Here is a 62,761-nt window from a genome sequence, read left to right on the forward strand (position 1 = left end):
TGCATGCTGTCCACCAGTTCTTGATATCGTTCCTTTGGGATTGAATACCTAGGCTCCTCAATTCCAGCCCATAAATTATCAAAATTTTTAAGTTTTTTGGTTGCTATTTTGCACTTTATATCAATTTATAAATTTTCTATTGGTTTCAGGTTTGGAATTTGCGCAGGCCACTCATAAATTTTAAATTTTTTATTGCCGAGACCATACTTTACTACCTTTGCGGTGTGTTTCGGATCATTGTCTTGCATAAATGTCCAGGGGGCCTATTCTGTAACTCGAATCGAAAAAAAAATTACCCGAATTCGGATTTTGTATATTCTGTAACTCGATTTTCGGATTTTCAAGCCAATTTTCGGGTAACATATTCAATAGCTTTTGAGTTGTAGAAAGCAAAAACGAAAATTGTACGTATTTATTTTGGCACAGGGTGGTACGACTTTCGCATAATTATAAATTAGATCCGAATTTCGAATAGAATACATTTTCGAATCGAGTTACAGAATAGGGCCCCAGTTTATGGGCATGGATTGAAATACATTTTATTTTTCAGTATATCCAAATACTAAAACTGGTCCATTTTACCATTTATTCGAACAATTGAAAACACGCTCCAGACCATGATACTTCCACCGCCGTGCTTAATGGTTTTTTTGGTATACCTAGGTTTAAGGGATTGACCTTGTGGACGACGTAAAAATGATTTTTCAACTGGAACCTTCCTATTTATCTTGGTTTTGTCGTTCAAAAACACGTTCTTCCAAAATTGTGCTGGTTTGTCTCCGTGGGCCTTTCCAAATGCCAGTCGAATTTTGATGTGGCGTTTTGACAGGAGTGGTTTCTTGCTGGTAATTTGTCCAAAAAGTTGAGATAAGTTGAGTCGTCTTCCTACAAGCTTTCTGGACACGTCCATACCATATTCGTCGTTAATTTCGATCATAATTTCTCTGGTTGACTTAAAAGGATCCGCTTTGCTCTTCCGTACTATGTATGTATGTATTTGTCAACACTAATATCGGATTTACGTGGTCCTGATTTTCTTGGTATCTTTTTATTGACACAAGGTGGGTCTGTTTTGTTGCATAAAGAGCATTTTATAACATTTTTGGAGAGCAAAATATTATTTTAGCAATTTTGACAGGATCTTTTCTTTTTTTGCTCATATTGGATATAAGGACTCCCTTTTCCAGCGTGGAATGTTTTTTCCTTCTCATTTTAACGAAATATCGATGAAATAATTACCTATATATTCGCAGAATTAAATTAAAAATATGCGAGAACCTCACACAAAATTAAAAAAAAAAAAGTACGAACTTAAAAATGTGCTATTTATGTGTCCACCTCAAATCAACACTACTATACGCAATAAAATTGTCGCGTACAAAATTTAATAGAAAATAAACAGTATTTTTATGCAGGGAAATGAGCCTCATAACAGTGACAAGTAGATACATACCAAATTTTTATTGTCCAGCTACTTTAGGATTAAAAAAAATTAGAATTAATATGGGATTCAGATGTGTGCTATTTATGTGTCCATGGCTGTATGTACATATGTTGATGTCGAAAAGCTGTGCCTAACCTTCACTTAGCAACAAAAAAAAAAAATAAATGTATAGGTTGTTAGACCTTCGCGTTGTTGTTGTTATAGCGGAAGAATTCTGCCGGGTTGGCAGTCTTTGGGCGGATAAAAAATCCGGGGCTGTTCCGATTACGTGTCGGAAATGAGCCTTCGTTTCGTGTTGATGATTGGTTCCGTTCCGATAACTAATGTCTAGACTAAATATCTCAATGCAAAAGCAAAAATTTATAACAGTCTAATGTAATTTAATAGAATTCACACCCAAAATGCTAAAGAGAGTAGGTATTTTATATTTCTCCCATTTATTTCACATACAGATAAATGTTCGTTAATAATGCAATATTTATTGTAATGTAATCATACGTGTCTTTTGGAATCGAATACTAGTAGCTTGGATGATTGCTTTGTAAAACACACCTTAAAAATTATTATTTCCGTTATGTTTGCATAACTATTGTTTGAATAAGTTGACATTGAGATTTAATAATTCAAATTGTATATTGATATTTGTTGTATGTATGTTGATGGTTCGATTATGGTTATCATTACTATTGGAATACATGTTTATATTTGGAGACTATTGTTGAGAAAAATGCGTGTTTTCAGAACTACCAAAATGTCATGTGCTCTACAACATTTTCAAAACAGTAAGCTCAAACGATGAAAAGTATATCGGATGTGTTTACTATCAAAACCTGCTACAGGCTTTTTTTATGATCCGAGATTAAAATCTCATTTATCTTTACAATCGAAATTAATCATAATAGTTTTATTTTATTTTTATCACATCAACTTGTTTTGAGTAAACTATCTGGAGACGTTTTGGAGGATACATATTGAATATAAGTATGAAAATATCTATTGTTTTCCAGTTAATGTTCCATGTAAACTCAAACTAAAATTTCTTTTCGTTTATTTTGCGATCATTATGATTTATGAATTGAATTTAAAGTTTTAATTTTTTTTTATAAATTTGATAAATCTTATTACGAATTATTATGATATCTGTAATTGTTGTGTTATATATCAGCATGATTGTTGTAGAGCAATTGGCAATTTGTCGTCAGCTATGTATGTATGTATATAATTATCGCAAGTCTATTACTTAAATGCTACAAATAAATTTTTATCTGTAAAAATAAGTTTTAATAGTTAAGATTTGCATTTCGATAGGTTACCACTAAACATAGTATGTGTGTATGGATGTTTAAATACATCTCAATTGCATGTTTATCTGGATAAGACATGAGTTAAAATTTTTAAATTAAACAGTAGGAAAAATTTGTATTTGTATATATATTAAAAATAACACAAAAGAATTAGGTAAATAATTTAATTGTTGACCGCGCTGCTGCCAGAAGCGTTCGACAACTGTCCAGGCACGGAAAATTGCGGTCTGAAGGCGGCGAAATTGCCTGCTGGCCCACCAGCAAAGGCCGGCAAAGAAGTGCCTTGAAAACCGGCTGGAAACTGAGCCATCAATTGTGCTATTGGAGAAAAAAATATATAAATATTAATATACAAATTTATGCTGCAGAGATAAAATTTATAAACACATACCCGCATTGGATGTGTTGCCGGCAGTTGCGGCCAAACGGGAAAGTATTGAACGCTCGGACATTTGCAGACGTTGCGCCACGGGCGGTATACGTGCCAGTGTGGCTGGTAGGCGCGACACGTCACTCTTCATATCGGACAACAACTCCTCCAGTTGATTCAACACTTTGTGCAGTACTGCGTTAGCTGGTTTATTGCCGGCCAAAGATTCTTTGCTTAAGTGTTGATGTGACTCGGCAAGACATTCGACTTCAGCGAAACGTGCATTCAACGACATTGCCGGATGATTAGGATCTTGCGCCAAATTCAGGAAGGCGGCACGACGCAATTGCTCCTCAATAACCAACGCTTGTTCGAGCAACTTAAAACGGCGCGCTAAAAATTTATTTTTGATTTCCAAGAAATTGCCTTTACCAACGTCCATTTTGAAGGGTTCATTGATGATAGCAAAACGAATGTCGTTTTGTATGTCTTGCCAACGGCCATAACCATGTGTCACTATACCTGCTAGCAGCCAGTAGTCGTGACGACGGTGCCAGATTTCATATTCACGTCCTGGCACGGCAGCTTTCTCTTCATTTAACCAAAGTGTGTGCAATTCGGTAAAACCGCCATCTGCAATGTTGAACATAAATTTACGTTTCAATACCTCGAGACTCTCTTCAATTTTCGGCTTTTGCTCCTTAGCATTGTTATTGCCGGCTGAACCACTCGAAGTATTGGCTATTGGTTTTTCTAGTTCTCCATCTTCCTTGACAATCATCACGTCATCGTCATCATCATCAATGATGGTTGTAGTTGGTTCCTCTTTAGGCTTTTGTTCTGATTTACTTTCATCTTTTACCGTTTTATTGGCGTCTTCCTTGGAATCCTTTGCATCCCTTGCTGTGGAAGCACTGTCTCCTTCCTTTTTCACATCACTACCTTCGGCCGTCTCAACTTTAACATCTTTATCAAGTTCACCCGCAGTTTTATCTTTCTCGTCACTCTTTTCTAATTTCACATCACCGCTAGATGTAGACACTTCGCCCTTGTGTTCATCTTTTGTCTCACTATTCACATTTGGCGTTAGTTCCTTATCGCCACTCGAAGTTGTGCTCATTTCACTCTCTTTCTTGATTTCATCACCAGCAGCTGTACCTGCAGTGCCCAATTTATCGTCACCCTTTTCGGATGCTGGCGCTGGACTTGGTGCCGCACTTGTAGCTGGCGTGGCACTTGTACTAGTCGTCGCACTCTTGTCCTCAATTGCTTTTGACGCTTCAGTCTCAGCACCAACTGCTACTGTTTGACCATCCGCCAGCTTTGGCATTCCACCTATTTGTCCCCGAACTGGCTCGCACGGTTTCAATATTAGTTCCGGCATACTGTAGTAACCGTTTATGTGCTCGAACTCCTGCACTTTCTTGCGAATCAAAGACATAACACCAATACGTGTTAGCACATGTTGCCGTGACAAACCTTCACGCGGTACACCGTCAGCAAAAGCTTCAGCGTTATCCGCGCCCGGCTCACAAAGGTGACGCATAAAAAGCGAAACATATGCTTTGAAATTACGCTCAGACTTGCCGCGTAAATCGCGCACCAGCCATTGCGAATTGAAGGCGTCCTGTGGCGGCATTCCGAAACGCATAATCGCATTTAGGAAACTTTTGCGTTGACGCGCATTAAAACCTAATACTTCGATGTTGCCACCGACACGTGCCAATAATGGTGGCAATGGACGATCGTCGCGACGCTCAACACGACGTTTTGCCTTACGGCCTTCTCCTCCACCATTCTGTTCATCGAAATCATCGTCGCCTCCATCTTCATCGGAGCCAGCCGAGTAATCCGAATTATATTCAGATGCATTGTCCTGCCAGTTACCGTCATCGCGCGTTGTGTCCGCCGGGACCACACCACCATCTGTGTAATTGACCTGTTTGCGTACACGTTTGCCCTTGCCAAGGGTACGACTGACATCTTCTTGATGCTGCTCGTAGTGATGTCGCAGCAATTTCACCCAATAAGCCGGATCAGAATTCTCAGCTTCTTGCTTAATAATTTCCGTTTCTTCTTCTTCATCCTCTTCTTTGGTGGCATATGAAGCTACTTTAAATGAGGACAAGTACTCATTAGCCCAGGACTCTTTTTCTTCGATACCACGATTCGAACGATCGAGTAACTCAGCAACCGCTTTATCATCATAATGAATTGCTTCTTCCTTATCGCCATCCTCTTTAAAAAGTTCCTCAGTGCCGAAACGTAAAATATCATCCAACTCTTGCTTGGTGAAATTCGCGCCCTTACCTCCCATGCCGGGACGTACCACCAAATGGGTTAGCATCATTTTACGCTTCGCCACTTGTGTGACACGTTCCTCCACAGAATTACGTGTCACAAAACGATAAATCATCACTTTGTTTGCCTGTCCAATACGATGAGCACGCGAAAATGCCTGTATGTCATTATGTGGATTCCAATCAGAATCATAAATGATGACTGTGTCAGCTGTAGCTAAATTGATACCCAAACCTCCAGCGCGTGTACTAAGCAAGAAGACGAATTGTTGTGCTCCAGGTGCGTTAAAACGATCTATCGCCTCTTGACGCAAATTGCCAGTGATGCCACCGTCAATGCGTTCATACTTGTAACCTTCACCTTCGAGAAAATCTTCCAGTATATCCAACATTTTCGTCATCTGTGAGAAAATTAGTACACGATGTCCTTGCTCTTTAAGTTGTTTTAACATTTTAGAAAGTAAAACCAATTTGCCAGCTGCTTTGGTCAATGCATTTATTTCATACATGCCGCCAGCGGTCGTTGGTGCCTCTTCGGATGCCGAAGGGAATAAATAAGGATGATTACAACATTTTTTCAGATCCATCATAACGTTGATGAGCGAGCATGAATTGCCGCCACTCTTCGAATTCAGCGCCTCGTAATTTTTGGTCAAAATAAATTTGTAGAATTTCTTTTGCATAGCCGAAAGTTCCACACGTACAATGAATTCCGATTTCGACGGCATATTCTTCAACACGTCAGCTTTGAGACGACGCAACATATGCGGTCCAAGCATTTCATGTAAACGTTTCACCTGCTCTTCCTTCGATACATCGGCAAATTCATTTTGGAAAGCATTTAAATCGCTAAATTTGTCGCGACTTAAGAAATTCAGTAAATGGAACAGCTCCTCCAGATTATTTTGCAAAGGTGTACCAGTCAGCAACATTCTATATGCAATATTGTAACTGTTTAAAATGCGGAAAAATTTACTTTGATTACTCTTCAAGCGATGTGCCTCATCTACGACCAACACTGCCCAATCGATTGAACCCAAACAAGCGGCGTCCATGGAAATTAACTCGTAACTGGTCAACAACACGTTAAATTTAAATTGAGTAGTGCGTAGACGTGATGCTTTGCCGCCACGTATGGCACCCTCCTCAAACGATAACTCATTCTCGCGTATTACGGCACGGGAATCCTTGTCGCCCACATATGTGATGCAGTAAAAATCTGGTGCCCACAATTCGAATTCACGTTCCCAATTAATGATGGTGGACAACGGCACTGCTACCAGAAATGGTCCTTTGCAGTGACCCTCTTTATATAAAGAGTACAAGAAAGTGACCGTTTGTATAGTTTTGCCCAGACCCATCTCATCGGCCAATATGGTATCGATGCCTTGACCCCAAGAATAGCGCAACCAATTGATACCTTCGATCTGATATGGATGCAGTTGCATGCCAGTTTCTTCCAAGAATTGTGGTTGACCCTCGTATTTCTTTTTTAAGTCTGTAGTTGGTTTTTCTGGGGGTGGTGTAAAGCGACGTTGTACACGTTCTTCATCCTCAAGCTCTTTTACCTTCGATTTACGACCCTTTTTACCCTTCTTACCAACACGTGAAGTTGTCGACTCTGAAGTGCAAGCCGCACGTAAGTCTTGATAATAATCAATCGCCTGTTTTAGACCAGGGATATCATCAGTTTCATCCTCCCATGTAGACTTATCGTAAGGCAAGTCACGCCATTTCACCAAATACATAGTTGTACCGTCACGTGTAGTACGGTGGTTAATAACGCGTTGCACAATCAACCACTCAGGCTTCACACCATTGCGATAGAAGCGCTCCTCCAAATCCTTCTTGTATTCTTCATTCTCATCTTCGACTTGAATGCCACCTTTTGCCTTGTGGCGCTGAATGCGTTGATAACGTGAATCTGCCTCGTCTAGGGATTCCTCGAACTTCGGTGGTTCTTCCATGTCATATTTACGTTGGAATGAACGTATCATTAGTGGATGATGCACATCCATGTGGACCTCAGAAACCCACTCGCAATGCCAATATGACATGTTGTGCCATTTCACAAAGTACTCGCGCATTCGAGTTTTGGGTTTCTTCGATGTTGACGGCTCATTTGATTCAATCCAACGCCATGTAATAATTTTCTCTGCCTTGCCCGATAGTGGCGGACAGCTACAACGTGGACATTTCCAATCGCCATCTGGTATTGTGTCTAATGGTGGATTGAGACAGAAAGTATGATAGGCTGATGGACATGAATCGCAACACAACAATTCGCCGCCATCTTTGCACACTCGACAAAACTCTTGATGCTCATCGTCATCCTCCTCTTCGGCAGCACCACCATCAGCCTCGCAATGTGGACACGACCATTTACCTTCCGGTGCTTCATCCAATTCTGGTTCCAAACAAACCAAATGATAAGCACGTGGACATGTATCGCAAAGTATTATTTCACCGCCCTGTTGGCATACTTCACAATAGTCCTGATGTTCATGTTCACCTTCTTCGCCATCTGGGAATCGACTGGTAGTTTTTAATTTCTTCTTCTTTTTAAACTTATTGCCGATTTTGGTTTTTGCTTTTTTTCGCACAACAGGTGCAGCATTAGCATCATCGGCAGGTTCTTCAATTTTTTCGGCAGGTGCGGCTACTTCTTTCTCATCGGCACTATCATCGGATTTTTGTAACATTTTTTCAAATTCTAAATCGGAATCACGTTCGGAAGCTCCACTAGCATCTTGATCTTCATCAGAGCTGCCACGTTTACGTTTGCCGAATTTAATCTTCAATGTTGGCACTTTGCCGGCTCGTCGGCCCTTTTTGCTACTTGAACGACCACCACGCTTACGGCGAGAACGTGATGTTTCTTTTTCCTCCTCCTCATCTTCCTCCTCTTCTTCTTCTTCATATATATCGTCCGGCTATTTGAGAGAGAATAATATAAATTTATATATTTAAAGAATCTAAGAAGAATACATAAGTACATACGTACAAAAGTTATTACAACTAAATGGTTGCAATTAAAAATAGAAAGCCTTTTGTAACTATAAGTAGGCTATAAATAATTATAGTTATTTATAGGATTAATAACAATTGTTACGTAAAATTTTGCATCATAAAGTTGTTAATTTCAAATATTATTTTCCAATAACTATAGTCACTTGTGTTGCTAACCTTTTCATTACGTGAAGAACGTGACGAACGTGGCTCTTCAGCCTCCTCACCGCCTGTGCTGCGACCTTGCTCCGACTGCAAATTTGGATTTACCTCGCAAAACTCGCGCCACTTGGCTGCAACTAACATCATTAGCTTAGGTGCTGGTATTTTCGGATTCTCCTTTTGTAATATGGGACGAACGTGTTGAGTAAATGATTTGTACGATGTTAAATTTTGCATATCAGCTTCGCTGTAATTGATTTCAACATCGGTGACATTGAAGGCGAAGCATACGTCTTCCACAGATGGCATGCCTTAAACAAAATAATATTACATATAACTTCATAACTTTTACTGGATATGCTATAATTATTTTGCAAAAATCAGTACATTTTTTAACTATTACCTATATAAGGTATTGTGCTATATATGTACTTCACATAAGTACAAGCAGCGAAATTTTTGAATTTTTCGAAATTATTTACATATCACTTAAAAAGTAATATTGATAATAATTTAATCAAGGTTACCACAAAAAATTATTATATAGTAATGCATAAATACATTTCATTTTAATAATTAAAATCAAGGACAGAAAATAAAAGTTATTGCATAAATTTTGACTAAAAATCATTAAGAAGTTTTTTGAAAAATTTCTGACTTTTGCACTTTTATAAAAAAAAGTTATGTTCATGATTTTTTAACGTTTCATTACGTAATTTTTATATTAAATTAAAATTAATATTAATATTTCATAAAAAAACTTTGATAAATATAGGGTGGGCCATCTAACGTTTTAAATTTGAATTATTAATTTCGACATTGGAAACGTCAAATACCTTTCGGAAAGTGAAGATATTCAGTAAAATGTCTAAAATTTACGAAATGGGTCGCTATTCACTATTCTACAGTTCACAGATTGGGCAGAAGATCGTTTGACCGAGGATGGTCAATTTTACCGAAAAATCATCTTTTCGGACGAGGCTCATTTCCACCTCGATGGTTACGTTAACAAGCAGAATTGTCGCATTTGGGGCACAGAAAACCCGCACGTAATCGTCGAGAAGTCAATGCACCCAGCACGAATCACTGTATGGTGCGGATTGTGCGGTCTGGTGGAATCATCGACCCATTTTTCTTCGAAAATGAAGAATATGATATGATATGATGAATGACAACATTTGGACAACATTTGGTTCCAGCAGGACAGCGCTATGTGCCATACAGCAAACGCTACATTCAATCTTTTACGCCCTATCTTCGAAATTTAAAATTTTATATGGCCCACCCTATAGTTGTTTTTAAAGTCTTTGGTATTTGAGATTGTTATTATTTAAGAAGAAAATATAATCATCAGATATCAAATCAAATATTAAGCATATTTCAGATATATGTACATATCGCTCATTTGCTGCAAGACCGGCATAAGTCAAAAAAATCGATTCGCCAGAAAACGCATTTAAAGTTTTCAACTTACTACAACCTTACACGGTGACTCCAACCTTACACCTCTTCTCAAGCGGAGCAAATAAGAGGTATTCATATGAATTTTTCACTCAACATGAAGTATGATATAACGAACAATTCTGCAGCATTAACTCAAAAATCACGTTTTTTGAATTATGCCGGTCTTGCAGCAAATGAGCGATATGTACATATACTCGAATAATAAATGATTATTAAACTTGGCTTTTTAAAATAGTAATTTCAACGAAAAATTATTATTATTGTTGTTATTATTATTATTTATGTATGTGCATTTTTGTTTATTAGCAAAATATATTTAATTCCAAAATATTTCAATGTTTTTAATAATTGAATGCCCCTCATTGATTATAATAAATTAAATTTTATAGATATTGTTATTCACTGTAAAAATAAACTCACCGGAACTTGTTGACTCCTTTTCTTTTGCTGTGGACTTCTCCGCTTCCTTGCGCTTGCGTCCACGCTTTGTTGTACTATAATCCACCTCTTCATCATGCTGCATACAATCACTGTCATCGTCGCTATCATTCTTCTTACGCTTCTTCTTCTTGCGTCCTTTCTCTTCTCCTTTTTTAGTTTTGCGCTTTTTTCCCTTCTTCTTTTTCCGGTTATCATCGGGATCATAATCATCATCTTCATCATTCTATATTCAAGAGTTTAATTTATAAGTTGCAAACATAGTATAAATAAGTAAATGAGAGCAAAGTTCGGGAGTAACCGAACCGAATATTTTATCAAAGGCGGGGGAGAAACTTCGGTAAAACATTATATTAAAAAAATGTTCCCAAATTTAACATTCATTATTTTATTAACTTATATTAAAGTCGTAGACCCACTAGATCTCATTACTATATTTTGCTTCATATCCGAGGTATTGTCATTAAAATAAACCTAGGTAACTCAAGTGAGAAATGTGATATAAAATCAACCAGTAAAACGGAAATCATAACAATGGGCATAGAGGACTACAGTCTAGACCAATTTCATTCATATTTAGCGCTAAGAAGAAGAAAGTTTGAAATTACTCATGTTGATTTTAGGCATAAGGACACAATGTTATTAGATAGATAGGTTGTTATAATTTCTTTAAGATATCTCAAATATATTAAAAGTCCATCCATTTTTGTATTATCAGAAAATTATTCTATCCGTATTTCAATATTTTCGGTACGAGGGGCTTGAACAGTTATTGTTTTAACTTAACAATTTTTAGACTTGAAATGGCGTTTTAAGGAAAGGCACCATTTGTACAACATACTCGTAAAACGTTGTATTCATTTCAGCTTTTTTGTATACTGTAAAGAAATATTCATGTGAAATTTAAAATTGTGATATATTGGACGCATTATTCTATAGTACTTCGGCAATTTTCCCAACGAATTATGTTACCTAACAAATTTGAATGAAATTGGTTTAGCAGGTCTTGGAGTATGAGTTTTCACTTACAAGATGAGCAGTGTTACAGAGTATAAAAAATAAAGAAATCACTACTTACATTCGGCTTTAATGGTGCATCGGAATCATTTGACAGTTCAGCTACTTGCGCAGACTCATCGAGTGCTTCTTCTTCTTCTATATATGATATAATAAAAATTATTAATATTGTGCGCATATAAATGGGGCCTGAATATTTGAGTAAAAAAGTAGTTATTGGGTTTTGTGGTCCGGCGTAGTAAGTTTTTCCATTTTCTTTTTAATTGATACCTCGTGATCTTTTGAATTGTATATTCGAAATTTATCAATACTTACACAACTATTATATGTATATAACTTCAAAACTTACGAGTAAGTTCTGCATACATAACACATAACGGTATCTGTTCAAAAAAAAAAAAAGTATTTTTTTCTTCAAAACTCTGGCGGAGTTATGGAATTTTTAATAGTCTTTCTATAACAATTAAATCAGTTTGCCAACTACTATATTATTTTCTGTATGCCCTAAGCAACATATGTTAATAAAAAAACAATACATTTTTTTTCAAATTATATTTATATTTTTTGTAGTTTTTTTTTAATGTTTGTGTTTGTTTTTTTCGTCAGTTTTCATTTCATTTGCATTTACACACTAAGAATATAACAATATCTTTTTTTTCAATTGATTTTTTGCTGGTTTTGTCAGCAGTTCTGCGCTTAATATTTTATGTATATAGGTATATATTTATATAATATGTATGTATATTTAAAGTTTATCAATAAATTTTCATTTAATCATGACCTCACATTAATCATAATTGCAATCGTCATCATTGTCATTATCATTACCATAATTTTGTTTTTGTATTTTAGTTATGCAAAATTACGTGTGTTTTTATGTTCTATATACTAAATAATAATAATTATATGAAATATATCAAATTTATTTCTTAAGTTTTTTCAGTTTGCTCTATGTGCATTATCAAGTTTTGCAATTTCCATTACCATTTTCCTTCACGTACGAATGGTTGTAAATTTGCCATTTAGTTTCGGTTTTAGTTCTGAAGCAAATTCAAAATATTGTTTGGTGACAACACAAAATTGTTGTTTTTATTACAATTTCTTTTTTATTTTGTTAAGTTTATTAATTATGTATTTTAAATTAATCTCAATTACTCAGTTATTAACAATATCATTAAATACAACACACAAAAAATACCTAAAGAAGGTCTCGATAAACTATTTAAGAAAATTTCGAATTTCCCAAAATCGCTATTATTAACAACGGTTAGCAAAGAAGTGGAAAAAATATTAACTTAACATTAATAGTGTGCAAACAATTTGTGTAGTCACTACAACATTGAAATTTAAAGAAAAGTGTTTGCGTTTTTCTTTTGCTTAATGCATAGGCATATATCAATCATTCACCGTTCTCACATATACTACTACTGTATATTTATATTTAAAAATTTGCAACGTTGTCAATTTTTAATTGTATAACAAATAAGCAGGCATAACGTAGTTTATATCAGTATTCTACTCATATTTTCAGCTAGGATGTGTTTTGAAATCATCTTTCCATTATAGTTGTTGTTTCCGTATGCTTTCTTAATTAGCCGCTTAACCGCCATGACAAAAATTATATACATGCATACATACATACGTACGTTATCTATGCAAGAAAATAAGATTAGTGAAGTACAAACGAACGAACTCTAAATTAAATTAAATGACAGATATACACGAGTGTACCAAATAAAATACACATTTTAAATGTTAAGGGGAAAATTGCTCGTAAAACAATGTCATATTGACTTTCAAAGACTCACGTTGAAGTATTGTCTTTATCAAAGTACAGACACTTTTGCCTTGACGACAAAAATAATTAACACAAATAATTGGATACTTTGGGTCTTTGGAATCAATTTTCTTTTTGAATTAATTTTATATTTTCAGTATCCTTATTTTAAGAAAAATATTTGTATGTACATATGTATGTATATATTGGCGGCTAGAAAAAATTAGCACACTAATTTTTCAAAACAACAACAATTGAAAGCATAACTTTCACAAATTTGCCACAAAAATTGCACAATTAGCATTATTTTAATTTACCTACATATGAATGTATGCAATTAAAGGCTAAAAAGAAAGAAATAATTAAACGAGAAAATAAGGCAAAATGCATCTAATAGTCTGCAGAAATAATATACAAAAACCTAACTAGAAAATTCCATCATTTGTTTATTTTTTTTTGTTTTTGCATGGTTTGCATATGCATGTGAGCGTGCGTGTGTGGTACAAACACTTGTTGTTTTAAGCTTTTCTATTTTTGCAAGCCAAATACGTAGGATGAATTGAGCTCGATTTTTAGTTACTTTTTTCAACTGTGCACTTTTGTTAAGTTTTTTGGTGTTGTTAATTTTAAATTATTATACTCATGTAGGTATGTATGTATATGCTTATGTATAACCAAATATTTAAATTTTTAAAAAGCGAATTAAACGAATGATTTGTCTTAGCTGGAGGATATATTCTAAACACAATTTTAGCACACTCCCTCTTTTAAAACAAATTGTAACAAATAAAGAAAACTATTTATACCAAATTTAACTAATTTTTTAAACTTTTGTTTTTATTTGTTTTTTAACTTCAAATTCAACAATTACTTGTAAATTATTTAATTATTACAGCTGTGCCCGCCCACATAAACGGTTGCAATAAACACTTCCAAATTATATATTGTACTGGTAGTAAAACGGCAAAAAAAATGTATAAAACTAAAACAAATATGGGCATTTCCCTCTTAAAACTAATTATTACACAATTACTTCTTTCCTTAAAATTTCTGCTTGCTATAATTTTGCTTTTTTGTTTTGCTATTGATTTAAAAATATATTTAATTATGTATGTGTGTACTATTTTTAAATGTAAGTAAATTTTTACGATATACATATGCGTTTCTTCTTTTATAAAATATTTTTTTTTTTTCGTTTTTGTTATTAGGATATTTCATTCTCTTTACACTTTCTAATTCACTTTCGCATTCATTTCCTGTTTTTTTTTTTTAATACAAAATTCCAACTTTGCGGAAATTTTGCAATCAGGGCGTATTTAAAACGATCAATAATTAATCCTTTTTATAGTAAAAAAATCATATTTACAAAAGCAATATATTTACTTATAGTAAGTATTTATGTATATGCACTTGTGTGTTTTTGCTTTAGGTGTGTCGGCGATCCCTCATTAAAAATACAATGATAGCAAGAAATACCAACAAATGCAAACCGTTAGCGAGTTACGTTTCAAATATAAAACTAGGGACAATCACTGTTAGTATAAATACGCCTCGTTTGCAAACCCATTCAATCTTCCGTCTTCTTTTCAGTTACTTATGCCTTTTTTTATTTTTATATAGGTATTATATTAAAAAAGTCTCACTCCAAAAAGCACAAAATCAAAAGTGTTCATTAACGTCATCATCATTGTTCGAATCATGATTCGAACCATTATCGTCGTCGTCATCATTTGAATCATCATCGTTCGAGTCTTCATCATTTGAGTCGGAAGAATCATCTGAATCGGAATCATCATTATTATTATTGCCCTGATAATGATGGTGTCCATTGAATTGTTCCGGTTCCCGTTGCTGGTGATGCTGTGCGCTATGTTGCTCATCAAAAGATGACGCGTGTGTTTGATTTTCCGGCGACAAATAGTACTGTTGATGCTGCTGTTGCTGTTGTTGTTGGTTATGGTGTCGTTGTAAGATGTTGTGTGTATGCTTTTTCTTTCTATGTAATGTTTCATCATTGTTTTGATGTTTATGTTGTTCTTGTTCATGTTGTATTATTTGATTTGGTTGTTGTTGCAGTTGTTGTTGGATATAGTATTGTGCTTGATTTTGATAGCCACTTGGTGGTGAATGATTGCTTTCGCTCCCACTCACCATTGGTGAGACACGCGCATTATGCGCAGTCGCAGCGGTCAACACATTGGTACTACCATCCACAAAATGCGATGTTGCACCTGCTGCCATATGCATTGCCGCTGTTGTGGAGGCATGCTGTAATAGTTGTTGCTCTTGTTGTTGCTGCTGATGGTGTTGTGCTGCCGCCACCGCAGCAGCAGCCGCCGCCATTGATGTTAATGTTTTATCATAATCGGTCACAAGCTGCTTTATGTGCGCCAACTTAGCATGCAAGTAATCAAAACGTTGTTTGTCGCGCTTCAATTCTTCCTCATTATTTATACGCTCATATTCGGCCACAATTTGCTCCTTAATATGCTCATAATCAGAACAACCTTGTGGCGCACGTTGCAGTTGATCAGCAAGAACCTGGAAGTTGCGGCGTACATCTTCGATGCGTTCCAACAGCTGGCGATACTCATCATAGTCCCGTTCAAATTCAGTCTTGTATTGGCGTCGCTGTTCAATGCTTGTGATAGCTGTGTAGCTGCTAAAATCATAATTGGGCGTTTCTGCGGCGTCTACGTCAACTGCGTCAGTGATGACGGAATGCTGCGTTACCGGCAGTTGAGAATTGCTTTCGAACTGTAGCTGCTGGTGCTGCTGCTGCTGCTGCTCCTGTTGATGAAGATGTTGGGGTTGGTTGTTATGCCGTTGCACTGGAGAGTTTGTGCTGGCGGAATGCGTTTGTTGCGATTGGTAATGTGTACCCTGCTGCAAGTACCTTTGTTGTTCTTGTACAGGTGGCGTAGGTGTGCGTACACCAACTCCACGCATTTGCTGTTTGTTACTTCCTGATGCTGTCGCCGTTGATGAGCCCATTGAATGTGACGTTGTCTGACTTTTACTGCCGCTATTACTTCTCCCCGCCGGCACATGATCTTCTCGTTCATTTTTACCGATGTTCGTAGCGGCTTGTATTTTTGGCGAGTATATGACACTATTACTTGACTTTTGTTGTTTTTGCTGCTGCTGCTGCGTATTGTTGGGCGACTGGTGGCGGTAGTTCACACTGCCACTACGATTGCTATTATCGCGTCCCGCTGATCTACTATTACCACTACTGGACTCTGGAACAAAATTAACACCGTATGGCAAGGAACTCTTAGGCGAGCTTGCTAATGAACTACGTTTTAAGGTATGCCTCAAATTATTACTGCTGCCTTCGTTCTCTTGTACATTATAATTGCTGTTGTTCCCGTTTCCACTGTTGGTATTATTTTTCGGCGAAATATTTGTCGTTGCGCTGAATGTACCACTGCTGCTTCCAGAGTGACGATTTTCTTTCGGATTACTGTTAGATGATTTACTATTGCCGCTACCGTTGGACTTGCGCGCATTGTTATTGCTCCCGTTGCTGCTACTCCCGCAGCAATGAGCTGTATAACCATTTCCTTGAGGATTTTCTATATTCAGCATGAAATCGTCCATATTATTGAGCACATTATAGCTTAGATCGCTATTGACAGAATTCTCACTGCTTTGCGTGGTGTTTCTGGGACCTTGTGGAGAATAGGTAGACGCTTTAGCCGTCGCATGTTTATTGCGCTGCATTGAGAAGCTAGTGTTACCACTATTCTTACTGTTGCTAATGGTACTAAAACTGGCGCCTGCACGTACACCGCTACCTCCAGCGCTATTATTGCTTGTCGCAGTCATGCGATTAACACCAGCTCCTGTGGCCGCCATATGACTAATACGTTGCTTCTTCGGCGGAAATGGCTCATCGTACTCTAGACTAGTGCGTTTCAAACTATTGCCGCCGTTCATACCACCAGCCAGTGGCGGAGGACTGCCCGTATGAGTTGAAGTTGGACTCTGTCCCGACGTAGAACTGCCCGCGTCTGAGCTAAGTGGTGGAGTTAGATTCTGAGGCTTGCGCCGTTTCAGCTGCTGCAGCTCCTGCTCAGTATAATATGGCCAATTTTCGTTTACGTCATTCCACATTTGGCGCCGTAAATTGTACGTATTGTCGCGTGAAAGTGCAATATCCTTGAGTATATTACTTATAAGTGAGCGTTCACGATCACGTAAACCTTCATTTTGTAAACGGGCATATAGTTCGGGCTTCTTGAAAGGCCGTAAGGCAAGTAAATGGATCAGGCGTTCGCGTATTTTACGACGCGATATGTCAGGTAACTTGCTGCCTCCACCATTAGCATTTGATGCTGCGCCACCTTTAGTGCCACTACCAGCCTTCGAACCGTTACTAGAAAACGATCCTCCGCCTCCTCCACGTGAGAAATTGCCATTACCGACACTTACATTACTGTTTAGCCGTGACTGTTTGCTGTTAACACCGCTATTAACTAACGTAGATGCGGTAGATTCGTTCGGCGAATTATGTTGAGTAGCTGACGCATACCCGTTGGCGATGCCACCCGCCAGAGTGGAAGAGAGCGATGAGGCGGACGTTAGTGACGGTGATAAGTTGTTCTGAGAATATACATTGCTCGCACTACCGTTACCATAACGATTATTGGTGCTATTAGTACCACTGGCAATTGTACCCAATCCTCCTAGAAGCGTGGGATTTGGTGAACGTGAAGATGAGGATGATGTGGACAAATTAGTGCCACCAAGTTTATTGTTCATACGTTCATTTGCCCCACTACCACTGTTTAACGTATGTTGCGTGGTTGGAGGCGAATTGTTATTCAGCGACGTTGTTAATTTACTACGACTAAGGCTACTTAAATAATTACTACTGCTATTGTTGTTGTTGCCATTGTTATTTCCACTGTGGCTCAAATGCGGATAGACTGTTGATGACGGAACAGATTTTTTTACCTTACGTCCAATATCAGTTTGATTTGGTTTAATTTCGCGTATACATTTGCTCTTCTCCGTCTCTTCGGCAATTGCCATTTTTGTACGGGTCGTGTCATAGATATCATCGTTTGCATGGATACGCATGCGATAGGGTATTGAACCGAGCACATCGAGACCTTCGGAAGTCTGTTGAATACACTCAAGGGATCCCTCAATATCATCGATAGTAAAACCAAATTTACGACCTTCATTGCTGTCCAATGTGGGAAAATAGATGACACCAGAATTGCCATTGACTTGAATTTTGGGACGTTGACCATTTGTGAAGCGTTTGGTATTCTCATTATGTTGATATTCTTCGATAGCGCGATATGCAGAATCTGTGAGTTTAACAAAAAAATAGTCCTTGGATTCATCGGAGTAACGATTTTGTGACATGCCATAGTTGCCGGACGAGAGTGCTGAAGGGCATTTTGCAGTAGCGATCGAATTTGTCATAACGCAATACAATCAAACTGCGTGGGGATTGATTATTGGTTGTGTTTAATTCAATTGATAATTCACACTCTTCAACACTTATAAGCCTTAAGTTGTTTATGTTATCCTTTTCTGACAATGAAGTACAATATTTAGTATTTCAAATTTATTATCTACTTCAGTTACCGGTAGAGTTAGGACAAATTTACCTTGATATATATAAAATTTTTGCGCAAGTGAGTTACTTTTTTCTTCGATACTTGTATGACTGCTTCTAAATAGTGCTTGGAGTTTGATTTGCGACTGTGGAAGTATAACGTTTGTTCGCGTTATGTATTAATTGTTATTTTTTACTGTAGGAAGCATCAACCGTGGAAGAGTTGTCGTTGGCCGCTATAGTAGAATTTTAACAATACAAACTCTTAGGACTTTGTAGTATTGCAGTGCTTCTATTTTAACCTCTTCAGTTGTATTTATTTTGATTATTTGTTTTTAGAGTTTTACTCGATTTCATTTGAATAGCTTTTTGTGGAACTTTTTAAAGTGCCAAGATATAAATTGCGTACTGCAATAAGGTTGTTAACTGTTGAAGAATCAATGATTCCACGTGTATTTTGTTAACGTCTACTCTAGTATTGTTTGGAGGACAAATCGTTTCGAACAATTATTTACTTTTTATTTATTTTATAATTTGTCTAACGAAAAGTTTTTTAGTCGTAGTTGCACCACTAATTTTTTGTCTTTGTTGGTGCGTTATTATATTTGGCTTTGTTGTTGTAATTTTTTGATTTCACGACTTTTCTTAGACACTGTTTTTATTCACTTCCGTATCCACTGTGAATAATGATTACGCGTGATTTTCATTGGTTAGGATCGAATGAAGGAACTGCGGCGGAAATTTTTGACGCGTCTTGATCGTATGCAATTTTATGTTTTTGATTAAACCTTTAAAATGTTCTTTTTTTTCATATATGTATAGTATTCTAGATTCTTTAAGCAATACTGCGACGAAAAAAATTGCCTTCTTTCTTTTTCTAATTAATTCGACTGTGGATCGCGCTTTGTTAATGTGTGCGTACGGGGTGTGCAATAAAAAATAGTCACAGACACAGGCACGCTTGCTGATCTGTTTACTGTCTGTATTAGGGGGCTTTTTCGCAGCCGCTGTACACCGTCTTACGTGTGGCCTATTTGTGTATTGGTTATGCCCTTGTTAGCTCTGTTGGTCGTCGCTCACCGTCGTTCGACGTGATAATTTTTTAATGTTCTCTTTTATTTTTCACGGGTAAAAACTATTTTATATGCAATTACACTCGAGACATTTAAATTTTGGTATGGTTGGTACACAAAGTAATAATTCTTGTTAAATAATAATGAATTTATTTAATTGGGTTAAGGTAGGCATTGATTTTGCTGCTGCTGGTGCACTTGCTTCTGCCACAGCGATTGTTACTGTTTTTTTTTTTTGGTTTTATATTTGTGTAATTGTATTGGTTATTACTGTTTTTATTAATTGTAGATTTTGTCGTTGTTTTTGTTGTTATTTACGGCCACTACTATTATAGCTATAGATGTAGTTATAGTTGTGGCTGTGATTGCTACTGTTGCTGCTGCTACTACAACTACTGTTGATGAAAGTACAAACAGTTGTGGTATCTGCAAGATACGTTGTACGTATCTCCATCTGTCACTGCCTACATTTGGTGTGTTAAAGCAAGACAACAATATGTACTTAGCTCTGGTAGATTTTCGCTTTGTTTCTAAGTAGTATATAGATATGTGGCGACGTTGTCTTTGAATTTCAGCTGCTATTGTTGTTATTGCTAAAAGTCATTTGTGTATGATTTTTACAATATATATTTAATTCAATATGCACACACTTGTAGAATGTCAAAATGAAAGAAAAAATACAACAAAAGCAAAAGCGTTGCGTTTATTTCTTCTATATCTCCTGTTTTTTTGTCAACGTTTCATTTTAATATATGCGAAATTTTTGCTCGTTTCTTCAATTAGTTATTGTTGGATTTGCTCTTGGTGCTCTGGGGATTTTAGGTTTTTTATGATTTTTTGCTTCTTTTGCTCTTTTCAATTATTTTTTTCATGCATATACTGTATTTTCTGCTTTAACTTTTTTGTTAAAAAAACTTATGATTAATATTATTCTTGCAAAATTTTGATCAGTTTCAGCACACAATTTACGTTTCGAAGTCACAAATTTTATGGAGCACTTATTACGATTATTTTTGTACAATTTTCAATTACGTGAATTTTCGGCTTCTAAAAAACTAAATAACTTTTTGAATAACACTTCAATCACTCTCTCCGCTCAATTATATGGTGTGCACGACGCAATCATATATAGTATATGTTAATTTAAGTTCATTTTAAATTAAGGTATCTTTATCGACGTCCGAAAGGTATCTGTGAAACGAAATCGAAACGAGTTGTTTTCCAAGCGGTTGCTTGCTTGACTGGCTGGTTGGTTGTTTGGTTAGGTAGTGCTTGCCTTGCTTTTAGCGTTGTTGTTGGGCTCGTACTGCTGTTACTGCTACTTTAATTTCAGTTTAGTACGTGCTTTGTATCACTTGTTGTTGCTTCCCGACTGCTTGCTTGTACGTTGCTGTCACTATTTGTTGTTGTTACTTTTATATTGACATATCAGCACAAAGTCGAATGAAACAAGTTTGCAATTTGTAGTCTCTAACCTCGCTCTCTCTATTTCATGCACTCTTTTTCTCCAATTCACTGCGCGATCATTCTCCGACCTCTTATACTCTTTCAATCTGCTCTCTCTCCCTTTTCGACAGGCACTTAAAATTATACTTTTTTTTAAATACACCCTAATCAAGCAACTTTTAAACAAAAAACAAAAAATTTAAATCAACTCTGTGGTTTTTCTTTGGAGATAATTTCCTTTTTCCAGGCCAACAGATATTGTGATGTTCGATGTTAAGCTAATTTTTTGCTTTCCTTTTTCTTGTAACACAAACCAGTTTCTTCTTATAAGTATTATTTAACACACGAATGTGTATATTCACCCTCTCATAAAATCGAACATTTACTAAATTTCATAGTCTTGGTCCCACCACTCTCTCATTCTTGACAATATTTCTCTCAAAAATCGCTGGTTACCTGTAACTTTACCAGCTGTGCTAATAAACACGTTCGTTGAAAAACGACGAGTGAATTATGCATTAACGAGCGAATGACAAAACAAAATGAATATGGTGTAGCGGGGCGATGTTGGGTGTGTTGTATATAAACGTAAACACATACAAAAACGCTGAAGTATCTTTTGCTTTTTGTACAAATATGACTATTTTCGAATTGACTCGACCGCCCGCTTTTTTGTTGTTGTAGTTACGTTTGCCAACACTCGCTGGAACTTATTCTCAACTTCTCACTGGCGAGAACTTGTCGATCACTACTGGTTTGTTGTTGTTACTTATACTAATTTTACGGTATTGTTTACGTATATTTTAATTTATATTTTTCTTTTACGATCGCCAAAAATGCTTCCAATCTCCACTAGTCGCTGAGTTGCCTTGTTGTTTTTGTAAATGAACTTTGAAGGTAGTATGCTCGACGAGAAAGAGTTCTACAAAAAATTGCTTTATTTGTAAAAAAATGGTTGAGTAGGGGTTATTGACAGTAATATGAAAAAATGCAATTTTTGTATCTTAAACCGAAATAGCTCTGTACAAGACATTCGTCACTTCAATTGCACGTGTATTGATAAATAACAGGGTATGTATTTTGAGATTAAATTACTACTATTTTAATTAGTTATTAACGATAAGTCTATCTACAATTTTAAACTTATTATTAAATTTATGATTATATTATATGTAAATTCGTACTAACTCAGTAATGAGGACTGAAGTTCTTATTTTATATTTAATTAATATATGGTTAAGAAGAGATTTGCAACAAATGAATTGGATAAAATTTATCTGAAGGTATTCGATAATATTGATACATCTCAGCTGACAAACATAAATAATTACATACGTACAGATGTTGTGTTCATTGCAAATTTTTCTAGAGGGTTCTCCCGTTTATTCGATTAAGCAAGTCAAATAAAAACAAATATGATAAATAAAAATTTGAAGACGTCCAAGTTGTAATGTAAATTTTGTAAGTTCAAGTTTTTCTGTTGAATCAGAAAGTGAATAATAGTATCATCAGTAGCACATTTTTTGTGGTTTGATATGTTGGCTGATGTGTCCTAACTTGCTCGAAAATAGCGTAGTATTTTCAAGAACCTATAGAGCATTTATTGTTTAGAAGCTGATAAATTTATAGTGTTTTAGCAGTTGTAAGCTACGATTTAAATATGTAGATGCAGATTATTTTGGTAAAAATTTATTAACTAAACAACTGGCTATGGATGATTTCATATTATGTTAACGAATTAAAATAATTGTCTTTTCTTCTAGCTAAACTATAATCAATGGAGCTTATAACAACTCAATTCGGTTTAAAAATACATTGCTTTTTCACATATACACCGTCCAAATAGTATTCACCAACTCACTTTATGTACTCTTCGGTGATGTCCACACTGATACTTTGTGGTTTAAAGTGCAATTGCAACTGACGAATAATTCGGGATGAACGGAATCTAATGGAAATGTAAGAACTTGGCTGTTAACATACAAATTGACTCTTGATGTGATGACGAAAATTTCTATAAAATTTCTTCATTAGTATATGCAAAGTACATTTTATTGTTTGAGTTGCATGTATTGGATTTACAGCAACATTATTATTTGATAATTTACTTGCTTACTGTATGTTTGATGAACTGCAAAATAGCACTCTTTCAAACTCAATGCCGTCTTATCTCTCTTCTCTTCTCTTCTTTGCCCGGTTTTCGTGAATGCAGTTTTTGTTATTACTGGTTTGTCAGTTGTTGCGATTGAGTTGATGTTTGGCTCTTTGGTGGCGTGGTGTTGCTGATGATGAATTTGGACTATTGACGTTCTAATTTTGAATTCTTTTCCGATGTTCTTTTTTATTCCTTGGGTTTGTTAGAGTATGTGTGATTTGCGGTTTAAAAGTGCTTTTTGTAGAAAATATAAAACTTATTTAAAATAATTTTATCTCTGGGAATGTATATGTATATTTGCCGCTCGCCGTTTTTGCCCTGTTTTACGTTGTTTCCATATGTCACTTTATCGATCGTAAAGAAATATTTTTTTTGTTTAAATGCTATGGTGTTTTTGATTGTCACCAATAAGCAATACCGTTTGCGCGCATAATTTCTTATCGTAGTGCCTTAATGAACCGTTGAGATTGTTATTATTTGTTTATTTACCGTGATTGACATTATTTTGCACTATTTTCACTTTTTATATATTACTTTGCCACTTAAACCAAAATTTTTTTGTTGTTGTCTTCTTGCGTAGTCGAAGCATTAAAACTTCGCGAAAAAATTTGTTGTCTCAAATGTGGGAAAATTGGTTAACTAAATAACTGTTATAAAACTTAACACAAGTTCCGAGGTTATTTATTAATTTACTTAGTAAAAATGTTAGTATTATTATTGCATAATACTTAACCTCGGGTAAAATAATAAACTCTCTTTTTAAGAGTGTTCTAATATATTTCTCTAGCAAACACGTATACAAAAATTATAAAATCTATACTTATGTAAATTATGTAACTTGCCATACATTTTCTCCATATTTTCTTTTTGAATTAATTCAGAAATGTATAGGATGGCAATGCATACTGTTAGGGAATGTACAGTCATTTACAAAGAAATAGCACACTTCTAAAATAAATTATTCAAATCAGTTTTTGGTCTTATTAAATAAGTGCATCGCAATAATTTACTACGTTAGTGTATGTCTTGACTTCTACAACTTATATAGGTAAACTGATTTGTACAAATACTCAATATTAATTGGTGGTCATGGAAAAGACATTGTTTTAACTTTAGCTGTTAAATAAAATAAAAATATGTAACAAATGAGTATAAATTTGCATTGTACTCCGGAAAAAGGGAGAATGATTTTTGATCCATAGAAAAATTTAAAGTAGTAAAGTAATTAGTATAGAAATTTAACTCAAATTACCAAAATTATGAATTGTTCGAGAAAATGGTATATAACGCCATATAAATTTTGTTAAAAGTGACCCTAATTTGCTGATTAAAAAAAAATTTTAAAGCTCTTGCACGTAAAACAACGGAACATGCTGACAAAGTCGTCATCAGAAAAAGAAAGGCTGATCCTTTTAAACCTTTCCGAGAGATTGTGGCTGAAATAATTGATGATATTGGGTTAAGCGTATCCCTTAGATTTGTAAAAAGTGGTCTTATCTTAATGATGCTCAGTTGATTCGACGAATGAGTCAAGATAACATCATTGATGTCCAAAAGAAACATAAGAGTACGGCTGAATTTTGCTTAAGAACATCAGAACAACAACAATGAAACAAAGGTGAATCGTATTCGATATGCCCAGACATATTACCACAAACACACTACAAAAACCGTTAAACACGACGGTGGCAGCATGGAAGTCTGGGGGGACAAATTTTCATACCTCAACTTTCTCAAAACTACATGGAACCATTTGAGTTCGAATCGATACCTGTTAATTGGAATTTTATGCGTGTTGGGTACCCAGATAAAAGTGTGAAGAATTGGCTGACTGCAGAAAGTATTGGGCAGCGCAAAGTCCCGATGCAAACCCCACTGTAAATTTATGAAGCGATGTCCTGATGAGATATTTTGATACAAGAACATTCACTAAAAAATATGTATATGCATATGTTTATTTGACAATTAATCAATTAAAATGCTTTATGCATATAATTTTCAAATAATCATAAGAACGTTAAAACATATGAATCAAAATATGTGAGATGATCTTATTATATCAAGATCGTGTCTAAAATTAACACATTTTCACTTAATTGAAACGTATACACTTAATTGATATGCATACATTTAATGTTACTATAATTTTTTATAATTGTTCTATTCATAACCCTAAAACGAAAACCAAAAGTTAAAAGTAATTATTTCGTTGGAGGTTCGATTGATTCGTGTGACCTTCAGAGTGAGAAGGCAAATGCCCATAATGCTAACAGTGTGAAAAAGATAGTTATAAGAAGATACGAAGAGCGGTAAACTCAATGAAGAGAATAATATATGTTTGCAAGTGTGTATAGCTGCAGATATCTAAGGAGATATTTACATATGTACGTATGTATATTGACAATGCGCGTACATATGCAGATGCAAATATGCACGACAGTATTAGTACAATTAGATCGGACATAAGCGAGAGAGAAAAGTGAGTGAGAGCAGTCATTTAGTTCAAACTCAACACAGCTTATATGAAAGTAAAATTCAGCAAGAGAAGTTTAATATTTTTTTGTTATACGAGGTGTGTTCAAAAAGTATCGCGAATTTTGTGTTTTTTCAAAAATTATTTATTTATTCATGAATATCTATTTTGTCCCCTTCAAAGTAATCCCCATGAGATATTATACGTACACTTGTGCCAACGGATTTTCCAATCTTCGAAGCACTTCAAAACTCATTTTTTTATCTTCTTCAGCTCCTCCTTCGATCACTCAAGTCAAGAGAAGCGTAACGTCGCCCTTTCATGGGCCTCTTCAGTTTAGGGAACAAGAAAAAGTCACAAGGGGCCAGATCTAGGGAATACGGTGGCTGCGGCATCATTAGTGTGTTGTTTTTTGGCCAAAAAGTCGGGCACAAGCTACAATGTGTGAGCAGGGGCGTTATCGTGGTGCAAAAGCCAATTTTTGTTTTCGTTTCGTTTCTGGCGGATTGCTTCGCGCAAATTGCGCATAAATTGCAGGTAATATTCCTTATTGATCGTTCTTCCCTGTGGCAAGAACTCATGATGCACCACGCCCCTGCAATCGAAGAAAACTGTCAGCAAACTGTCGCGATACTTTTTGAACACACCTCGTATGTATGTATATTGTAAGAGACAAAGTATGGCTAATGCTTAGGTTTTTAATAATTTTTTATACCTACTAACGTGAACTCACTTATTTGCTACTGTGTGTACATATGTACATCGTAGATTTATATATACATATGCATATGTATGCTTAAAAATCTAGAGAAAAGGCTGTAAAGTAGCTTATGCAGACGATTATCAATACGAAATGAAATCAAGTATCAATTTTGCATTTTTTTGGACCAGGATGAGGTTCGATTAGCAATTATCCGCCTGAAAGACAACAAAGTGGTAGAAGCCGATGGATTACCGGCCGAGCTTGTGCTTTTCCCAAACCACAAAAAGAGGGCCAATTATCGTGGGATAAGCCTTTTAATATCGCACATTAGGTTTTAACGAGCGTATTGTGTAAAAGATTGAAGCCCACCATTTACAAACTGATTGGACCTTATTATCGTGGTTTTAGACCTGGAAAATCTAATATCGAACAGATTACCATATACGCCAAACCTTTGAAAAGACCCGTGAAAGGAAGAACGACACACACCATCTCTTCGGTATCCCCGCAAACCTAATACGATTGTGTAAACTGACATTGGCAACAATATGCAGTCTATGAAACGACGATTTGCACGAGATGTACGGCGACATTGACATAGTTCAGCGAATCAAGAGGCAGCGGCTGTGCTGGCTAGGTCAAGTAATATTTAGCGTCTCTAAAATAACTTTATTGGCTTCTACCAAATTTTCTACGTCTCCCGAAAATATTAATCATTTTAAGAATCTAACACTATTGTGGCTCACTTTATGTATATAGTGTACTATCTGTTAAACCTCAGTATTTTATCTTAAACATTGATATATCCTTTAACAGATCGAATCTGCAAAAAAATTAAATATATAACAAAAAAAATTAGACCAATATTTTTTAGTCTTCTAAAACGTTATTCTTGAATGTCGAGAGAGAAAAAACTTTATTGAAAACCAACTGAATTTGTTACTGGATAGCAATCTTGTAATGAATCAGCATCCTTAAAAATTCACAAAATAAAAAAAAAATGTGCAATTGTTAATTTTTCAGTATAATTGCATATAAGTATGAATACTCACACTTTACGTAATTTCAATGGTAAAGTAATTGGGCTTTAGATTGACTGTTTAGGCTTTGTTGAGGTTAAATGACTCACTCAATGAAAAATGCAAGTATGCTAAGTGCGAATTATCGTCTAATCGAAGAACTAGGGATAACATGCGGAAAGCTAAATAAAACAAATGAGATATATATGTAGCTAGTTACCAAAATACAAAATAAAAGAGAGCAGAACGAATAATAACAGTTCAATCGACCAACTAACGAGCTAATAACCGTTTGTTAGTACCATGACTGGCGAATCAGCATACCGATCGCTGTTAACGGTCATAACTGCATACATAGCTCACCAGTCGTTCCAACTTAATTCCATTTTTTGGAAGGGGCTGCAAGGCTATAAAAACGGTAGCCATAGAAAAACGCAAACTATTTAAGTAAAAAATACAAAATACCGTCGAGTATAAAGATCTACTGCGCTCACTAAAACATACGGTATACGAAAACTAACAAAATAAGATATGTTAAAAACGATAACAATTACAAAAGTATTGCACCAATTACCCTAAAGCTGCATTCGAAATATAATTTAAGCTTTATGCGAAAGAGTTGGCATGCAGGAATGGAAAAAAATATAACAAAGCGAAATGCGAAAAAACAAGTTTTCAAGCTAAGACAATTCGAAGCAAAGCTCGACGGAGAAACAATTTAATAAAATAAAAAAAAACTGAACAAGGAAATCAGTAACCAAACAGACTACCTGACAGCCAGCCAGTGAAATATATAAATCCATTTGCTTCATAAGTATATACAGTCCTGCACAGAGAAATAGCAGTATTTGAGCATGTAAAAAGACGTTTATTATTAATATAAACAGAAAACAACTTCATTTTCTCAATTGGTATAGCATAAATTAAGTTAAGTTATAAATCGGCAATTAACAAATTAAAGTTTTATTTCAATAGTTCTTTTTCAAAATATTATTGAGCTTCCAATTGGTTTTCGGATCCAATACGATTCACCTTTGTTTCATTGCTCCCAAGTACTACTTTCCAACATTCTAGGTCCTTTTCTAAATGTTCTTTAGTAAACTTCAGCTGTGATCTTGTTTCTTTTGGACAGTAGTGTTGTTGTTGTTACTGTAGTGGCAGAATTCTGCCGAGTTGACAGTCTGGGTTCGTTCCGGTTACGTAAACCCGACTGTCGGTGGACTATAACTCATTCGTCCAAACAACTGAGCATTATTGAGACGTCTACTGCATACAGTAAAACCTCATTTCTTTCAGCAATAATATCTCGGGAAGATATAAAAGGATCAACTTTTCTTTTTCTGATGATGTCTCGTCTCTATTATTGTTTTAATTTGAATTATTTTTTTTTTTTTTAAGTGTGCTATTTCTTTGTCCATTACTGTATATATTGTATTTACATATGTATGTACGCACTGTATTATGGCTGGTGAATATAAGTAGTTTCTATTCGTGTAGCAACTGCGATTGTGACTGGCGTTGGCTTTGGGGTTTTGGTTTAAGGTTGTGCTGCATATGTATGACCGTTTTTTATCTTTATGTTAATACTACTTGTACACATGTGGGGCCATTTAGATACACATACAAATGTAACAAGATGTATACATACAGACAAGTACGTAGCTCCATATGCAAGTGACAAATGTATAATCAACTGCCGCACTGGCAGCATACCACAATCGAAAACGAAGAATTAGAGCATGAGCATTAATAAATAACCGTTATTATTTGAATAACGAACTCTATTTAAATATTTTTGCTGAATTAAACGATGTGTTAAATAACACATTTTACAAAAATGATGACCTGTCAAATTTCAAATATTTTTCGATGTAAACTCACAGTTAGTTGTTTTATTTCAAGTTAACTGAATCTTGGCGCTTTGAAGCATAAACACATACTCCTACATTCCTAAATAATTCCATTATAGGTGAAATCTTCGTACATAAAAAAATAAGGCAAGCTACCTGTCAACTTTGTCTGAAATCATGTAATGCCTTTAAATATTAGTTAGTTTCAGATAACGAGACGGATTTGTTTCAGGTACCCCTTTCCGAATTTTATAAATGCGTTACATTGTCCCAATATCAATTTCCAATTAAAGAATTTTATTTCGAAATGGGTCCGAAGAACTATAGCGAATTAGCCAAGGCAAAAAATATAAAATCTGCTCGATTAAATAAAGCAACCCCATATACATTAACGTAAAAATATATAAATTATATAAATAAAGATTTGATTTTTACATATTCCTTTACTAAAAATGTCAAGAACTAATTTACTTAAATTGTATATAAAACTGAAATATATGAAACGTGTGATATTATTTGATTGTTTGGCAATAAGTATAACTCATATTATTATACCCTCAACAAGTTATATACATATGTACATATTTGTATTAAGTATGCCACGAAATTCGTAACATACAAAAATATATATAAAAGATCAACATTTAGCCATATCATTCCCTCTCTCCGCAGATACGCGAACTAATGTCTTTTTCTCCCCAAAAAACAGTTAGTTTTTTAGAACCGCTGATATCAGATCACTATGGTTTATGGATACTGCTATATAAACTAAACAAACAAGATCTTGTGTGGACATTTTTTTTATTTGACGAGATATGTATCTTCACGAAATCTTCAGCATATATCCAAGGCAATGATACAATTTCCGAAGAAAGTGCTCAAATTACTATGGCATATTACCGAAAAACACGTTTCTTTCTAGTTTTATAATACACTTCACACTAGTGCGTATTTTTATCCATGGGCCTGGACTTCCATAGGATTGCCTCAATGAAATGGCTGAAGACCATCAAATTAATTTACACTGCAGAGCACTTATGACCCAAAATGGAGATGATAGGAACACACAGAAAAATAGGTGAGCAAGCGAAACAAACCACAACAAGAGAAGCCAAATTCCACTACGGAATCAAAATCTATGTGAATTCATACTATTAAGTGTATGACCAAATACCATGGACCAACTAATCGACTGACAAAACGACGAGCAAGCAATTCACTCACGTTATTCGGACTGGGTCGAATTTGCTACATATTTTTATTGTTGTTTTGAGCTGATTGCATACTTGCACAGAAGTTCCAATGAACGAACGAACGACCGTAAAAACAGACTGACGACAAATGTACGAATAGACGCCAGTTTTAATGTGTAGACGAATTGCTTTATGAATGCTGCACCGTCGTCGCACAAACAATACTTTCACTTCTTTGCGTTTTTATTTCGAACATTTTTTTCTTTTTGTAACTTTATTTGTAATTCTTTTTTCAGCTTGTTTTACTAGATTGCTTTTCGTTTCATATATGTACTTTACTTTGCAAAGCTGTTGCTGTATAATTTTATATATATTTTTTCTTCAAATTCAGCGAATACAAATTATGCCTCGCGTATTCAACGAACGGTATAGATACCATACCAAAAGCAGAAATAACAACAACCAACACAGCAACCACAGTGCGATTTTATTTAATTTACTTTGACTTTTTTCTGCTACATATGTACATATATCTGCCTACAGTAATTTATAATTTTTGCCAATTCCCGATGAAAATGTAATTTTAGTATATTTTTTTGACCGATTGCATTTCATTATATATATGTACATACATATAGGCGTACAAATGCACACGTTTCATCTTCTCTTTCTGCTTTAAAAGTAATATAAATATGTGAACACAAGGTAAATGAATTCAATAAGATTCTTAACCCGTGAGTGCTGTGAACTCAGGGACGACAAATGCTTATCTACCACCTCCTCTTCAAATAATTTATTACCAATTATATTACGAACTATTTTAAAAATAAAAAGAAGTCCACAAATTTAAGTATTTTTTTTACATAATAAAACTGTGGTTTAAATAATTTTTAATATTAATGTGAAAACGAAAAGTAATAAATGTATCGTACTAAATTCACCTATTTCTATCTAAGTTAAAAAAATATTAACTTTTGTAGCTTACAAAAAGCTGGGAACTTAAAATTTCGGGTGCTTTCTATTTTACATCAACATAATTGAATTTGGAAACATGGACAATTAAAAATACCCGTGCAAAGGTGCAACATACAATATGTACATATTTTATTTTAATACAGTTCAATCTAGCAAACCTTGCTTCATTTTTCAATTCTGTTCTTCCAGTCAATGATTAACAGCATCATTCCTAATCTGGGTTTAAGCGAAATTAGCAACTTCTATAGATGATGTAACGGATTTTTATCTTTGCTTTAATAATCATCTTTAATATATTGTCTAATTAATAATTTTAACAACCACTCTTCATTATAAAAGCGAACGAGTACTATATGGTAGTGCAAATATATACATACATATGTATGTATGTACATGAATCATTGAGATTTACTAGAACTGATCGATTTTTTAGCATATTTTCTCAATAATTTGCAAAAACTATTGTAAAGAAACTACTTTATCATTTTTATATTTAGAAGCGAAATAACAGGGCTTAAAAAAACTTTTGAAATATATGTATATAATGTTTAACAATTATTATAAGCATATACATTTTTTAACAATGTTTCATAATAATTACTGTAAATTAAAAAATCACGCTTGGGGCATAATTTTATCTTAAGAAAAATCCAATCTATGATTTTCCATAATAATGTATTATTAAATATTATAAACAGATTTAACAAAATTTACACAACCAGTATAATGACCATATGCTTGCTCATTACAATTGAAACAACGGGAAATCCATAGTTAATAAGAACTAAAAATAATATAACCTTTGAGAATTTTTTCTATATTTGCAAAAGAATATAGGTGATTCACAATAATTTAATTAATTTTTGGCACATTTTTAAAACTTATTGAAAATTTTGAGGCATTTACACATTTATACACGTATAAATGAGTATGTATATATGAAAGTAAAATGTCTGGCATATTTTCTACCCCTACTCTCACAAGGTGGTGAAATCAGTCATATCGGCTTTAATAGCAGTCCCTATTCTTAGTATACCTTTTCGTTTGACTTCTAAGAATTGCCACACCCCCTAGTCAACATCCTAATCAAAATATGTAAGAAAAAAGAGATTTTTAATCCAGGATATCTATTTTCGAATTGTATTATTTTTATAGTCACAGTTAAAAAGTTGAAGAATCGTGTAGAAAAGAGGCAAACAAGAGACGGGCAGTGGAAGACGACTTTGTGAGACACGAGACGACGAGCGATTTTGCACGAAACTCGAGGAAACACATATGTATAAGCGAGGTGACACAAACAACTACACATACCACGACGGCACAAATGACAGCGACTACGGCGCGTTTGTTAACGGTTGCGACTTTGACAACGACGACGACGACCACGGCAATAAGATAAAGTCACGGAAGCAGAGACTCAAGCGGGAACGAGACAGTAGCAACATAAGCGAATACGACTACATGCAAATAACGAGCGAGCGACAAGAGTAAGAAATTATTACGAAGAAAAAGTTTTGAAATGCATATTTTTATATATGGATAAACTTTTAATTTAATTTAGCGTTTTTCTGTAATTTGTTTGTTCTTAAAAACTTTATAAAGTGCTTTTTCACTAGAGCACACACCTTTTCTCTTATACGTTTTTTCGCTGTCTTAAATAATCACAATTTTAGAATTAATCACTACACTGTTTTATAAACGCTAAATTTTCACTCGTAATCAAAGTTTTAATATCATTACACACCTTATTAGCTATTTACGCGAATAAAAACGCAAATTTTAAGGAATTTATGGATATTTTCACAATCAAGTTCCCCCAAGTCGAAATCAGAAATCACGTCATGGCTGCCACGTCCAAGCAACAATGAATCGAAAAATACTCACAGCGGCCCACTTCACTCGTTACGCTTCACTCACTCACACTGATTCGCTCACTCGCTCGCTCCTTCAACCATGGATAACCAGAGAATGTAAAGCATATGTTTTAAGTTCTCTGGTATAACCGCGGCTCGCTAGGGGATGCTGTGATATATGAAACACTTTATTCCAAACATGTGTATATGAAAACAGTCGTAACTCAAAGTGCTTGGGAATGCACAATAGCAAAGGGCCACCACCAATGGGTCATAAATATGAACAAATGAACATGCTATACAACTAAAAAAAGGAAAGTCCGTTGTAAATGTTGAATACTTGCACTTATTAATCTGACAAATGACACATAAAAGCCGGAATAATTGGAATTTTGGAACAACGTTGAGTGTACGGCTATATTTCTATGCAAACGAGTAGCTGCGCATGTTAAGACTTCGTGTAAATTTCGCTTTGAATATTTAAGAGTGTAAAAGAGCCAACACTAGCATATTTGAAATGATCTCCGGCTCAACTTAATACGAAAAGGTAACAGGTATATAGATATGGCATGCAACAGCATGTTAAATTGTCAATCAAAGAGACAACGGAAAAAATTCGGTAGTGTTGTGATTCATATAGGTAGGTATGTTCTCAAATTAACAGAGAAACATCAGAGTTTTTGTGGTCCCATATATTAAAAACAAAAAAAAAAAAAAATGCCGTCAATAAATAAGACCTTCAAATAATAAATAACCTTTAATTGAGCATACACAGTTAGTCAAGTTGAAAAATAGAAGTAAAGCTTTCAATGTATGCTAATATGTCGATTCCTACATATGTATATTATATTTTGAAATAATGATTTTAGCCATCACCCAACTGTTTCTTCAACTATTCAGATTGACAACTACCTTGTATAATATATGAGAATACATTTGTATTTCCATTCCAACCGTTTTGACACAACAATCATTTTATAGACGGAGAATAGCTTTCCATAACGACTCTCACAATTGTTTACCATTTCAAGATATCTCTTATCACTAGGAGAACGAAACGAAATTGTTTCAATTTCCGAATATCTCCTTATGAAGGAATGTTCATTATTGGGAACGGTACTGATGTAATACGAATTAAAAAAATGTATTAGGGAGGAGATATCACATCAAGTGGCTTTAAATAATTACCAAGTTAACAGATGAAATAAATTCTTATCAAAGGAATACCGAATAATGCAGCAGGACTGAACCTCTCTTACTAAATTATATGTGTCAAATAAGTATCGATAACCGAACAAAATTAAAATAGTTTTATTAAAAAGATTCTCGTAAAGGTTTGTTAAGAGGATGGATGTACATTTTAAATTATGTACACAATAAATATTTTAATTTATTGCCACTTTTATGAATTTTATTATAAATTCGAGTTATCTTGAGTAACGAGGGTAGACATGTACTATTCATTATTCAGACTTGTGTCTTGCATACAATAGCACCTCAAATTCATCTACACCTCTTTCTATATAGTCATATTTCCACAGCTTTTGTTTGATGACCTCGAGGGATGGCAATATCTAGCCACGAAGAAATCTACTAAAAGATAATAACTATTTTTAGTGTGAAAAACCGAATTTAGCAATAATACATCAACTTTTTTTAAACAATATATTTCTTCATATGCTGGTCTTTCAAAAATATGCAGTATTGCTAAAAAAAGCACAATTCCGATTTCTTTGGTGCCGCGATCTGAAGGTACCGTTGGAAAGAGGAAGTCCTCCTGATTCCCAAAAATTCCAACGTTTCAACATGCTATTTCCCCACATTAAACACACTTTTCGCACGTTTTTTACTTCAAATTAATTAAACTAAACAAACATTTAAATACATCCACATTTTTCACTTTTTGTAGGCCGAAGGCCGCCAATGCAGAAAGGAGTATCATACGAAATTACTGCAGTTAACCCGGTTATTTTTTTAGAGCGCGGCCAAAGGCCGTCAACGCAGAAAGGAGTATTACACGAAAGTACTTCGGTCACCCCGGGTATTCGCTCGACCAGGATTATTTTTTTTTAGCCCAGAAAGAAGTACTACGCGAAAGTACTTCAGTCACCCCGATATGATATATATTTTACAATATTATCAAAGATTTTTACTTATTTGTCTTTATTTAACATAAAAGTTTTCACAACTCAATATTATAAGTTGAAAAATATTAAAAAGTATTTTTTATTATAATTAATATAGAAAAAAGAATCACGCAAAAAAACAAAGAAATATCGTTAAGAATCCTACAAATTTGTTGTTCCAGATATGGCAACGTTCGTTTTCCTCATTATTGTAAACAATCTAACCTTTGCAACGATGAGAGTGATAAGTGATTTTTAAATTAATAAATTTAGGTAAAATATTACAAAATAATAGTGAAATGTGAACTTATTTCAATGTTTAAAGTGTATATTTAAATATACCAAGAGAAAAATGTAAATAAAATTAGTGAAGAGAGAAATACCATGTGTTTTTACTACAAATTTTTGAATCTTTAATAGTGAATATTTTGAAAAATATAAGTTATTTTAATATTATTTTTGGATATTCCTCCTCTTGAGAAGCTCCCCTATCCGCACATACCCATTTAGGCAATATTACGATTTTTCCGGCGCCGCGATTTGATGGTACGGATGGATAGAGGAGGTCCTCAGCATTAAAAAATGTACACACATATACCGTCCTCAGACGCATAGTTTCCGAGATATTTCACTTTAAAGTTCAAAAATTTGTAAAAACAATGCTCGTTATTTCACTATGTTTAACCCACTTTTCACATATTTTTTAATTAATATATATTTAATTACACTGTACACATTCGTATTTATCAAAAATTTACACTAATTGTATATTTTTTAAGAAAATAAATATTCTTTAAAAATTATTTTGCACATTCAAAGTTTCAAGTGATTTGCGTGTTTACATTTATGACAAATAGCAGTGTTGCCATACTTTGTGTCCTGAAAATATAATCAAAAATGTGTATATTATATATTAAATAGAAAAAAACGTATTATAGAATGGAAAGTTTTTCAGTTTTTCTCTCTTTTTGATTAAAATAGGTGTTCGATCGATGAGGGTTATTTTTTTTGAAGCGCGGCCGAAGGCCGCCAGTGCAGAAAGTAGTTCGACACAAAGGAACTATGAATACCCCGGTGTTCGATCGATGAGGGTTATTTTTTTGAAGCGCGGCCGAAGGCCGCCAGTGCAGAAAGTAGTTCGACACAAAGGAACTATGAATACCCCGGTGTTCGATCGATGAGGGTTATTTTTTTGAAGCGCGGCCGAAGGCCGCCAGTGCAGAAAGTAGTTCGACACAAAAGAACTATGAATACCCCGGTGTTCGATCGATGAGGGTTATTTTTTTGAAGCGCGGCCGAAGGCCGCCAGTGCAGAAAGTAGTTCGACACAAAAGAACTATGAATACCCCGGTGTTCGATCGATGAGGGTTATTTTTTTTGAAGCGCGGCCGAAGGCCGCCAGTGCAGAAAGTAGTTCGACACAAAAGAACTATGAATACCCCGGTGTTCGATCGATGAGGGTTATTTTTTTGAAGCGCGGCCGAAGGCCGCCAGTGCAGAAAGTAGTTCGACACAAAGGAATGTTATTTTTTATCTTTATTTATCAATTAACATAATATACAAAAACCGTTTGTATCATTTTCTTTATAAATGTTAAAAAGAAAAATTTTTCATAGTTTTTTTAAAACATAATATGTGGCAACACTGGTACTTGTAATGACATGTGAAGAAAAACAAAACAAAACAAAATAGGACTAAATTGCATGTAAAATTGTGGAACTTTAAAGTGAAATATCTCGGAAACTATGCGTCTGAGGACGGTATATGTGTATACATTTTTTAATCCTGAGGACCTCCTCTATCCATCCGTACCATCAAATCGCGGCGCCGGAAAAACCGTAATCGTGCCCCCATTTATACGGAAATTCGGCACTTTACCCCTCCGCCAAAGTAATCGGAATCGTGCCCTAAAAAATATCACGGACAATTTAAAAGGATTATCCTTCTGACGTATAACCCCAAGTTTAATAATAAATATGGTTGTATTTATTTCATCTGTCCACACTTAATTTAATTTCAATTAATGGGCAGAGGAAAATAATACAACCAATTTGTATTTAAACGAATATTCTTAAAATTTAACCGGAATCAACAAATTAACTGATATTAAACCAATATCCGACATTTGTTTAGTTATTTCAACGCAATGTCGCATAAAAATGAATAATTAAAGCACTTCCGACATTAAGTGGACCTTGATAAAGAAAATACAAATATTATTGTATTTTAAGAAAGGTAACATTTATAAAATATGTACCAGAAAACTTTAGCAATAAATACATTAAAAACACCATAAACTTTGCCTTCAATGTTTTCTTTAAATTCACCCTAATGCTTTCTTCTGTTTTGATCCCCTCATGTTACAATTCAGAGAGGTTTCATTGCTTTTTCAAATGCATTTTTCAATAAAGTGAGCACACTAAACTTACTTTGAATTTAATACACTCAAAATATGGATAAATAATATTAAATATACATTAGACTGAAAGAGAAAGATGTATGTGACTTTATTTTATGAAAATGGCGAAAACGTAGGACAAAAATGCAATCAAATCAGCCAAATGCAACGTAAAGTCAAACATTTTATATTGCTTTTTTGACAGCAACATATTCGAAAACTTATTGCATACAAATCTATTCTATTGTATTAACTACTTGAGAAAAATTGGCGCAATTTAGTCACACATGACCAGAGGACACATGTATTAACAACGAAACTACAGACTATAAGAAACAGAAAATTGCTGCTGCGACTACTGCCGATTTCAGCGCCATGGCCTATGGTTTTCGTTGCGCCCTCGAACGCGTAGACGTCGACGTCGCCAAGAATGACCACAAAACTTTTTTCACTACTTTCTTTGCACAAAAACAAGTATTTCAAAACATTACTCACCTTGAAAAGTATCATCATTGTCGTCTTCAGATGCCATTTTCACTAATATTCACGAATTCCGGATGATTAAATCACAAAAAATTAGATAAATTTATAAAAATTCAGCACTAAAAATTGACGCACGTCAGAATTCACTCACGAAGCCGCTTTAACAAACCATCTTGCCAACGTTGCCAATGTGCTCGAACAATGTACCAAAATCAGGACTGTATTTTATAGAGTTGCCGATTCTATAAAATAATCAAATATTATCATTAAACTATGCAGGCATTTCAATCAATAAATTTTTTGCAAGTAAAAGTATCATTCCGGAAGTTTCTAAACTTTTTTAAAAACTTTGCTTTACGTTATGAATGTGCTTACAAAAAATTTACCCCAAGTAATTTTGGAATTTAAGCAATATTTTCCCTTCTAGAAGCTATATATTATTTAAGAAAACAATTATAGCAGAAACATTATCACTTGTGTAGACAGCTTATAATTAAGCAAGCAGAAACTTTATCTCTACATATTTTTTATATTAAAAATATGGCAGTTTTGCAAATGTCATCAAATTTACCAGAGACATGAAAGTTTTGGATACGATTTTCAACGTTTTCACGAAATTGGTTGCATAAAATCACTGTTTATCCAGACAAACCTATATGCGAATTTGGTAAATAGTATTTAAACATATTTCAGACCAAATTAATTGCGAATTATGTCCTATTATACGCGTAAGGAGATCGATGAATTGCATACGGATATCTCTACTTTGGCAAAGGGAGTTGCTGTTGGTGGTGAAGAAGACCGCATCATAACTACAATCGAACATTGTTTACACAATGGATATGATCGTCGACGTATTGCGGAAAAATTGGAAAAGATCTTGGATGCTAAACAAAGCTCAAGGCTAGCTGACAAATTGCAGGATAAATTGGACGACTATCGACGTAAGAGTAAAAAACGTAATGCTAGTGATGAAACTGGCGCTGATGTGCCAAAAAAATCTCGTTTCGATATGAAGGAGAAAAGCAATCCTGTTAGCGCATCTTCTATATTAACACCGTTGGCAGCAGCATCCGTGGCTGCAGCGAATATAAATGCTGTTGCTGCAACTACGCCTGCAGCGTCCACAACTGGCCTGAATTCGACACAAATTAAACTCATGATGGTAAATGCTCAACGAGAAATAGAAGAAAGAAAACGGGCTCTTAATAATTTAAAAGCAAAAGATCCCATTTTAGCTTCTGTTCCGCAGATAGGATTACCAGTTGCTCTAGCTACTCAAGCACTTGCGAAGAAAACGGCTCCGGAAGATTCGGAAAAAGCAAAAAAGATAGCGGAATTACAGGCTCAAATTCGTGCAAAGTTGTCTAATTTAATTCAACCCCCACAAGTTCAAGATCGACCGAAACCATTAATTTTGGATGAAGACGGTCGAACGATCGACAAAAGTGGTAGAGCTGTCAACATCCCAACACTAACGCCAACCTTGAAGGCCAATATTCGTGCGAAAAAACGTGAGGTATTTAACAAAAATCAAGTACATACAGATCGTCATTCACAGCAAGAGGAATCTTTGAAATTTTTCGACGACCGTATTGCCCAAAAACCCACTGTACGTACTAAGCGTTCGTTGCGCTTCCATGAACCAGGAAAATTTCAGCAATTGGCTGAAAGAATGCGGATGAAGGCACAGTTGGAAAAGCTACAAAATGAAATTTCCCAAATTGCACGCAAAACCGGTATAAGTTCTGCCACAAAGTTGGCACTCATTGCACCTAAACAAGACACACCTGACGATGTGCCAGCCATGGAGTGGTGGGATTCTGTAATTTTAACTCAAGACTTGAATACGTTGGATGATAAAGGGAAGATCAGTATTCGACAGTCAGCAATTACAAATCTCATTGAGCATCCAACCCAAATGAAACCGCCAAGTAAGTTTTCCATTAAATTCACAGGTTTTTTCTGTATTAAGTTTTTAATTTCATCTCGAGTTCAGACTTTTAATAACCTTTTGTAATATGTATTTAATAATTGCTCAGCAGTTCTAACACTAATATATTTTTAATTCCTCAGACGAACCATTAAAACCAGTTTATTTACCTGTATTTCTCACAAAGAAAGAGCGAAAAAAGCTTCGCCGCCAAAATCGTCGTGAAGCGTGGAAAGAAGAACAAGAAAAAATTCGTTTAGGGCTTGTTGCACCACCTGAACCAAAGTTACGAATTTCTAATTTAATGCGTGTGTTGGGTACAGAGGCTGTGCAAGACCCAACAAAAATTGAAGCTCATGTACGAGAACAAATGGCTAAGAGACAAAAGGCACATGAGGATGCCAACAATGCCCGAAAGTTGACAGCAGAACAGAAAAGTGAAAAGAAAGTTCGAAAAATCAAAGAAGATACTTCGTGTGGGGTCAACGTTAGTGTTTATCGCATTCGCGATTTGCAAGACAACGCAAGTAAAAAATTCAAAGTGGAAACCAATGCCAAACAGCTGCATATGACTGGTACTGTGGTTCTTTTTCGCGATTGTTGCGTAGTAGTTGTAGAAGGCGGACCGAAACAACAGAAAAAATATCGACGACTAATGCAACATCGTATAAAATGGGAAGAGGATTTGGTAAAAGGTCCTGATGGTCATGAAATACCCAACTCATGCGTTCTGGTGTGGGAGGGTACTAGTCAACGAAGACATTTTGGAGAAATTAAATTTAAGGTGTTTCCTATGGAGAAAATGGCGCGCGAATTCTTTCAGAAACATCAAGTTGAACATTACTGGGATTTGGCGTATTCTGGCGCGGTGTTGGAAGCATCTTCAGATTCTTAAAATATACTTTAAAGTTGTGTCTAACATGTAGGACGAAATTTCACTATATAAATGTTGATATATTGTAGTTTTCCAAAAATAAACATTTTCTAATTCGTAAAGCAATTTTATATTTTATTTACTCCGCAACTGTACTCTCAGTAATAGCATTGATAGTTTCAATTACTTCTCTTGCCTCTTTTTCTTTTTCCAATAGTGTTTTGACCTTGTTAAATAACACATAACGTACCGTATCCAATATTCGTTCATTGATAGCTAAAGTATGATCAGTTAGTTGTTGGAGCGTTTCCGGCTTAAAATATCCCTTTTGAAAACATTCAGTTATTTGGTCAACTGCGGCCAAACTAGCGGTAACAACGATGCCATGTTCTTCATCGCTTTCAGAATTGGTTATCGTTGAAACCAATTGTTCGATAACAGCTAAATAAAAAAAAAACTCAAATTGAATATAGAATAGAAAAATGTAAGTCGTATTTCTATACCGTTTGGATTTACGAATTCCACATCTTTATATTTGCACACCGTCGATGCTGTTATTAAGTCATATGTAGCAATGCCAGCATCTACCAAAGCTGCACCACAACAATTAATTGCTGTACTAAGTGCGCACCCGTCATCATCTATTATTAATACTTTTATTTCAAGTTGAAAATATGGAAATTCGTGCCGACAAATAACAGGTTCCAAAGCTTTTTTTAAGGCCAACGCCATAGAAGTTTCCTTTCTCGGTATACATGCTGGATCTTTTACGGCAAATGGGGCATACTTTAATGTGCACGTAACTAAACCCAAAGTTCCACTGAAAGAGTAGAGTAAGTATTCGATAATTAAAAATTATTTAACTTGTACTCACATTTTCTTTGTCTGCTTGTTCAACTCACGTGGAGGTTCAATCGATGTCATTACCTTCGTTTTGCCATATTCCATGTATGCGGAACCTTTGACTGTTGCAAGTGCACCAACTTTTAAGACTATAATAGGATCAAAATTGTTGGTTTATTGAAAGAATATATATATTTACTAAACCGACATGTTGGTCTCTCCTCCAATTGCAATTTGCCCGGTTTCTCAAGTTTGGCAAATAATTCATCAGGGTGTTCTTGTTTAATATATACCGAATATGGAACTGATTGCTCAGGATACATAAACTTTCGACTAGCAGATGGAGGTGGCATAGTGATTTATATTAAGAAATTATTAGTTGTATAAATAAAAAGTTTTCACTTAGCAAGTATAAACAAAGCTAATTTGAAAATGTACAAACAAGTGACATCTATTAACGTGTTAAATACTATACGTTGCCACAGCAATTCTTTTTTATTTCTGTGTATTATTTTGAAAATTGTGAATTAAAAAATTCATGAATAAAGTATGTTATAGAAATAATAACAACAATCATTATGTCAATGGTATCAAATAAGGTAAAATTTATTTACTAAAATCACGCTTTGCGTTAGACATTAGCTTTAGCAGAAAATGTCGAGGTACGCTATTATATGAGCATATTCACATAAAAAGTTTTCGACGCAAAGCTGAACCAAGTAAAATATTGACTCTCATCTTTTTACGCTAATCCAAGAAACGGTCACCATTTTTATTAAAAAAAAAACAATGAACTGTCACACAAAGCAAGGAAAGTTATATGTGAATTGGCCATAACAGAGTATTATTTGCATTTGCTATTCGAGTCGATTAAACATCTGATAATTTTTTGTAATCCTTGGCACATATTGTCAAATATTAAGAGTTCGTCAATTGTTGGCAACGCAATACCAGTGGTTTGACGTATAAAAAACGCACTGTAATTCTTGGTGAACATTGCAGAACTAAAATTTCGTCTGAGTTGAAAAAAGTATTATTAAAAGTTAAAAGTATATTCGAATAATTTTAATAGTGTAATTAATTTTCGCAAAATGGTTGCTCCCAAGAAAGATGAAAAAACTGCTACTGAGGTGAAGAAAGACCAAGTGAAGGAGACACCGGAAAAAGAAACAACTAAAGATGCTAAAGATGAAGGTAAGGAGCAGGAGCTTTCAGATGAAGATCAACAACTTCAAGACGAATTAGAGATGCTAGTTAATCGTCTACAAGAACCAGATAAGGCATTGTATTTGCCCGCATTGGAAATGTTGGCAAAACTAATTCGCGCTTCTACTACATCTATGACTTCAGTACCGAAACCATTGAAGTTTATGCGACCACATTATGAGACAATGAAAACAATTTATAAGCAAATGCCTGACCAGCAAACTCGGCAATTGTGCGCTGACATCATATCGGTACTCTCAATGACAATGGGCAGTGGTAAGGATTGTTTGGCTTACCGTTTTCTTTGCGACCGTTCTCAGAAAATTGGTGACTGGGGACATGAATATGTTCGCCATTTGTCTGGCGAAATTGCATCGCATTATTTAGATACCTCAGGGGAATTTCAAGCACAGCTAATCGAGTTGGTGAAACAAATTATCCCATACAATATGGAACACAATGCTGAGGCAGATGCTTGCGATTTATTAATTGAGATAGATCATTTGCATTTATTGCAAGATTATGTTGACGAATCAGCTTATCCACGCTTCTGCTTATATTTACAATCTTGCTACCCATATGTACCCGAACCTGATAATACCATAATTTTGGAAACAGCACTGCAGTTGGCTCGTAAATTTAATCAACATACACAAGCATTGCGTTTAGCATTGATGCTAAATGATATGGATAAAATTGCAGAAATATTCAAGGAACCTAAAGATGCTGCTGTGCAAAAGCAACTTGCTTTCATGCTAGCACGTCAGCAAGTTTGTCTAGAATTGGATGAATCTGTGCCGGATTATGATGATTTGATGGAAATTATGTCTAACACGAACTTGAATAAACATTTTTTGAATTTGGCACGAGAACTTGATATAATGGAAGCCAAGACCCCAGAGGACATTTATAAATCGCATTTAGATAATGCGCGCACTCGATTTGCCTCAATACAGGTAATTATTTTTTTTTCTTAAAATAGTAGTTCTTAATAATGGTAAATTTAATTCCAATTTTAAATTACATTTATATATAAACTATCAATTCACGAAATGTTTACTTTAAATCTTTTCAATAAGAAATTAATAATTATACAAAATAATTTTAGGTTGATTCTGCGAAGCAGAATTTGGCCGCCAGCTTTGTAAATGGTTTTGTAAATGCTGGTTTTGGTGTGGACAAACTGCTCTCTGAAGATGGCAATAAGTGGTTGTACAAAAATAAAGAACATGGCATGCTTTCAGCAACTGCATCCCTTGGTCTCATTTTATTATGGGATGTTGATGGTGGCTTAACTATGATTGATAAATATCTTTATTCTACCGACGATTATATAAAATCGGGTGCATTACTAGCTTGTGGTATTGTTAATTGTGGAATACGTAATGAGGTTGACCCTGCCCATGCACTACTCGCCGATTATATTGATAATCAGAATACTTCAATGCGTATTGGTGCCATTTTGGGTTTAGGAATAGCATATGCAGGCTCTAATCGTGCCATTGTCATTGATACGTTGAAAACAGTGTTTGCTGCTAATGGTAAAAATGCGGCCAATGTGGAAATTATGGGAATAGCCGCATTATCGTTGGGTTTAATATCAGTGGGTTCCTGCAACGCCGAAATAACAGAAATTTTACTTCAAACCATTATGGGGCTCTCAAAGTCTGATCTCAAGGATACTTATTCGCGTTTCTTATGGTTAGGCTTAGGTCTATTGTACTTGGGACGTCAAAAAGCAACTGAAGCTGTTATGTTAACCCTGGAAGTACTGGATGAACCATATCGTTCAATGGCCACAACTATGGTCGATATATGTGCCTATGCTGGTACTGGAAATGTGCTAAAAATACAACAGTTGTTGCATATTTGCTCTGATCATTATGAGTCTTCAAACGCTGATTCTGCGGATGAAAAGGGAAAAAAGGATAAAAATAAGGAAAAGGTAAATTGTACTGCTAATCCATGTTATGGAAATAATACTAATAAAAATGTATACTTTTTGTTAGGATAAGGCCGAAAAAGAGAAAGAAAAGGAGAAAGATCTGTCCGCAACGCAAGCTATAGCCGTTTTAGGTATAGCTTTAATTGCTATGGGTGAAGACATTGGAGCTGAGATGGCTTTTCGTTCATTTGGAAATTTACTTCGATATTGCGAGCCATGCATTCGACGTGCAGTGCCACTAGCTTTGGGCTTAATCTCTGCTTCTAACCCTAAGCTGAATATATTAGATACATTAAGCAAATTCTCGCATGATAGTGATGCCGAAGTTGCACATAATGCCATTTTTGCTATGGGTCTTATAGGTGCTGGCACTAACAATGCTCGCTTAGCATCTATGCTACGTCAATTGGCACAGTATCATTCGAAAGATCCGAGTAATTTGTTCATGGTTCGCATTGCACAGAGTCTAACACATTTAGGTAAAGGAACATTGACACTTAGCCCATACCATAGCGATCGCCAGCTAATGAATCCAATGGCAGTAGCTGGCCTAATGGCTACTTTAGTTTCTCTGCTGGATGTTAAAACTCTAATTCTGGGACGCTCACATTACTTGCTCTATACTTTGGTGCCAGCCATGCAGGCACGTATGTTAATCACTTTTGATGAAGAACTGAATCAACTACAAGTGCCAGTGCGTGTTGGTATTGCCATCGATGTGGTTGGTCAAGCTGGTAAACCTAAAACCATAACCGGTTTCCAAACTCATACAACACCTGTACTGCTTGCGATGGGTGAACGTGCTGAATTGGCCACAGATGAGTACATTTCTCTTACTCCAGTTATGGAAGGTTTTGTTATATTGAAGAAAAATCCCAACTTCGTGAAGTAACGTAATATAAACATTTTGATATTGCAACTACTAATTATTTATGCTGGTAATTTCATATAATTAAAATGTAAACGATAATAAATTAAAATTAAATCATTATATATGATGAAAACCAATTCATTATAATTTCATTGTACTATTTGTATTGCCACATTATTTATTATTTGTTAGTGTACATCTTGAGTGATTATGACCTAACCTGATTTGCGTATAATCAAATTTATTAATATTTCTTTGCAAACATTATTTTCGACAGAAGTTTAATGTTTTCAGTTATACTACGTTACAGTTTGTATTCCTGCAAAATGAAATACCAATTACATTGTTTTCAAATGGTTTTTGTCATCAAATGTCTTAGGAAACTTAATTATGTACATACATAATCTCAGTATTATGTTATAGAAATTGTATAGTGGTAAATATGAATTAGTGGGATTGCTCACATCTTGGATCGGCTTAGCAATTCAGATTCATTTACTGAAAATTAATACAATAAAATTAGTTTCGAAAATCAAGTATATACCATATATAAAAATATATAAATATATTCCTAAAACTTAGAACAAAATATATGTGCATAATATTTTTACTTAAACTTTTTAGCAAATTAAATCAATTTTTTTTTAGCCTCAAAATTAGTATTAATTGACTAAAAATTTCAATGAACATGTACATACATGCTATATGTAGCATATACACGGTTCAACAAAATATAATTTATTAGTGTATTCGGCTAATTTGCAAAAGCTATATTTACTATGGGAAATAAAAAATAGTTAAGTGCAAACGGTTTAATGTGGACGATTATTTTCATTTAAAAATATGTCTTTAAGATATACGACACGAGTAACAAATAGAGTAATTTAAACAAAAATTGACTCGCGTGAAAATTAGTAACATAAAAATTAGCACCTAAAAATCTGCGTAAAGTGCAAGCACATAATAACTAATAACACACAAACAGTTTATAGAGACCTCATTTGGAAATATTTTCCATCGATAAATTGGCAAAACTCTACCAAACGTTTAAATTTTCGCACTGTCTGTGCAAGTGCCATATTTGGCAAATCCGTTGTTATAATGGCAAAAAGATGTCCAAAAGCAATAGCGTCCAATTCACATGGCTGGTCCGAATAAAAGAACGGTGTATCGGGCGACTCTTCGAGTTTCAATGTTAATGTCTCGCAACATTTTTCCACCTTTTCAATAACATCTTCAATTGTCATATCGTTCCATTGATATACTTTCAGCAAACGCAGTGTATTTCGTCGTTTAGAGTAATTTTGTATTAGATTAAGTGGCCATGGAAAAACACAGCCATTCCGTGGAGCTGTCACTTTCTCATACACAGTTTTATTGACGAAGCTGATATATAGTTCGGCCATAGTGAATATGTTCTCAGCCAATGATACATAGGTACGCATATCAGCCTTGTTGTCATCATCTAACCACTGCCCGATAGCCGAGCCTTTATGCTCAATAAAATTGACGATGGGTTCAAATTCAGCTACTATGAATGCTCCGGCACGAATAAATGGCAGCTTTGTCATACGCCCGCCTGGCGACATGTATTCAGCATTTGCACATGAGCGAACTTCAAAAGGTAGCTGGCACATTTTGAGATACGCTTTAACAGCTAAGCAACTAGCGTGTTCCGGCAGAAGTATCTGCTCTGCTTCATATGGCTGATAAAGTACTGCATCCTCCGGCCACGGTTCATCGCTCATCTTTTCGAAAGCGTTCAGTTGACTTAGGTACTGTGAGGACTGCATATTAAATGTTTTATTTCAAATCAAACATATATATATAAGTAATTTTTGAATATAAGAAATTCGTTGTGATTTTATAAATTGCTTACACAACTGATAAATTCCGAGATGGGATAGATTTCTTCTAAAACACAACAAGTACAAATGTCACAAACAGCTGCTTAGTTAGTAGTGTTGTAGTGCGCACTTATTTCGTTAACTAATTATGCAGTAATTTTTACTGAATAGGAAATGGCACACGTTGGAATAAAATAGTAAATTATTCATTTGGGTTTAGTCTGACACAACTAAAAGCAGTAATTGTTCAGCAGAGCGGATGGACCAATTTTGACGGCAAATATCTTCCAATTTTTATTTAAATTCTACTTAAAAAAAAAGAATTTTTTTACCATTTTTTCAGAAAAGCCGCTCTGCTGAAATTTACCAAAATTATCTTATTTCATGTAAAATTTTGTTTGAAGTTATATAAATTGCTTAACATGCAACGCACAGCATTGTCTATAGACACCTTAGTAAGACCAAACATCAGCTGATGGCAAAACATAAATGACGTTATTTACAGCTTAAATTTTGTTAATATTTTAGTTGTATTTTTAGTAAATATATTGTATTCTCGAAACTCTTAATTCGTAAAGCGAAGATGAATCGCTTTGAATATGTAGAAGCACGATTGCATGATGATGAAATCTTTGTGAGTCGTGACAGAAATGTTAAAATTTATGATGGGGATCACAAAGTAAGTATGTTTTACACTCAGCCGTAAAACATTAAGCTATTCTTGTATGCTTTTTAGACGGAATATGAAGAAGGGGAGGTTGTTCTCACTACCCATCGTCTATTTTGGGGCCGTCCAGGTGAAATTGCTCGTGCTGCTACAACACTCTGCCTTTCCCTACGTCATGTGATATCGCTCAGTGAAGAAACAGCCAGTTCATACTTTTTTGGACGCAAAACTCGTTATATATTATATTTGCGGGAGCCCCCACCAGATAAGGCACCTGGCCCAATTGATCACAGTCCGCATAGTCATATCAAACTATCGGGAAAAAATGGATTGACACAAGAATTCGGAAGTGCTTTACGTCAAACAATCGAAGCTAGAATATGGGAAGTGTTAGTAATACCGAAACCATTATCAGTGGCAAGTAATTCACAAAATTCACATGGTGGTGACAATCCAGCACAATTACGTTTGAAAATGCGTACTGGCATTGGTGGTATTGAGCGTTCCATTGAAGCTAAAGCGAAAGAAACAGATGACAATATAGCTTTGGCTTTTCAGGATCTTAATGTACTAATGGCAATGGCAAAAGATATGGTAGCCATATCAAAGGTGATAAGTACAAAAATACGCGAACAAAAAGGAGAAATATCTGACGATGAAACAGTGCGTTTTAAATCTTATCTGTTGAGCTTGGGTATTGAAGACCCAGTGACGCGAGAGAATTTCAGTAGCAATTCGGATTATTTTCGTAGCTTGGCGCAACAAATATGTGAACTGCTTTTGGATCCTATCGAGGTGAGAGTTGTTTAGTCGAGCAAACAAACATTTGTTAATTGCCTAAATGTAAATTATAAACCGGAACAATATTTTATGAATTTGTAATGCTTTTCAGGAACAAGGTGGCATGATGTCGCTGGCCGATGTGTATTGTCGTGTAAATCGCGCACGAGGCCTTGAACTACTTTCTGCGGAGGATTTGCTACACGCCTGTCAGCAACTGAATGGTCCGATAAAGCTAAGAAAATTTCCCAGTGGGGCAATGGTATTGCAATTAGAATCGCAAGATGATGAACTAGTAGCAGCTGATACACTGGAAAAGGTGAAAATGTCAAAATCATTAGCTGTCGAGGAATTGGCTAAAGAACTAGGTATTTCATTGTTGTTAGCAAAAGAGCGTCTACTTGCTGCTGAACGCCTAGGTAAAGTGTGCCGCGACGAATCAATAGAAGGCTTACGCTTCTATCCGAATTTGCTATTACACCGAGATAGTTAAAAGATGATTCTATTTGTAGAATAATGTGTATTGAATAATTAATTTGTGCGTAAAATCATAAAAGTAAATAAACTTTCAAAGCTTTCTTATTTTTGATTCATTCATTCAATAATTTTTTTATTAAAATTTACTTTAATACATATTCTACATTTGTTTTAACCCTGCATTACTAACCTCAAATCATGTCGCATGGTTACTAACCATGGGTCTTATCGACCCTCATTTGTATTATCTTTTAAAATCGTTTAAACTTATAAATTGCTAAAACGTATACGTGTTTTAGTATATTGTAGTATTTTATTGTTAAATTAATAAAATGATGTGTTAAAAAATTAATTTATATATTTAAATTGAAATTAAGTTTGTATTCATTGCAACATAGCTAAAAAAGTGAAAAAAAAGTTATCCAGCTAGATTCCGCATAAAATGATAAGTTTTAAAGATATTGACTTCAAATAAAGTGCAATTGAAACCTGAAATATAAAAGTAAAATGTTAAAAAGAAAAATTGGAATGACTAATGTAAAAATTTTTCAATTATGTAATCTAATCGACCCAGGGTATTTTTTAAAACAATTTTTTATGCATAATATTTTACATGATTCTTATTCTTATTGTTTATAAACGTTTAAATATGTACAAATTTAGATTACACATATATCTTGCGTTAAAAAATATTCTTTATTTTTTGTTAATTTAAAAAGTTTGCGTGTCTGGGTCGATTCGACCCTAAGGTTAGTAATGGAGGGTTAATTGACAAAAAGAAAATTTGTTGCAGTATATGGTATATGCTATATACATATGTACATATGTATTTTATATCAGTACTAAATTATATTTACATAAATACATTATTCAACAGTATTTATTTTTCCTTTTTTTCATTTATGTATATACAGCACTTTTTTCTTAAGCAAGGCAAAAACACTGTTATTTTCGTTTTCCGTTTTATTATAAAGTCCTCTATTACTGAATATTACTATACCTTCTTCTTCTTTACTGGCGTAAAACCCACTTACCACCTCTTTAGCCTTGGAGGAAGCGTGGTTTTTTCAATGTCCTGCAGTAGCGTTGTGTGGTTGACTGTGTCAAAAGCTTTTGACAAGTCCAACGCTACGAGGATCGTTCTCTCAAAGGGTAGTTTCTGGTTGAGGTCACGAACTATGACGCTAAGTGCTGTGGTGGTGTTGTGCACTTTTCGGAATCCATGCTGGTAGCTGGCTAGGCTCAAAGTCGGGAGTAGTAAGGCCTCAAGTGTCTTCACTACTGGGGAGAGAAGAGTTATCGGGCGATAAGATTCCTCTTTGGTGGCAGGTTTCCCGGGTTTCAATAGTAGGACTACTCTTCCGATTTTCCACACATCGGGCATTTGAAGAAGAATGGTCAGTCACAGGTTGAGCATTAGCATGTTAATTCCATCAGGGCCAATGGATTTGGAGGATTTTGCTTTATTGGTGACATTCTGAATCTCCTCATCGGTGAAAGTAAGCGGCGCGCAGTCGTTTGGCATTTTCCACAGCCGTCGGTTAACACATCTCTTAACTTTGTCTACCGAAGGGTGCAGTGTAAGCTGCCGGCTAAAATAGCTCGCGCACTTCTTTGGGTCCGAAGAGGCATGACCATTGAATTGAACTTCAACTCCGTCGTCATGTCTCTTCGGATTAGACAAAGCTTTGACAGTAGCTCAAGCTTACTCACATCGGTGGAGAGGTTGCAGGACTTTAGGTGCTCTATCCATTTCGTCCGCTTAAGGTGGTTTACCATACGCCGAATATCAAAAATTGAGATCCCTTATTCGGGGATGCCCGGGATCGGCATGTCGTAAGGTGTTGCGCTCGTTAGCTAAAACGGCTGCTTAGGCTGGGAAATTGGGGCGGATTTTCGCAATTGTTCGAGTCGGGACGAAGCGAGCGGTAGCTGCTGCGATCACCTTGCGGAATTGACGTTCGCCAACGCATTCGTCCGTAGGAATAGCTAGAGCGTTGAAGGTGCTCTCAGTAAATTCTGTGAAGCCGACCCAATTAGCTTTGTTAAAGTTAATGAAGGTACGGTTGTCCACAGAAACGAAATCAGGAGGCTTCTCGATCGAGATAATTATGGGCAGATGGTCTGATGCGAGAGTTAGCATAGCTCGCCAGATTATGCTATTTATCAGACCAGCACTAGCAATGGTTATAGCAGGCGAGCTATTACTGGTGCCCATACCTCTGGTGGGAGGTTCGTCATTCATTGTGCAGAATGTCGAATCGTCAATCTGTTCCGCCAGCTCCATCCATAGAGGCTTGTGTCGCAGATTGCGCAGGCAACATGGTGCCACGTAACGTGGTCCACTCCCTGTGAGTCTTAAGGACTGAGCAGGTCTTAAGATGGCTCCATCCATTGCATGTATTACACTTTTGGTGCATACGCAGTAGAAAAATTCCTCCGGGCCCGGGTTGGACTCAATGCCAGCACGAGTCGGGAGGAAACGGAGCAACCCTGCTGCAAGGCATTGCTCCAATGATGACAAACACAAATTAGTACTCACCGATCCAAATGGGGTTAGATCGTCGAAAAAACAGCCCTTGGTCGGATGAAGTCCGAGTCAATTTCGGTGCGTAGAACCGGCTATCATGGGAATCGCTGTCTTTTAATTAGTTGAACTACATATCGCTCATTTGCTGCAAGACCGGCATAAATCAAAAAACGTGATTTTTGAGTTAATGCTGCAGAATTGTTCGTTATATCATACTTCATGTTGAGTGAAAAATTCATATGAATACTTCTTATATGCTCCGCTTGAGAAGAGAATATATTTCCTGCTTTCCGTGTAAGGTTGGAGTCAGTTGAAAACTTTGAACGCGTTTTCTGGCAAATCGATTTTTTTGACTTATGCCGGGCTTGCAGCAAATGAGCGATATGTCAATGTCGTCATATACATATCTCGTACAGCTCATCGTTCCATCGAATGCGATATTCGCCATGGCCAACGCGCAAAGGACCATAAGTATTTCGCAGAACTTTTCTCCAGAAAACTCGTAACGTCGACTCATCAGTTGTTGTCATCGTCCAAGCCTCTGCACCATATAGCTGGACGGGAATTATAAGTGACTTATAGAGTTTTGTTTTTGTTCGTCGAGAGAGGACTTTACTTCTCAATTGCCTACTCAGTCCGAAGTAGCACCTGTTGGCAAGAGATATCCTGCGTTAGATGTCGAGGCGGACGTTGTTGTTGGTGTTGATGCTGGTTCCAAGATAGACGAATTTATCTACAACTCCAAAGTTATTACTGTCAACTGTGACACGGGTTTCAAGTCGCGAGTGCGATGACTGTTTGTTTGTTGACAGGAGATATTTCAGCGCGGATGTTGAGGCCAATGATATCAATATCATCGGCGTACGCCAGCAACTGTACATTCTTATAGAATACTAGCTGACCCCGCAGCCGTTGTCCTGCGCGAAATTATGTGTTTTGAAATGAAAAGACAAAAATTCATATTTTATTGATAATCATTTATTTGCTATTTGTCTACATTTTTATTCAATGTAACGCAGCTTGATAAACAAAATTTTTCGGTTTCTGTTCCGGTGCGTAAATGTACAGAGAAGATGGTTTTCCAACTCTTGAACACGCCACGTATATCTGGCCGTGTGAAAAACATAGCATTTCCAAATGTATGCCACCCACTATGCGACTATTCTGTTGATCGTCATTTTAAATTCAATTTTCACTGGAAACGGAATACTTTTGAACCGAAATGGCAAATCGTTAGAACTCAAAAGAAATCCGTAGAATCCAGCATTCTGTCCCTTATATTAGATAGGTGCATCACAATCAGATTGCGATGATGCGGTGGCATACCAGGCCTCTCCAAAGAATTTACAAATTCCACTGGTAATTCACGGTGTCGTCTTCATTGTCAGACGATCGATCGATTTGTATGATTGCAAGTCTCCTGGAATTTGACTTTGAATTTTCCAGTTTAAGTCAACAACATAGGTATTTGTGGCAGCTAAGATTGCTCGTACACTCAAGGAATCGTACTTACGACAGTTTGGCCAATGTTCGTATAAACATTCGTGATGAGTCCATCTTTCGTGAATTGATAAACGGCATATGGGATTGATATCAGTCCATGGGAAGTATCAATCAGTATTGACCCGTTTCCAATTCTTAGCGTATGCAATGTAAAATGTCTTCGGCAATATAATTTTTGGTCGTATCCCATAACGCGGATTTGAAGGCTGATCATCGCGAAATGTGTGTGAACTTCAGTGGCATTCGTTTTTCGGGTGGATTGTGTAAGTTCATTCTAATGCATTAGTTGAGAACACACCTGGATGTCCATCTACTGGATGACCCTGCTTTCTGCGTAACAATTTCTTCGATGATGCATCCCATGTATAATATCAACGTATTTCGAATAGAGCAATGTTCTCGCAAACGGATCACTGACGGAGTTGAGAAAAAACTCGCTAATGTTAATTTTGTTGCTGGTGGTGTTTCTGTTGACTGTACTTTATTCTCCGGGTTGAAATAGACTCTTTGGTCATTCCCCAAATTAACTTCGAGACGCACAACAGTCGGAAAACGTTTATGAATTTCAAAAGAAATGTCCTACAAAGCACTTTATTTCAGTTCACGTATCGACCGTGTTGTTTAAAACCAATAACCGCCATGTTGCTTCCTATGGTGACGTATTTACAAACGCATTTTATCGATTACACCAAACTACAATACGCAACATTCACATGACTTTTGAATGTGAATTAGACAATAGTGGCGAATATGGTACGACCCATGTGTTGTCAACTTTGATATTTACGCCGATAGAGTGGATATCCATCATTTCCAGCTTGTGTTTCAGAAAAGCACATGGATAATGTTTCGCGCATTTATTGTCAGGCATACAAACCGAAGTGTGATTGTGGTGTCCGCAAGGTCCATGAACCATATTGGTTTTCATCACTTCATATAATACTGGATCTTTCTCTGCATCATTAATTTCCGCAGAAATGAGTTCATCAATTTGATCTGGTGTGACAACCATCCATCATCCAAAGAAGAATATGTACGTGCGACAAACCTCTCTTTTGCCACTCAACAGAGTACATTTAGCATCTAACAGTACCACATATACCTACCCTACTCCAAGATAAACTCCATGAAACATCGTAACTGTTGTTTGAAAAGTCGTGCTGTGACATCGTGACGATCGCTTGCTTATTGACCGCGATCCATAATTCCGCACGTATGTCACCGCATCCTGGGAGTACTTCTTGCCTTGCCTTGCCTTTGGCTGCCATACTTTGATGGACCGATATTAGGGCGACCTCTTCGTGGCTTCGTAACAAATTTCAATCTGCAATTGACCTCTTTGTGTGAAATGCACGTAAAGTTTTCACTGAATAATTTTTCTTTTGAATAGCCGGAATAAAAAAGCAAGCGACCGAAATTGAACTATTCAAATAATTTACAAATCAAAATATTGAAAAACAAAACAAACAAAAATTGAAAAAAAATGTTTATGGAAAAAAGATACTTTTTGGAATTATCCTAAAAAAAAAAGTATTCTCCTTGTTTGGGCGGAGACCTATCCGAATTGGTGGTAATCACCGAAATCGGTCCAGGCGTTCTCTAGTTATAAGTGTAGTAACTAACATTAAGCGATGTGATAAAAACCTGATCCACAGATGTCGCCTTTTACTTTTGCATCGTTTTGTTTAATACACGTTTACGCCAATTTAAGGTTTGAATATTGGATACTGCGATGGTAGCGCCATCTATAGGTCAAACATTCCAAATTTAAAAATTGATTAAAAATGAAAAAATAATTTAAAAAACATTTTCCAGTGGACCAAATTGTAAATATAAACCATTCCCGAATCTCCTTGAACGTACACACAAAATTTCATCAAAATCGGTCCATCCGTTTAGGAGAAATTCCAAGGCAAACACACGGTCAGAAGATTTATATATATAAAGAGGTACCTTCTCTGTTTAATTCTGCAGCTCGAATTATTTTCTCCAGAAATAGGTTGAAAAGGTCACATGAAAGGGAGTCGCCTTGTCTGAAACCTCGTTTGATATCGATCGGCTCAGAGAGGCCCTTTCCGATTCTGACGGAGCTTTTAGTGTTGTTCAACGTTTGAATAGCTCGGTCGGCAATCCATCGGTCCCCGTCGCTTTGTTGTTCTTCAGGCGGGTAATTGCTATTCAGAGGATGGGGTCATGTGTAGAAGTCCACGCAAGTGAGGAAAGTTCTCTAATCGCCATTAACTTGGAAGTGGCTAGAAACGATTCTTTTACATATGGCTCAAGCAGCTCACGACTTCCGGTCTTTGACCAAGTATCCTCTGGGTAGCCTAAGAACATCCGTCTGAAGGCGAGTTAAAGTGAGAAGGCGAAACATCCCCTCCGCAGGGTTGTGCGCTGGGTTTGGGACCCGCCACGTAAAAAATCATACCAATGAAAAGGAGCAACAAGCCTCGGATAAGTGACCCCCCTTTTAATGACGACCAAACGAAACGCCCACGCCCCGACGGAAGAGAAGGACGAATTGGCATGCACCAAAGATGCCTTTTATTGGGAAGGTGCCGCTGCCCAGCTGGTTAGCACACATATAAGAGCTGCCCCCTCCACGATGTCAAAATCGTGCTTGGCGACTTTAAGGCCAGAGACGAGAAGGTATGTTGTGGCATTTACTACAGTGGCCATATAAAGGAGCGTAAGTTTGGTGTGGAATTCGTGGTGGGAAAGAGACTCCGTCGCCGGGTACTATCATTTACTCCGGTGGATGAACGTCTAGCCACAATCCGCATCAAAGTGAGGTTCTTCAACATATCGCTGATTTCGAGCCGGAGTCTCCAGTGTCCCCAGTGTTTTAGATGTGCGTGCGCTCCGAGGTCCTAACATCGGACTCGGACCACTATCTTGTTGCAGCCAAGATTCGCACCCGCCTCTGTGCAGCAAAAAACGCACGCCAACAAACACAAGGAAGGTTCGACGTCGAGAAGCTGCATTACAACAGAGAGCCGAACGATTTTCTACTCGGCTTGCACTCCTGCTCTCTGAGAGCACTCGTTAACAACTCGGTATAAGGAAACTATGGGACGGCATTTCAAACTCTTCACGTACAGCTGCAACCGAAACCATTGGTCTGCTCCATCGTCATCGATTGGGGAATCGGGTTCGCCTTCTCCTGGCGTTATATTTTCACTGCCATTCAGTATGTTGGAGAAGTGTTCCCTCCATAATTTTAGTAAGCTCTGGGGTTCTACAAGAGTATGCTCCGGTCTTGAAATCTTCTGTTAGTCGCCGCATCTTTTCGTAGAATTTTCAAGCACTACCCCTGACGGCCAGATTGTCAAGCTCTTCATACTTACGCTGTTTAAACTTTTTCATTGGGAGCGTGTTGTACGCGCCGGGTCCCAAACTCAGCACACAACAGTGTGGAGGGGATGTTTTGCCTTCTTACTTTAGTTCACCTTCAAACGGATGTTCTAAGGCTACCCTGAGGAGACTTGGTCTAGGACCGGAAGTTGTGAGCTGCTTGAGCCATATGTAAAAGAATCGTTTCTGGCCACTCCCAAGAGAATAGCGATCAGAGAATTTTCCTCACTTGCTTGAACTTTTACATATGACTCTATCCTCCAATCCAACAATAATTACGTTTGATATTAAATTTTTCTACTCTTCGAAGGTGCGGAAAGTGGCAATACCATAATCCTTGATGTCCTTGAGATTTGACCTAAAATGACATGCAATGCATCTGTGATCTGAAAATGTGTTTTATTTTGAGCAAAAAATAAAAATCATGAATAATTAATATTTGTAAGTTTTATACTTTTGATCAAAAGTAATGATTCATTGATTTTTGTTTTTTGCTAAATGCAAAGAAAATGAGAGAGCGTGTTTTACTCACAACAGTGCATCTTTGAGCCTATAATGGATAAAATTGGGCGAAAACTTGACCTAGCTGCTATATAAGTTTTATTAGGATTTTCGAACATCTGGCTGAATTTACTCCATGTTATTGGTGATTGTTTGTGAGGAAGTGATAAAAATTTCCTCTGGTGGTTGAGGAAGTTTTGAATTATAGAAGTTAAACAGTAACGAGAAGAGAACATCAGCCTGTTTAATTCTTTTTAATTTAGAGTTTTGACCTCAAGTAGTACGGATGATTGCTGACCGCTCAGGTGTTGGATAGTTGACTGTGTTAGGGCTTTTGGCAAGTTGAACGTACCGAGGGTCGTCCTCTGACAGGATGGTTTTTGATTTAGGCCATGAATTATTTGGAAGCTTATGACGCTAAGTGATTTGGTGGCGCTGTGTACTTTACAGAAGTTAAGTTAATGGACGCAGGTGGGGAGTGAATCTGCACTACGGTGGAAAGTGGAGTTATCCGATGATAAGATTTCCCTTTATTGGCGGGTTTTCCACGTTTCAGTTGTGAGGCCATTATTCGGACTTCTCACAAATCAAGTATTTGAAGAGTGGTTAGCGACATGTAGAAAACATTGGTCATATTGTTTACTCCCGTCGAGCCTAGATGTTTTATCATCAACATGGTTATTCCGTCTTGACCAACGGATTTGGATGGTTTAGCCTTGACACTCCAAACCTCCTCAAGTCAAGAGCAATTTTTGTACGGGATGTTGTCATTTTCCGACGTGTTCCGGTTTGCGGACCACACATGAGTGGACGTTGCTCTGTGCTGCAGGAGCCTGACCTCGCAATACCTTACAGTGGCGTCGCCAGCATGAACTTCAGCGTAATTACGAGGATATAGTTGAATTCATGAGACGGGAACACGTATCGATAGCTGCAGTCTAAGAAACCAAGGTAAATAGCCGTCAGATCTTTTGAGTTGTGCAGGTTTTAACGTTTTACGTAAGGATCGTGAGCGTGATAATGGTGGAGGCCTAGCCTTCATACTGCACAACACCGAATAATAACTTCTCATCAATGGCCACCTCGATCGCAGGAATACTACCCTTGAATGTCAGGGTACAGCTGTTCGATCAGGCGATATCTACTTAATATATACATACATATAGCAGTTAACTTTGTCGGCTTCACAGAATTTACCGCATTCTTACGGACTTAAACCTTGGCGAACGTCATTTTCACAAGGTGATCGCAGCTGCTACCATTCGCTTTATACCGGCTGAAAGAGCGCGACTCCTTACGCCATGAGGATCAGCGAATTAGGAATCTCAATATGGCGGACAAAATGGATAGAGCATCTGAAGTCTTGTAATCTCTCCATCGGAATGAGTTAGCTTTGGACTATTGTCAAGGCTTTGTCTAACCCGAAGGATATGATGATCGAACTGAAATTTAATTCAATTGCCAGGCCTCTTCGGACCCGAAGAAGTGCACAAACCGCCAATTCACATTGTACCCCTCGACAGACAAAACCAAACGGCTGCACAAAAGACCAAAAGATTGCGCACCTCCTTCCATGAGAAGGTTTGGAGTGTCATCAACAAAGCAAATTCTCTAAATCCTTTGACCCAGATGAAGTAAACATGATGATGCTAAAGCACCTAGCTCGACGGGAGTAAGCTCCTTAACCGATGTGTGGAAAATCTGAAGACTGGTTTCACTACTGAAACCTGGGAAACCCGCCAACATAGGGGAGTCTTATCGAACCATTACTCCCCTTCCCCCCCGGTAGTGAAGTCACTTGAGGACTTGCTACTCCCGACATTTATTCACCATCTGAGTCTAGCAGACCCCCAGCATGGTTTTCGCAATGTGCACAGCCCAAAAACTGCACTTACCGTTAAAACACCCAGATGGCCTCAACCAAAAATCACCTTCATACAGTACCAATTATATGTCCAGCATGCTACGAGGCCTACCATTAGATGACCTCGATGACAACCTTCCTGAATAATCTGCCCATAACTATCTCAATCGAGAAACTTACCGATTTCGTTTCTGTGGACAACCGTACCTTCGGGAACTTTATTAAAGCTAACTGGGTCGACTTCACAGAATTCACTGAGAACATATCCGTTGGCGAACGTCGACTCTGCAAGGTAATCGCAGCAGCTACCGCTCGCTTCATCCCGGCTCAAACAATTGTGGAACTCCGCCCGAATCTCCCAGCCGAAGGAGATACTTAAGTTAATGAGCGCGACACCCTACGCAATGCCCATCCCGGGGATCCCTGAATAAGGGATTTCAATTTGGAGATTCGGCGATTAGTAAACCAATATAAGCGGACGAAATGGATAGAGCACCTGAAGTCCTGCAAGCTCTCCACCGGTGTGAGTAAATTTTGGTCTACTGTCAGGGCTTTGTCTAACCCGAAGAGTCATGATGATCGAATTGAAGTTCAATTCAATGGTCATGTCTCTTCGGATTCGAAGAAGTACGCGAGCTACTTTGGCCGGCAATTCACACTGCACGCTTCGGTAGACAAAACCAAGCGATGTGTTACCCGACGGCTGCGTAAAATGACAAAAGACTGCGCATCACTTACTTTCACCGATGAGGAGATTCAGAATGTTATCAACAAAGCGAAATCATCCAAATCCACTGGCCCTGATGGAATCAACATGCTCATGCTAAAGCATCTAGGCTATAAGGGTATAAGGTCAGCTACGCTCCAGGACTAAAGAGGTGGACCATGAACTACCTGTGTGGTCGTCAATTATCCGGGGAAAAGACCAAGAAAAGTTGTTGGCAACTTACAAGGCAATCGGCCGGCCGGTCCTCAAATACGCCGCACCAATATGGTCGCTTGGATGCAGTGGACCGCAGATGAAGAAGGTACAATTCCCACGACAGCCGGTTCTACGCACCGGAATTGACTCGGATCTTATCCGACCAAGGGCTGTTCTTTCGGCGATCTAACCCCGTTTGGATCGGTGAGTGTTAATCTGTGTTTGTCGTCCTTAGAGCAACGCCTTGCAGCAGGGTTGCTCCGTATCCTCCTGACTCGTGCTGGCATTGAGTCCAACCCGGGCCCGGAGGAATTTTTCTGCTGCGTCTGCGCTAAAAGGCTCCATCCGAACTCCACCTCGGTCAGGTGCAATACATGCAATGGATGGAGCCATCTTAAGACCTGCTCAGGCCTTAAGACCCACAGGGAGTGGACCACGCGTTACGTGGCCCCGTGTTGTCTGCGCAATACTGCGATACAAGCCTCTACGGCTGTGCAACCTGCACACTGTTCGCGCGCCGCGCCGCCACTCAATCAGAGTGGCCAACAAAGGACCTCTACGGTCAGGAGCTCAAACAGGCAACACAGCTCCCACTCTGACTTGTCCCCCCCCCAACCTTCATCCCGCTCCAACAGGCAGAACACTGCACTCCGGACCACAACAGGATGCCTTTCATCGAACATCTCCATAGTGAGACCCATATACTCCCAGTTAAGAAGTATGAACTTATTTTCAAGCAGTTCCTGCTGGGATGTTTTCGCAGAAATCACCCCTGCAGCCACTTGCTTGAAGCGGAACCGCCTCCTAAGAACATCAAGAGGGCTTTCCTCAATTACGTCAACGTCATCGAACAATACGCCGACCGGACTTCGGATGCAACTAATTTCCGACAGGTACTCACCGCCATTCACAGTGCTATCAACACCTTCACTGACTCCTTTCCAGTGAATGGCGTTCTTGGAATTAACCGCCTATTGCAGACGAAGAGCTCGAGTTGCTGCGAAAAACGCGAGTGACCCTTGCGCAGCTTCGTTCTGGATATTATAGCAGGTTAACCTCCTACTTGTCCAGAATAGACCCCGACATATCTAATATACATATATCCTGCGTGCAAAGAGTCTTCGCATGACACTGGCCACCTCTTTGTATGCACCACTAACCCCACTCATCTGACACACTTTTCCCTTTGGTTCGACCCCGTCGAAACAGCACGTTTCCTCGGCCTCCCGTTAGATAACGTCGATGACAACTTGGGTAATCCTCACCACCCTAACGGGGATTAGATAACTTCCTTAAAACAAGAACAATAACCCTCTGAACCTTACCACCAAAGCTGGGATTATATTACCAACAAAAACCACATAACGTTCTTTAATTGCCGATACTAAAAATTGTTAACCACCAAAGCCAATATGTGAATTTTTTGATCAAGCGTTAATTTCTACTGATTATTTGTGATTTTTCAATTATATAACTAAAACACGACTTTAACTAAACAGTGTTTAACCCAATTTCATAAAAATAACTAATTTTTCAGTGACAATTAGATCCAGTAATTTTTTTTTTTCAAATTTACAGCTATAACTTAAGATAAGTGGTAGTGCGTTTTTATTGACCGGAAGTGTATATGGAGAGAGAGAGAGAAAGAGAGAGAGAAAATGCATTTATTCATAATTTGTTTGTATTCTCTAAATTATATTTATTTATTAATTTTAGGTTTGTTTATAATTTATTGCTGCATTTGTTTGTATTTTTTCGTTTAGCTTGATATTTGTATTTATTTTTTAATTAAATGTATTATTTATGCTTAATCGTATATTAATTGCCAAATATTAAATAATTAAATATAATTAAATTATTTAATTAACATAACGTATGAATTAACTGTTTTTTACAAGCGTACAATATCTATATATATATGTATGTATGCATATGTGTGACACATTTCGCACAATAAACAAATGCGAAATCTAAGAAAAAAAGAACTATATAAATAATAACTCCGCTAAAAAATTGGTTGCAATAGTCAAAGTA

General features: G+C 36.4%; 7 protein-coding genes and 1 pseudogene across 16 annotated transcripts; 3 read left to right on the plus strand and 5 right to left on the minus strand.

The window, feature by feature from the left end:
- Positions 1-1,862: 1,862 nt before the first annotated feature.
- LOC105224268 (chromodomain-helicase-DNA-binding protein Mi-2 homolog) lies at positions 1,863-38,777 on the minus strand. Its single transcript, XM_011202302.4, has 6 exons — positions 38,623-38,777; positions 11,570-11,646; positions 10,474-10,717; positions 8,605-8,900; positions 3,140-8,351; positions 1,863-3,066 (listed from the first exon to the last, which is right to left on the minus strand). Exons 1-6 carry the CDS (start codon positions 38,657-38,659, stop codon positions 2,912-2,914), a joined length of 6,021 nt encoding a protein of 2,006 aa, XP_011200604.2. The 5' UTR covers positions 38,660-38,777; the 3' UTR covers positions 1,863-2,911.
- Positions 14,102-33,634, minus strand: LOC105224266 (RNA polymerase II elongation factor Ell). 7 transcript variants are annotated; one of them, XM_049458465.1, is made up of 4 exons: positions 33,495-33,634; positions 23,499-23,771; positions 23,244-23,396; positions 14,102-22,304 (listed from the first exon to the last, which is right to left on the minus strand). In XM_049458465.1, exon 4 carries the CDS (start codon positions 18,725-18,727, stop codon positions 14,945-14,947), a length of 3,783 nt encoding a protein of 1,260 aa, XP_049314422.1. In that variant the 5' UTR covers positions 18,728-22,304; positions 23,244-23,396; positions 23,499-23,771; positions 33,495-33,634; the 3' UTR covers positions 14,102-14,944. The 7 variants fall into 7 exon arrangements, with proteins under 7 accessions (XP_049314422.1, XP_011200599.2, XP_011200597.2 ...); XM_011202297.4 differs by having other exon boundaries at positions 23,244-23,330; positions 33,495-33,611; XM_011202295.4 differs by having other exon boundaries at positions 23,491-23,771; positions 33,495-33,611.
- Positions 38,778-39,129: 352 nt separating the features above from the next.
- Positions 39,130-41,543, plus strand: LOC105224270 (U4/U6 small nuclear ribonucleoprotein Prp3). 3 transcript variants are annotated; one of them, XM_011202305.3, is made up of 3 exons: positions 39,130-39,277; positions 39,344-40,544; positions 40,687-41,543. In XM_011202305.3, exons 2-3 carry the CDS (start codon positions 39,623-39,625, stop codon positions 41,436-41,438), a joined length of 1,674 nt encoding a protein of 557 aa, XP_011200607.1. In that variant the 5' UTR covers positions 39,130-39,277; positions 39,344-39,622; the 3' UTR covers positions 41,439-41,543. The 3 variants fall into 3 exon arrangements, with proteins under 3 accessions (XP_011200607.1, XP_011200606.1, XP_049314430.1); XM_049458473.1 differs by having other exon boundaries at positions 39,156-39,277; positions 39,347-40,544; XM_011202304.4 differs by having other exon boundaries at positions 39,153-40,544.
- On the minus strand, positions 41,524-42,723 carry LOC105224269 (exosome complex component MTR3). Its single transcript, XM_011202303.3, has 4 exons — positions 42,469-42,723; positions 42,292-42,409; positions 41,921-42,237; positions 41,524-41,858 (listed from the first exon to the last, which is right to left on the minus strand). Exons 1-4 carry the CDS (start codon positions 42,611-42,613, stop codon positions 41,557-41,559), a joined length of 882 nt encoding a protein of 293 aa, XP_011200605.2. The 5' UTR covers positions 42,614-42,723; the 3' UTR covers positions 41,524-41,556.
- A 459-nt stretch (positions 42,724-43,182) lies between these two features.
- On the plus strand, positions 43,183-46,419 carry LOC105224271 (26S proteasome non-ATPase regulatory subunit 2). Its single transcript, XM_011202307.4, has 3 exons — positions 43,183-44,422; positions 44,575-45,411; positions 45,476-46,419. Exons 1-3 carry the CDS (start codon positions 43,352-43,354, stop codon positions 46,301-46,303), a joined length of 2,736 nt encoding a protein of 911 aa, XP_011200609.2. The 5' UTR covers positions 43,183-43,351; the 3' UTR covers positions 46,304-46,419.
- A 4-nt stretch (positions 46,420-46,423) lies between these two features.
- On the minus strand, positions 46,424-48,311 carry LOC105224272 (metaxin-2). Of its 2 annotated transcripts, none has more exons than XM_011202309.4 (2): positions 48,162-48,311; positions 46,424-48,069 (listed from the first exon to the last, which is right to left on the minus strand). In XM_011202309.4, the coding sequence occupies exon 2, from the start codon at positions 48,028-48,030 to the stop codon at positions 47,269-47,271; it is 762 nt and encodes a 253-aa protein (XP_011200611.1). In that variant the 5' UTR covers positions 48,031-48,069; positions 48,162-48,311; the 3' UTR covers positions 46,424-47,268. The 2 variants fall into 2 exon arrangements, with proteins under 2 accessions (XP_011200611.1, XP_011200610.1); XM_011202308.4 differs by lacking the exon at positions 48,162-48,311 and having other exon boundaries at positions 46,424-46,780; positions 47,279-48,155.
- Positions 48,312-48,579: 268 nt separating this feature from the next.
- Positions 48,580-50,154, plus strand: LOC105224274 (vacuolar protein-sorting-associated protein 36). Its single transcript, XM_011202310.4, has 3 exons — positions 48,580-48,808; positions 48,866-49,591; positions 49,689-50,154. Exons 1-3 carry the CDS (start codon positions 48,713-48,715, stop codon positions 50,067-50,069), a joined length of 1,203 nt encoding a protein of 400 aa, XP_011200612.1. The 5' UTR covers positions 48,580-48,712; the 3' UTR covers positions 50,070-50,154.
- A 1,657-nt stretch (positions 50,155-51,811) lies between these two features.
- Positions 51,812-52,448, minus strand: LOC125778885 (uncharacterized; annotated as a pseudogene).
- Between the last annotated feature and the right edge of the window lie 10,313 nt (positions 52,449-62,761).

The sequence above is a fragment of the Bactrocera dorsalis genome, chromosome 5 (assembly GCF_023373825.1).
Source record: "Bactrocera dorsalis isolate Fly_Bdor chromosome 5, ASM2337382v1, whole genome shotgun sequence".
Taxonomy (NCBI): domain Eukaryota; kingdom Metazoa; phylum Arthropoda; class Insecta; order Diptera; family Tephritidae; genus Bactrocera; species Bactrocera dorsalis.

Bases quoted from the DNA above. Each gene is read 5' to 3' on its own strand.
- LOC105224274 (XM_011202310.4), top strand. From the start codon at position 48,713: ATGAATCGCTTTGAATATGTAGAAGCACGATTGCATGATGATGAAATC. The intron at 48,809-48,865 runs GTAAGTATGTTT...TATGCTTTTTAG, and splicing joins TTTATGATGGGGATCACAAA to ACGGAATATGAAGAAGGGGA. The intron at 49,592-49,688 runs GTGAGAGTTGTT...AATGCTTTTCAG, and splicing joins TGCTTTTGGATCCTATCGAG to GAACAAGGTGGCATGATGTC.
- LOC105224269 (XM_011202303.3), bottom strand. From the start codon at position 42,613: ATGCCACCTCCATCTGCTAGTCGAAAGTTTATGTATCCTGAGCAATCA. The intron at 42,410-42,468 runs GTCGGTTTAGTA...ATCCTATTATAG, and splicing joins ATTGGAGGAGAGACCAACAT to TCTTAAAAGTTGGTGCACTT. The intron at 41,859-41,920 runs GTATAGAAATAC...TTTTTTATTTAG, and splicing joins GGAATTCGTAAATCCAAACG to CTGTTATCGAACAATTGGTT.
- LOC105224272 (XM_011202308.4), bottom strand. From the start codon at position 48,075: ATGCAGTCCTCACAGTACCTAAGTCAACTGAACGCTTTCGAAAAGATG.
- LOC105224268 (XM_011202302.4), bottom strand. From the start codon at position 38,659: ATGGCATCTGAAGACGACAATGATGATACTTTTCAAG. The intron at 8,901-10,473 runs GTGAGTTTATTT...ATTTTGTTTAAG, and splicing joins AAAGGAGTCAACAAGTTCCG to GCATGCCATCTGTGGAAGAC. The intron at 3,067-3,139 runs GTATGTGTTTAT...TTTCTCCAATAG, and splicing joins CGGCAACACATCCAATGCGG to CACAATTGATGGCTCAGTTT.
- LOC105224270 (XM_011202304.4), top strand. From the start codon at position 39,323: ATGTCCTATTATACGCGTAAGGAGATCGATGAATTGCATACGGATATC. The intron at 40,545-40,686 runs GTAAGTTTTCCA...TTAATTCCTCAG, and splicing joins AACCCAAATGAAACCGCCAA to ACGAACCATTAAAACCAGTT.
- LOC105224266 (XM_049458465.1), bottom strand. From the start codon at position 18,727: ATGACAAATTCGATCGCTACTGCAAAATGCCCTTCAGCACTCTCGTCC.
- LOC105224271 (XM_011202307.4), top strand. From the start codon at position 43,352: ATGGTTGCTCCCAAGAAAGATGAAAAAACTGCTACTGAGGTGAAGAAA. The intron at 44,423-44,574 runs GTAATTATTTTT...AAATAATTTTAG, and splicing joins CTCGATTTGCCTCAATACAG to GTTGATTCTGCGAAGCAGAA. The intron at 45,412-45,475 runs GTAAATTGTACT...ACTTTTTGTTAG, and splicing joins AGGATAAAAATAAGGAAAAG to GATAAGGCCGAAAAAGAGAA.